The 71,696-nt window shown below is 41.1% G+C and overlaps 3 protein-coding genes across 9 annotated transcripts; 1 reads left to right on the forward strand and 2 right to left on the reverse strand.

Annotated features, from left to right (window-relative positions):
* The first annotated feature begins 6,663 nt into the window (after nucleotides 1–6,663).
* Nucleotides 6,664–12,392, forward strand: Gcnt3 (glucosaminyl (N-acetyl) transferase 3, mucin type). The gene is made up of 2 exons (XM_060384822.1): nucleotides 6,664–6,869; nucleotides 8,190–12,392. Exon 2 carries the CDS (start codon nucleotides 8,244–8,246, stop codon nucleotides 9,537–9,539), a length of 1,296 nt encoding a protein of 431 aa, XP_060240805.1. The 5' UTR covers nucleotides 6,664–6,869; nucleotides 8,190–8,243; the 3' UTR covers nucleotides 9,540–12,392.
* On the reverse strand, nucleotides 11,486–33,369 carry Gtf2a2 (general transcription factor IIA subunit 2). Of its 6 annotated transcripts, none has more exons than XM_021634383.2 (5): nucleotides 33,082–33,369; nucleotides 29,054–29,198; nucleotides 27,960–28,064; nucleotides 23,787–23,913; nucleotides 11,486–12,982 (listed from the first exon to the last, which is right to left on the reverse strand). In XM_021634383.2, exons 2-5 carry the CDS (start codon nucleotides 29,123–29,125, stop codon nucleotides 12,927–12,929), a joined length of 360 nt encoding a protein of 119 aa, XP_021490058.1. In that variant the 5' UTR covers nucleotides 29,126–29,198; nucleotides 33,082–33,369; the 3' UTR covers nucleotides 11,486–12,926. The 6 variants fall into 6 exon arrangements, with proteins under 6 accessions (XP_021490058.1, XP_021490056.1, XP_021490057.1 ...); XM_021634381.2 differs by having other exon boundaries at nucleotides 29,054–29,172; nucleotides 33,082–33,226; XM_021634382.2 differs by lacking the exon at nucleotides 33,082–33,369 and adding an exon at nucleotides 32,722–33,015 and having other exon boundaries at nucleotides 29,054–29,172.
* Nucleotides 33,370–33,854: 485 nt separating this feature from the next.
* Bnip2 (BCL2 interacting protein 2) lies at nucleotides 33,855–55,616 on the reverse strand. 2 transcript variants are annotated; one of them, XM_021634378.2, is made up of 11 exons: nucleotides 55,407–55,616; nucleotides 50,088–50,194; nucleotides 49,463–49,530; nucleotides 48,157–48,333; nucleotides 46,213–46,389; nucleotides 44,535–44,637; nucleotides 43,608–43,739; nucleotides 42,291–42,377; nucleotides 42,076–42,174; nucleotides 41,407–41,442; nucleotides 33,855–38,674 (listed from the first exon to the last, which is right to left on the reverse strand). In XM_021634378.2, exons 2-11 carry the CDS (start codon nucleotides 50,135–50,137, stop codon nucleotides 38,623–38,625), a joined length of 981 nt encoding a protein of 326 aa, XP_021490053.1. In that variant the 5' UTR covers nucleotides 50,138–50,194; nucleotides 55,407–55,616; the 3' UTR covers nucleotides 33,855–38,622. The 2 variants fall into 2 exon arrangements, with proteins under 2 accessions (XP_021490053.1, XP_021490054.1); XM_021634379.2 differs by lacking the exon at nucleotides 41,407–41,442.
* Between the last annotated feature and the right edge of the window lie 16,080 nt (nucleotides 55,617–71,696).

Consider the following 71,696-nt stretch of genomic DNA (forward strand, 5'->3'; position numbering starts at 1 on the left):
CATCTGGCCCAGGTTAACACTGCCACAGCAAAAATAAACATAAAGTGTGATTGCTGATATAGAAATTCAGTGCCAACTAGTTAGATTCTGATGCGTGGGCCCTTCTTTGTTGCTGTTCTGTTGGGTCTGAAGTATCCTCTGAACCTCCACAGAGATCACACTAAACCTCACTGTTTTCCTGGATCCGCCATGATGATCTTAGCTCATTGCCTCCGCTCCTTATAACTGGAAAGAGACTACCACAGAATCACACTGATTTGTAATTCAAAGTCATTTCCCTGACACACAGGCTGAACTTAGGATAGGGAGGTAAGAATTTGAGAGTCTGGCTAAAAAGAGTTTCAAAAACAGCACCGAAATGGTAATCCTTGTGGGAAAACTGACACCGCACTTATACTCAGCTTTCATTTAGGACACTCCAGGGTGGAGAATGCCCTCATGTTTTCAAAGAAGTTTCTAAGTACCACTGTGTCTTCCTGAACCCTGGAAGACCCCCCCCCACCTACTCCCCAGGCTCATTTAGTTCTATTTTCAGTCCACAGAGGGGAGGAGCCTCATTCTGAAGGCTTTGGCCTTGGGATGTGCCGAAGACTGCAGCCCCTGGTCCTTGCCCTTTTCTGCCTATGCCGTATCTTCACTTCAGAGCCAACATGCAATTAAGTTGTGGGCTTCACAGACCATCTTTCCTCATGTCTTTCCAATCCTTGCAGGAGTCCCAGCCCTCATCTTCCTGTGTCCCTTTGCATACATGTTGGTCCCTCTCCTACATCTGCTACAGGCAGTTTCAGCTCATCCCTGATCTCATTCTTTCTGGGGAAGTGACAGTGACAGTTTACACCCTGCTTTCTCTCCAGAGTAGGAGAGGTGAATTCTGGGTCTTTTCCCTCATCGTATCACAGCTATCAATAAATACTATAGCTTGGTCTAGACCAATGGTTCTCAACCTTCCTAATGCTGTGGTTCTTTTTGTTGCTACTTCATGACTGAATTTTGCTACTGTTATGAATTGTGATCTAAATATCTGCTGTGCAAGATCCCTGCTATGTGATGCCTGTGAAAGAGTCCTTCAAACCCCAAAGGGGTCATGACCTACAGGTTGAGAACCAGTGTAGACTCACAAATTCTATTTGTAGCCTTCTTGAGTTATTCCATGAGTAACTTTGGTCTTTGTGGGCTGACACTGAAGCCAATTTAATGATAATCTTCACGGAGGAATTGCAAATAGGCTCTATTTGAGAACTTATTGTTGAAACAGGGGTTGGAGAGATAGCTCGGTGGTTAAGAGTGCGTACTTACCAGCACCAGCATCAGGCATATTAGAACCACCTGTAGCTCCAACTCCAGAGTGTCTAACACCCTCTTCTGGCTTCTAAGGGCATTTGCACTCACATGCACATACCCACACACAGACACACTCTTGCATACTTAATGAGAGAAAAAAATCTTTAGGGGCTGGAGAGCTGGCTCAGCAGTTAAAGGCAGACACTGCAGTGGCAGAGGCCCTGGGTTCACACTCAGCACTCTTTCTGCGAAGCTCACAAGTGCCTGTAACTACAGCTCTAGGGGTGACTCTGACACCCTCTTTTGGCTTCCTTGGGCACTTAGACTCAAGTACACATCGTGTGTGTGTGTGTGTGTGTGTGTGTACATAGTTAAAATTTTAAGAAAAAGAAAATCTTAAAAAAATTAAGTCATTACAAAAAGCCTATGAGATAGGTGTTAGTGTCAGTGCCCATTGCACAGATGCCGCCAAGGCACAGACTACTAGAAGCATTTGCTCTAGGCAGAAACCAGCAGAACCAAGATTCAGACCCAGCCTTCTCAGCCAAGCCCTACACTTACTTTTAACTATGCTGCATGTGATGTCATTAGCATGCAGATTATCTCCACAAAGTATTTTCATAATTGGCTAGCATGATCCTCATATATATATTACCAGTAAGAATAGCTATGTGGGTTATCGTAAGAATAAAACATTCAAACTAAGGAATGACACTAAACCTAAAAAAAAAAAAAAGAATAAAACATTCAAAATCGATTCCCATTATTGACTTCATGATGCAGTTTTATGGGGGAAAAGAAACTGTGAGGGACTGACTAGCAGAGAAAAGCCACCTCAAAGAGAAGGGAGAGGTTTTATAGGCTTGGATATTTTGGAGCCAGGTGTTTATGTTGTAATATTTTTGCCCCAGGGATTTTTACAGGTCAACAATGGAGCGTCATGAAAATAGAGACCCCAGAAGTGGGCAGAAGACAGAACCCTTGGAACCAGGCCAATGATAGAAGGGGCGCTGAGAACCCTAAGTATCACCATTGCTTTTAGTGGGTTTCCATCTCCAGTCAGAAAGTGCAGGGAAGATGAAAAAACAAACAAACAATCAATCAAACAAACAAACAAACAAAAAGAAAGAAACCTGTATTTCTTCACTGAGAATAGTGGAAATGTATATTTACAGTCTTCAGACCAGGACGTTCTCCCCAGACCTTATTTTGTGATGCTGGCAGCAGTACAAAAGTCAGTCTGGTTTGTCAGCAGCGTCCTTTCTAAATTCTGCCAATAGGATGCGCTAGTAAGACCCAGGTAGGCTGGAGGAAAGACTTCCGGCTCTCTTCCTGTTTCCGGTTTCTGTGAGCATTGCCATGTCAACGCCTACTGACCTCTCAGAGATGGTTCATTTTAGTTTTATATCTGCAGTATAACCAGTTTACAGGAACGACTCCTGCTGCCTCTGAGAGGTTTGGATCTCTGCCTGGAGTCGCTGAGTTGAGAGACCTCAGCTCTAATTGAGCAATGCCTTCTTCCTCAGAGGTCTGAGTGTAAGCTTCTAGGGGGCGCTCTATCCAAATCTCAGTTTTGGCTCTTCTCCGTTTCTTGATTTCTCCAGCCAGGGAGTGATAGAGTAATAGCCGCTTCCAATATCTCCTGCCTGAATGTCATCACCATATCAGTTATTACTTTACACGTAGAGAGCTTTGGGGATGCTGGTGATTAAACCCAGAACTTCACACAGGCTACACAAGTACTCTACCGCAGATCTGTTCTTCTAACGTCATAGATGAGTCCCATATTCAATTGTTTTATTCAGATATTTGCCATGGGATGCTGGTCTTCGTTAGGTAGCTGGGGATGAGGCAGACGCCAGCAACTTTGAAGAAGACATCTCCCACACCTCATTGAAAAACCACATCAGAGGTTCTCAGTGAAGCCCAACCTCCCCTCGTGCAACCCATTCTTTAGACTGTCAGCAATTCTCAGCTGTCAGATGCCATAGTGAGAGAGACTCTCTGGACAGCTGAGGCGCTTTTTGTGACCCACAGGTTACCACAGCCACCACAGAAAGACATAAGGGACAAATAAGTTTTTCAGAATAGTGTACACCTGTACAAGGTATTAGGAGTCTCCTTATGAAAGTTCATGTATATGATGTGCTTTGATTATATTCATCTATTACCTGTCTTTTCCCACCATCATCCGGGGTCCCCTCCCCATGCCAGAGTCCACAGGAGAGTAAACATGCTCTCCCTGACTTTATGAGCCTGTTCTTTCCGCTCATCTATTGATGGGCATCTAGGTGGATTCCTTACTCTGGCTGTTGTAAATTGTGCTACAATAACCATGAATCTGCAAGTACATGGCAAGATGACTAGGTACTTTCAGGTATATACTCAGAAATGGCATAGCTGAGTCACATGGTTCCATTTTTAGTTTTTCTTTTGAGGAATCTGCATACTGATTTCCATAGTGGCTGGACCAATTTACATTCCCACTATCAATGTACAAGTGTTTGCCAACCCTACAAACATTGGCTGTTGTTTTTTTTATTATTATAGCTATGCTGACTAAGAAGGAGTAAGATTGAATTTCAATGATTTGCATTTCCCTGATAGCTAAGGAATAGGCACATTTCTCATGCATTTATTGGTTATTTGTGTCTTTTAGTTGGAAAATTGTTAAGTTCTTTGCCCACTTGTTTGAATTTTGAAAGATGTCTTTTTATTATGTGTATGCGTGTGTGCTTGCATGAGTGTTAGCCATGTGAGTGCATGTTACCATGGAGGCCAGAAGAGGGTGCTGGATCCACTGGAGCTGGAGTTACAGGCAGCTGTGTGTGCTGGGAACCAGACCAAAATCTGGTCCTCTTCACGAGTAGCAAGTGCTCTTAACCACTGAGCCATCTTTCCAGCCCCCATACAGAAGCTTTTTGTCAATTCTTGGTCTTACTTCTAAAACTCTGAAGTGTTGTTGTTTTCCTCCAGTAGTTTCATGTTTCAGGTCTGACATGAAGGTTTCTGACCTATTTGGAGTTGGTTTTTGTATGCGGGGTGGGAGATAATGATCTAGCTTTAGTTTCCCAGTTTTTCTATGTGAAAGAGACTGTCTTTTCTTTAGTGTATATTTTTGGCCCCTTTTATCAAGAATCCGATGACAGTTTCAGTATAGATTTTTTTGTTTTGTTTTGTTTTGTTTTGTTTTGTTTTGAGACATGGCCTCTCCATGTAACCCTGGCTGTACTGGAACTTCTTTGTAGACCAAGAGGGCCCACCTGCCTCTGCCACCCATGTGCTGTGATTAAAGGTATGCCAATCACATCCAGCTCAATATAGGTTTATTTTTAAGCCTTCTGTTCCATGTGTCTGCTTTTATGCTAAGGACAGGCTGTTTTTGTTTTTGTTTGTTGCAGTGTTTCTGTAGTGTACTTTGAAGTCAAGTATTCTGATACTTCTGGTATTGCTTTTTATTCCTCACTCTGGGATTCTTTTTTTTTTCTCTTTTTAAAATGTGTATAGGTGTTTACCCACATGTCTGTGTGATTTGGTATGTCTGTGTGCGGGTGCCAGATCCCATAGAACTGGAGTTATAGACAATTGCAAGCCACCATGTCGGTGCTGGAAATCAAACCCTGGTCCTCTGGAAGGACAGCCAGTGTTCTTAACCACTAAGCCGTCTCTCCAGAACCCCAATTTGGGATTCTTTTATCTATTTGGAGCTGTTTGTATTTCCATATAAATTTTAGAGGTCCCCCTTTCTCTTTAGATTTAGATGAAGAAAGATTACAAAGAATTTGTAGATCACTTTTCTAAATGGCTATTTTGTCAATATTCTGCCAAACAAGTGAAATCCTTATTGATCTTCAGGTGTCTTTCTTTCAGACAGTCCATACTTAGATGTCAGGCTGTCCATATATTTAGAAATGAGCTCAGGCTGGAGTACAGAAGAATTTCTGATGGCTAGATAAAAGCCAACATTCCCCAGGAACTTGTGAAGCAGGTTCCAATCTGCCAAAAGGAGTCATTTCCCTTAACCTCAGGCAGAAGGGGCAGAAGGTTCTATTGACATAGATCTGTGGTCACATTTCAAAGCTCTCCAGGCTCTCACAGTCCCTACTCACAGCTACTAGTTACACAATTCAAACTAGCATCCTAGCTCTTCTCACCTCCCCAGGGCTTCCCTCTTCTTTATAATTGATGAGGTTTTTACCTTTGCGCTGCTATTCATCCTTCTCTAGCAGATAGCCCTGGCCATGTCCAATCTGTTACTTTCTCTCTGCTCTGAACTCTTCCAGAACTCTGGATATTCTCTCTCTCTCTCTCTCTCTCTGTCTCTGTCTATCTCTCTATCTCTTCTCTCTCATATGCACAATAAAAACCTTCCCCTTAACCATACCATGGAGCTGTCATGGCAGCAGTTTCTTTACTGTGCCTCTTTGCATACATCTGGTGACAAAACTCTAGCATAGATTTATGCTTCATAATTTATTTTATTTGTTTGTTGTTTGAGACAAGCTATCACTACCTTGGCTCCCTGGAACTCACTATGTAGCCCATGCTGGCCTTGAACTCATAGAGATCCACTAGTCTCTGCCTCCTGAGTGCTGGGATTGAAGGCGTGCATCAGCATGCCCAGCTGATGCATTGTTTTCATTGTCTAGATTTTTAACGTCTTTGGCTAATTAAGCTTTCATCCTAGTTGCACTTGTTTGGTTTTGAGGCTATTATAATTGGTACTGACTTCCTGACATTTTTTCACAGTGAGTTGTTGGCTCATAGAAAAGGCACTGATTTGTTGTTGATTTTAGGTCTTCCTCCTTTGTTTTTGTTTATTATATCTAAGTCCTCTGGTGGAGTTTCAGGTCTTGGATACTTAGGGTCCTATAACTTGAAAACAAGGCAGTTTGCCTCCTCTTTTTTATTTGTATTATTTTACTTCTTCCTCTTGACTCAGCAGTAATTCCTTTCAAGGATAAACTGTTTTTTATACGTGTGTGTGTGTGTGTGTGTGTGTTTAAAATAAGAAAAAAAATTCCTTGAGTATTTATGCTGTCTCTGCCTCCTGAGATGTCCTAAGAGCGCAAGGAGTGACATTTTTACTCTGAAATGAAAAGAGACAGGGTATACCTGTGCATTGGGTGAAAGAGGAATAGACTTGTAAGTTTTTGCATAAGCACTGAGGGTGTCTAGTGACTAGTGTCAGAGCAGGACAGCATGGGTAGAAACCAGGCTTTTCTGGTTCAAACGCTTACATGCGTTCTCAGATGGGGCCAGCATTTTCCCTGCCTCCTTCACCTCCCAGAATGACTCGTGCATAAGAATACAGTCCTGAATGGTTTACCTAAGTTCACTCCCTTTTCGGAGAACAGGAAGTCAAAAGGTGAGTGACAGAGCCACCTGCTGCTCTCTCCTTTGCATAGGTTTAAGCGGAGCCCTGGTTAGCTCCTTGGACTCTTGTGAACATCAGCAAGTATATTCTGGGAGGTAAGAGGCAAGGACTGTCATGCTAATTTTTACCTCCATAGAAGCAAACTAGCCTTCACCTCACAGACTCACAACATTGGAGGAAACTTCCCCAAGCAGCCGGGAAGCTAGCAAAGGTGAGAGCTTCCTTCATTTTCCCTCTTCTTAAATCTTACTCCTCAAGTTATTGCTGAGGAGGATACAATTTTATGTTCACAAGAAAAAAAAAAAAAAAAAAAAAAGGGAAGGACCAGAGGAAAAGAACCTACTGAAAGGATGCGTTGTGTATACTTGTGTGTGTGTGTGTTTGTGTGTGTGTGTGTGTGTGTGTGTGTGTGTGTTTCTTCCTTTGTAAATCTGGTTTTCTTTGGTGGTATTCAGCACCTTGTGTTGTATTTAAAAGATAGGTGTGGTTTGTGGACTGAGCAGCAGGCTAATAGATAAAAAGGCAAATGGAGAGAAATCTCTAGTCTTCCAACGTGTGGTATTTAAGAAGAACTCAGCTTCTGTTTTTCTCTCACAAAAGAGTCTAGTGATGACTAGTTGGTTGTGAGGAGTAAATGGGAGAGCGTAAAGGAATAATCCTAGTTCACAGACGATAGCAATGCCCCACGCACACAATCATGCTCACCGCTGCGCAGAGACAGATTTTAAACTAGATGTAGGATTTGACTGACTGCTGTTAATTTTTGGATAATGTTGAATTGCTTCATCTTTCTTTCTTTTTCTTCTTCCTTTTTTTAATTTTTATTTTTACTTGTTGTTGTTGTTATTTGAGACAGGGTCTCTCTATGTAAACCAGGCTGGACTAAATTCCCTATGTTGATAGGTTGGCCTTAAACTCAGAAGACTGCCTGCCTCTGCCTCTCCTGAGTCCTAAGTAAAGGTGGATGCTAACATGCCCAGCTATTTAATGTCTCTTTAAGGACATTTTAAAATGAAAGGTTAGCCAGATATAAGATCTGAGTTTTGAATGACATTGGTCTTAAGAAGAGTCTTAATACAAAGATTAACAAATAGAAGCAAGAAATCTTGCTTCCTTTTTAAATCTAGAGTCGATGCTGGAGTCAATTTCATGAATTTTGTTTCCAGGCTGAGAAATTCCTAGGCTCCAGATAAAAGTTCTGACCAGGGCAGCAAGGGCCAGGAAGAAGGAAAAGGGATGAAGGGTGGGAACTTCCTCCCGCTAATTGCACCTTTAACTCAGAGAGTCCAGCTCTGGGCTTCCCTCTCTCCTGAAGTAAGGGTGGAACCGCCCGGTGGCAGTCTGGCCAGCAGCTTTATAGGGCAGTTTTAAGTCTCCCTCAGCAAGCCTGGTGGACGGGCTCCTTGCCTGATCTTCACTAAGCTATTTCTCCAGAGAAGAGGTCTCTTCTGCTGTCGGTTTGGAGTAGAACTTGACATTCCTGGGAACATGTTTAGTTAGTTTATAATCAGAGGCTCTTTGTTCTGTTCAGAGAGTCTACCCCGCTTCTCTGCTGGGCGAGGCTGGATGGTCCCCACCCCTGAAGATGATTTCATGGAGGAAGCTCTGTTGGCGTTATCATGTGTGGACCCTGGGATGCTACATGCTGCTGGCCGTCATTGCCCTGAAGCTGTCCCTCAGACTGAGGTGTCTGGACTCTGAGGAATATCAAAGCCAGTACTGCAGGGATTTCCTGTACAAGACCCTGAAGCTGCCAGCAAAGAGGTCCATCAACTGTTCAGGGGTCACTCGAGGGGAGCAGACAGCGGTGATCCAGGCTCTGCTGAATAACCTGGAGATTAAGAGGAAACGGCAGCCCTTCACAGAGGCCGACTACCTTAGCATGACGGCTGACTGTGAGCACTTCAAAATCCAGAGGAAGTTCATACAGTTCCCACTGAGCAAAGAAGAGGCCGACTTCCCCATTGCGTACTCCATGGTGGTTCATGAGAAGATCGAGAACTTTGAAAGGCTGCTGCGAGCTGTGTACACCCCTCAGAACATATACTGTGTTCATGTGGACCAGAAGTCTCCAGAAATCTTCAAGCAGGCAGTCAGGGCCATTGCCTCATGCTTCCCGAATGTCTTCTTAGCTAGTAAGTTGGTATCAGTGGTGTATGCTTCCTGGTCCAGGGTGCAGGCTGACCTGAACTGCATGGAAGACTTGATCCAGAGCCCCGTGCCATGGAAATACCTCCTGAACACCTGCGGGACAGACTTTCCCATCAAGACCAATGCTGAGATGGTCCAGGCCCTCAAGCTATTGAATGGGCAGAACAGTATGGAGTCAGAGGTACCGCCTGCACACAAAACATCCCGCTGGAAATATCACTATGAGGTGAGAGGCGCATTGTACATAACCGGCAAGAGGAAGACCCCTCCCCCAAATAACATGACCATGTTCACTGGGAACGCCTACATGGTGGCCTCTCGGGACTTCATTGAACATGTATTAAGCGACTCCAAAGCCCAACAACTGATCGAATGGGTAAAAGACACCTATAGTCCTGATGAGCACCTTTGGGCCACCCTCCAGCGTGCCTCATGGATGCCTGGATCAGCTCCCTTGCACCCCAAGTTTGACCTCTCAGACATGAGATCTATTGCGAGGCTAACCAAGTGGCAGGACCACGAGGGAGACATCGAGGCCGGGGCGCCTTACGCACCGTGCTCAGGGATGCACCAGCGGGCTATCTGTATTTATGGGTCTGGAGACCTGCACTGGATACTTCAGAACCACCACCTCTTGGCCAACAAGTTTGACCCAAAGGTGGATGATAATGTTCTTCAGTGTCTAGAAGAATATTTACGTTACAAGGCCATCTACGGGACTGAACTGTGAGACACCCTGGAAGACAATTGCTACCTGTGTGGCAGGGAGATGCCAGGACCTACTGGGGCAATGCGGGGTGGGCATCCGGGGATCTGTCTTTTAGGATGCGGGGGCTGCTATTGAAGAGTGGGTGAGTAGATCCCTACCCCTTGTGAGCTGCTGCTGGTGAATGTGGCTAGTCTCTGGTTCTTAACCCAGCAGCCCCTCTTTGGCACCCTCACAGGGTAAGAACAAGAAATACTGTTATTTGGGAGAATAGGGAGGGGACATGTGACTCTAGATTCTGGCTGAAGGCTTCCTGTCAGGTTCTCCCAGAGACTCTGTTTAAATACCCCTGGGACTGGTCACAAGAGGGGAACTTTAGTGGAAAAAGGCCTTCCTTTTTGTATAGTTAATTTAAAATAAATAGCTTCCAAACCAAAGTCCTACCCCTACAGTGTTGTCTATGGGCCCAGAAGTAATCTACACAGATGAACTGTATAAGGTTTGTATGTTGGACAGTTAGTCTCTAGTGCTGGCAAGAAAATCTCCAGGCAAGCTGTGTAGATGGCAAACTGAATTACAGAGCTAATGCTCTCATTACTGAAAGCCTTCCTAGTTTTGTTTACCTTGGTAGATTCTGAGTTTTCCACAAGGGGAAGGGACAGAGTGATTTAACTAGTTTGCTGAGTATGTGCTTAGGAGAAAAGTATGGAAGCTTCCTGGCCAAAGCTTCCGATCCTGTACCAGCAACCGTTTCACTGGACTCATTTTGGTAGGGGTGGAGGCAGCACTGCTAATAATTAGGCTGGGGAGTGAAAGTAAACTCTGTATTGCTAACCCAAGATGCCTGAGACTTCTGTGTTTAAACCTCTTGAATCAAAGCTTCATTTCATTATGTGATATCAGGCTCACTATTTGTGACTCTGTAGATGGTACATTTCCCTGTGGGGACACATTAATGTGTGTAAATGTGTATGTATAAATGCTAAAATATGCAAATTTACAGGCACACATTCCCCATTGAAATTGCTTCCCCTCTGAAGACCCAGAGCTAGTTGTTGGCCAGTATGCATTCTATTCTGTAATGAGCAAGGGGCATAAAAACTATAGGCAGAACCTTTGAATATGGCTCAGCAGACTGTGTAAACCTCCCAGAAGAAGGATTTATGTACAGATTAACTTTGTGTAATTTGAATGAAGCTTCCATCAACATGTTTTAATTTTAACATGTTTCATTTCAAGTCTTGGTCCATTTAAGGCTTTCTCTCTACAGTCAACTTTTACTTTAGCCTATATCCCTTTAACGGTTAGTGTGTGATTGAAATTTCTTTTTTTCCCCTTTGGTTTCAATACAGGGTTTCTCTGTATAGCTCAGCTGTCCTGGAACTCACTCTGTAGACCAGGCTGGCTTCAAACTCACAGAGATCCACCTGCCTCTGCCTCCCCAGTGCTGAAATTAAAGGGGCGCACCACCATGCCCCATGAAATTTCTATTTCAAAGTGAGCAACTTCTTTTCTTCCTCCTCCTCCTCTTCTTCTTCAGATTGGCCTCCCTGAACCTGAATAATGGGCATTATTGTCACCACAAACTTACCCAATGCTGCAATATTTAGCAGCATTAGCTAAATGCTCTTTAGCTCTTGCCCCCAGTCTTACCTCAGAGGTGACTGTGTCATGCCTGTTGCCAACAGCAGTAACTGTTCCTGGCCCTTCCCTGAGGAGGAAGAGGGGCTGCTGCCCCATGGTATGTATGTAGAAACACCTCCACAAGATTCATATTCTGAGAAAAGAAGCTGGGTCCTTGGCTTCATGGTCAAGTTTCCCTAAAAGCTTTCACATGAACTGAGCTTTAGTCTTTCACAGAAATATATTCAAGCTATTAGTCTGTATACCTGTGATTTTTTTTTTTTTTTTTTTTTTGGAAACACATATCTAGAATTTTCCAAACATTACAATTTTCTCTAGAAAACAAGTCAGGTGGATAAAAGTGGTTTATTTGTTTGAATAGCACGAGGCCACCAAATCAGAAGGCTCAAACTTCACCTTGTTTGTTTAGTGTACTTTCAAGGTCACATGGGTAAGCCAGCACATCTGTTGATTTTTCCTTCTTGAGTCTTATCTGTTTCTTTAGCCTTTCTCTGGAAAGAAGAAGCCTCATAAATGAATTCAGCTGTTATGTTTACATCACCTTCCAAGGCTTAAGTTTCCTCCTCATTTTGATGTGTGGCCATCATTGAGTTGTATTGTAATAACTGTGTTTTTGTTGCATGTGCTGTTCATTCTATTTGTTATTGGTTTAGTGAAAGTTTATTAGAGAAGAAAAAGCAGTTGCTAACTTTGGGACATATAATTTAGTTGGAGAAGTTATTTAAGCCGTTTAAAAATGGAGAGACTAATACTTTGCCTGCCTTAAAGTTCCTTCCCTGACCAACCAGAGATCTACCCTCATGTATTCTGCTTGGTCATTATTGCAAAGGTAGACTCAGTTATGAAACTGAAAAGCTTCAGCAAAGGACACTGTTATCAGAACAAAACACAGCCTACAGATGGGGAAAGGATCTTCACCAATATCTGACAGAGGGCTAATATCCAGAATATATAAAGAACTAAAGAAGTAAAAAGGCAACAAATCAATTAATCCAATTCAAAAATGGGGTACAGAGCTTAACAGAGAATTCTCAATAGAGGATTATCAAATGGCAGAGAAACACTTAAAGAAATGCTCAAAGTTCTTAGTAATCAGGGAAACACAAATCAAAACGAACAGGAGCTCCACAAGGAGAGCAACAGAACCAAAACATCTGGGCACATACTCCAAACAAGGACCATTTACAAATCTTGATGTACTGAAAACCAATAAAATAACTCATTCCACACATATGAACTGAGTTCTTGCTGCTTAACACACATTGTTATTGAATATTTTTTATTACACTTATACATTTGTCCATAGAGGGAGGGGTGACAGGGGGCATACATGAAATGGGTTGGGTGTGGTGCAGAGGACTGTTTTCTGTAGTAGGCTGTCTCCTTCTACCATGTGGGTCCCAGGACGGAACTCAGGTTACTTGGCTTTGTGGCAAGACCTGCTTAGCCACCCTGCTGGCCCCGTGCATTGTTATTGACACTGGAAATGTAATAGTCAACAAAATGTGAAAATCCCGACACTCACATTATTCATTATTAAAAGTGCCAAGCACTAGAGAGAAACTGGAGACCTTGGGAAATAGGGTGCAGTGGTGTGAGGATGTTTTACATTTTACAGGATGGTCAAGGAGGCCTTCAGTGAAAACATCGCTTTCTAGTGTCTGAAAGAAGCAAGGGAACAATTCATGGAGATTAATGAAAGAAGAACATTCTAGGCCAAGAGGAGAGACTTGCAAGGTCTTTCAGCAAGAATGCACATGCCAAGTTTCAGAACATCAGGGAAGCTAGTTTGCACGGAATGGAGAGGAAGACCAGTTGGATACCTAATAAAGAAAAGAGATTTATCAGTTTAGCAATTGATCAGCCCCAGCAATTTGGTCTCTGGTGAGTGTCTTCAGGCTGCATCAGATCGTGGTAGATAGTATCATGGTGGGAACACGGAGGGAGAGATCAGATTGGTGAGGTAGGAAGACAGAGCAAGGGGTAGCAGCCATTCTTGGTTTTTTATAACAAGCCTCTTGAAAGGCTTAGCAGTGCTCTCTGTTATAAGATTCTACCTACCACAGCATCTACTACCTGTTACATCACCACACTGGGGACCAACCCTGCAACATGCAAACAAATGAGTGACACACTCAAACCACAGCAAGATGTCAAAGAAGTAAACACAGAACAGACCCCCCCCCCCCATCCCCTGACACATTCTGGCATGCTCAAAAAAACAGGCAAGGAGGATGAGAAAGCTACAGAAGGAAGCAGAAAGACTTTAGCATGTACACTGAAAGGGAAACCAGTAAGGGTGCTGCTATTCTGAGTCCAGAGGGGAAGGTGTTTCTGGAAAGAGGGAGTTGATGACTGCACCCAAACATGCTGAGAATAACAAGGTGACTGTGATGATTAGTTCTATTTGCTGACTTCCTAGAATATCCCAAGAGCATCACTGAGGGACTGTGGATATTGGGTTGGGTTGTGGGTATGTCTGTGGGAGTTAACTCAGTTAAGTGATGTGGGAAGACCCTGTCTAGTGTAGCTGGTACTATTCGCAGAGCAGGAAGCTCTGAGACATGTAAAAGTGCAGAGATTTCTGGACTCCCAAAACTCAGGAGGCAAGGGCAGGGAGATGTCTGTGAGTTTGAGGGTAGCCTGGACTACATAGCAAGTGCCAGGCCAGCTGGGCAACACAGTGGGTTGGGGGTAGCAGGTGAAGAAACTGAGTGCTAAGCAACCAAGCATGTGCACATTCATGCTTTCTGCTTGTTTGTGGATGTGATGTCAGAAGCTGAAGTTCATCCTAGTGATAGACCGTAACCTAGAATTGTAGACCTAATAAGCTTTTTCTCCTTCAAATTGTTCTTTTTTTTGGGGGGGGGGGGTGTCAGGATAATTTTTCACAGCAACAGAAATGAGACTAGGACAGTGTGGATGGATGAAGAAGCAAAATGGATTCCAAGAGTATAGATGAATGACTTGAAGAATTGTGTTTTAAGCCGAGAGAGAGAGGAGGAGGATCCTCCATTCACTGAAGTTGTCTTGACATTTAGAAACGTGTTCATGTGTTTCTGTGTCGATGTGGAAGATCCAATTATAGCAAAAATATGGGAATAGTGGAGAGGCGTGCCAGAGTGACAGGGATGAGGAAGAGAGGGATGGCTAGCCAACAGGATGAAAGCTTTATGGTAACTGGAGGTTTGGGCAGCTGCCTCTGGTAGGACTGAGGGCAAAGTGGAAAGATTCAGCGGTGGGGAGATGGGTGGATGTGGTGGCATTAGTGGACCCCACCTCCTGCCTCTTCGACACTGGCAGCCTCCCTTGGTTACTCCCGACCCCACTTTCTTGAGATGGAGTAATGTGTGTGTTGGAGCTCATACTGAGGTTCTCATGCTTGCCAGGTAGCACTTTACCGGCTTGAGCCCTCTTCCTCGCCCCCTCTCATTAACACACCATCTGAGGCATAATATACCATAGAAAGTACAAAATGCCCATATATATGGCTTCAGAAGAGTTACAGAGCAAACACCCCTGTGTTAAGTAGAGCCCAGATCCTGGAACATTAATGACTAGCATCCCCGGGTACTTCTGTGCCATTTCCGTCATGAAATCACGACACCACTTCACTTTCCTGTCAACAGAGTACATGGGTACTAACTGCTTTACAGTCTCCTCAACACATCCAATATTCTGCCTGCCACAGCCAGAGGAGACCACAAGAGGGTGTCAGATGCCCTGAAGCTGGAGTTAAAGGTGGTTGTGAGCCACCTGATATGGGTGCTGGGAACCAAAATCAACATGCTACAGGCTCCTGTGCCTTTTGTAAAGTAAAAAACACCTTGCCGACCCACATTCCCAGGCATATTCCCTTCACCTGTATACTAAAAAAAAAAAAAAGAATGGATTACCAAAATCATTTTATCCTGGAGTCCCCTAGAATGTAACAGGAGCAGAGAGCAAGCAGGTATGTACAGTAGCCTTATACTTGTGCTATGAATGTAATGCGTTTGGAGAATAAGCAAGCCCTAAGCAGTGTAGGCTAAATGCTGTAGATTGCAGTTGCTGGTGCTTGAAAATCTTTTCCAAAGCTTGGAAACAGAGCTCATTGGGTAGAGCACTCCCTTAGGGTGCATGAAATCCTGGGGTGGATCCCCGGGATCATATGAACCAGGTGTAGTGGTGCACCCTTGCTGCTTGGGAGGTGGAGGCAGAAAGGTCAGTTCAAAGTCATTTTCCACTATGTGTCTGGTTTGAGACTAGCTTAGGTTATATGAGACTGTAAAAAAAAATGTTGAAACAATATAGTTTAATTCCCATTGTGGATTTCATTTTCTTACTACTATTTCAACAACTATCAATTCATGGTCAGTTTTAATATCCACTCCTCACCCTTTTTGCTTTCTGAAATGGTAGACACCAATTAAAAAATTTTTTTCTTTTTAGTAGTAAGATCCTCTGTTAATCCAAGAGGTCTCATTTCATTCATACAGTATGTTCCTTGGTGAGTAGCAGCAGGGATTTAAAGTGCTTCCATAATTAGCAATGCCACACAAAGATAGCTGGGATATTTTCATGCATTCATTTTTAGCTGTTGAGGTTTCATGGTCAGTTTTCTTCCCGACTGAATTTGGGGTTGTAAAAGCAGACTTCTATCAGGGCCTCACTTTTTTCATACACTCGAATGAGGAGTCTGGATCCACCAGCCTTGAACGTTTCTGATCTGTGAACCGCATCTGTGACCAGGACCTGGCATCTTGTCCAGTATGTCCTGATTAAGGGCAGCATGTTAACTAACTGAACTTCAGGCTCTGCTGAGTTTTCATGAAAGATTCCCTTATCTGGGTTCTCTCATTCCTGTAATTATTCTCCTAAATCTAATTTAAGATCTTCTCTGAATACTGCTTTAAAAATAAAAATCCTTTTTGAACATTTTACTTTGTCCTTTGTATTTCTTATCCACAAAGGCAATTAAATGGTTTGAGGATGAGCTGGGTATGCAGGGGCTGGGGAGATGATGGCTCAGAAAGGACCAAATTTTGGATGGAGGCAGATAGATACAGGGAGGCTGGGCAAAATGGAGAGGTTAAGGTTCAGTGAGACTCCGTTTCAAGGGAAGATGGTGGACAGTGCTAGAGTAGGCCATTTGAGCTCCTCCGGCCTCCTCACAAACATGCACTAGAGTACACACACACACACACACACACACATCCAACATACACACATATACATACCTCAACATACACACAAACATATCCACACACCAAATGTATGGTGATGTGCACCTGTAATCCCAGCATCTAGATGGCAGAGGCAAGACACCTGATCTAGACAGCGAGCTTCAGGCCAGCCAGGGATCTACTACCTACACAGGGACATAGATCTTCCCTCAAAGCATAAAGTAAAAAATAATAAAATAAATAAAAATTTTAAAAAGCCAGCCAAGTGACTAAGAATTTCTATGCCCAGATCTCAAGGCCTCCTGTAATCTACACTGATTCTCCTGGGTGTACAAAAATGAAGTGCTTTCAATTTCCCTTTGACATGTATTCTGATCATAACAAATCCACATTTCCTCATTATGCTGCAAATGGTTTCCTTAGTTCTTATATACACATATTTATACAAACATATAAGTATATATATGCCTATGTATATTTAGTTTCTCATATATCTATACATTTATGATTTTCAGAAATTTAGTGTGAATGATAAATTGTGAACACTATGATTAAGGGCTGTTAAGAGAAGAAGTATTTACCATTGTGGTGGTTTGAGTGAAAGTAGCCCCCATAGGTTCATATACTTGAATGCTTAGTTGGTGGAACTGTTTGGGAAGAAACAGGAGGTGTGGCCAGGCCCAGGGTCGCGCCCATCTCTCTGCCTGCTGCCTGAATTAGAACATAAACCTCTCAGGTATTGCTCCAATGTCATACCTATCTGGTCCCTCCCATGGTGGTCCTGGACTCACCCTCTGAAACTGTAAATATGTTCCCAACTACCTGTTTTCTTTATTTCTTTCATTTTTTTAAAGAGTTACCTTGACCGTTGCTCTTTAGAGCAATAGAATAGTAACTAAGACACCACCTCAAACTGACTCAAGGTAGAGGAGACCACAAATACCAACCAATCACTCAGCTGTTATTAAAACCACGGAAAAGTCAATTCTTTGTCTATTGTTTTGGATCTTAAATAACATGCATCTGGATAACTCCCTGATCTCAGAAGGCACAGCTTTCTTTATCTCCTGAAAGTAGATGAGCTAGTTGTTTCCCTCTTGTGTACTGATAGCCTAGAGTCTGCTCTTGAGGTGTAGGCTCTTGTGTGACCCTTTCCTTTAATTCCAGGAGAACCCCTATGAACACTATGGGGAGATTCAATACTCCAAGGCTGGCACTATGACTCTGCAGCTAAAAGCACGTGTTGGCAAGCCTGAGAGCATTGTTTGATCTCTACATTGATACACATTGTGGAAGAAAACAGGCTTCCACAAGTTGTCCTCTGACCTTCACATGTGACTTCATAGGTGACCTCCACACCAAATAATCAGAAATGTAGTAACAAAAGTTACACTACAGAGCAAGTGTTGGTCACATGATGTATAGTCTATGAAAACAGTTATAACTAATGTATATCTGCCAAGGCCACCCAAGAATTCCAACTGGTGAAATGCAGAACTCATGTTGGGCATTCCATTCTGGTTAGCTGCCCATTTAGTGACCTGAAATTATTCTATCAAAGGCCAGTACTCAGCTTCTGTGCAAAACCCTAAGTACAGATGATATCATCTTACACAGTTTTGAAGAGAAATCTGGGTTGAACTACACCATTCACATTTCTAGCCTCTGTGCTGCCTTACAAGAAGCTATGAAACAATTAGTAAAGGCCCAAGAAGACCTCAGTAGGTAAAGTGCTTGTTGCCTAATAAGCACGAGGACCCATTTGATCCCAAAATCCACTTAAAAAGCCAGATGTGGGAAAGTACCCCTGTAATCTCTCAATACTAGATAAGTAGAGACAGGAGGAACCCCAGAACCTGCTGGCCACCCAGTCTGTCCTACATGGTCTCAGGTCCCAGTGAGAGCCTTATTTATTTATTTTCAAATATGGGTGTTGTTCACTCAGGAGCGAAGGCTATTTTTAATATATTTATGAAAAGCTATTTTTGTTGAACACTTCCGCCAATTTAGTATCTCTTGGCAGAGGGAAAATAATGAGCCTTTCGCTATGGAGGGACTTTCTCAGTTCTTCTCAAACAAAAGGATTTTCTTGAGACTTTTCTTCTTCCTCTCTGCATGAAATGTAATGCTGTGTGAGTGTATGTATTAACCAAAGGCCAGAGGCGTCCTCAGTTCATTTTTGAGATACTGCCTTACTGAACACGGAGCTTGCTACTTTGGTGAGACTGGCTGGTCAGCAAGTCCCAGGAATTCTGTCTCTGCCTGCCCAAGAGCTGGGATTGCAGGAGCACACAGAGGGGCTTTAGTATGGGTTCTGAGGGCCCAAACTTTTTTCATTTCCAGCAAAAGCAATTTACTTACTGAGCCATCTCTTCAGAGTTGCACAAGTGCAAGCAGAAGTTTACTTAGTAAAGCAAGCACTCCAAAAATTGGGGTAGGCTGTCCCAAAGGGGAACAGCAGTTTCTGCATTGAGAATTTTCAAGTTGTATGAAACACTTAAGGAGCGCATATTCATGAATATGCACAAATCACAGTGAGTCAGGGTCTACTCTCTCATGATCCCCTAGAAAAGCCCACAAAGGTAATGTGTCAAAACCATGATGTAGGGAGCAGGCAAGATAGATGACTCAGTCACAAAAGCCTAACCACTTATATTCAATTTCTAGACTCCACATAAAGAGAGGAGAACGGACATCCTAAGTTTGTCCTCTGCCCTCCACATGCAGGTATGGCACACATCTGTCCTTGAGTTCCAATTACAAACACAATAATAATAGTCTTTAAAAAAGAAAAAAACTGTAAATTTCAGTAGAGATGAAGTCTTTTTAGGATGTGACTCTTTTGTTTGGTCACATATGCTACTTTAGTTTTGTTAAAGCAGAAATCGCCCACCTGCAGCCTTAAGAATGTTTAACCAAAGATCATGTCAGCAATGTAGCTACCAGAGACACAAGTGCAGCTCTGTTGGCAACCTATCTGCTTTCTGAGACCGTTGAAGGTCCCATCTCTGATCTCTGGACAAAATGGCAGTCTTGGCTATTGTCCCAGTCAAAACAATAGCATTAAAACAAAGCAAAACAAAACAACTCAAAACCAACTCTGATGCCTTATGATGAAAGTCGGGGCCAAGGTTTTACATCAGCTTGTCAGGCTGTACTAACAGGAACAGCCTTGGCTACCTTCTACGTCTCTTTCCCCAGCTCTGCTGATTCTAATTTTCATCCTGATGTGTTAGCTCAAGTGTCAAACTGCAGATGAAATGGGGCTGCCCACAGCATGGAGAGGGCAGATACTCACTTTTACTAAGTGATAAGAAAGGGCTACATGTATACATGAGGTCTATCCCTCAATCACCTGGTGCCTGACTTCTCAACAGTGTCTGAACAGCCATGCTCTTAATTGTGTTTTCCTAGTTTGACATAGGACAGTTTTTCAAGTACACAAAGATGTAGAAACAGATGTCATATATTTGTACTAGGACTTTAGCAAAAGATTTGTATTTTGCCTGCATGTATGTATGTCCACCACATGCACGTGTAGAGTCCTCAGAAGTTGAGGGTGTTACATCCCCTGGAACTGGAGTTACAGGCAGCTGTTAGGTACATGTGGGTGCTGGGAACCAAGCCCAGGTCCTCTGCAAGAACAAGTGCTCTTAACTGTGGAGACATCTCTCCAGCCCGAGGATTTTATATAAAAATCAGAATCCCAGTAATTGGTAAGATGTAGACCATTTAAAAATGTATGAATACTGATAAGGGCACGGTCAAAAATAAGTGACATGTCATTCAGGAATGCTGTTTGGAGCAGGGCCTTGATTCTGCTATACTATCTATCTAAAGTGCACCTCATTCTCAACTCAGGTTGCTCACATTCATAATAGTCTTTGACTTGGTTCTTAGAAAAAAAAGTGTGTGTGTGTGTGAGAGAGAGAGAGAGAGAGAGAGACTTTCTTAGTAAAAGTCCATCCATATTGAGGTCTGCATTGGTATTTTCAACTGATAAAATTACAATTGACAAAGTGAACAAGATTTTATTGAAGGACACATTTCTTAAGTTTATCTCCTCACCAAACAGCTGCATCAATTATTACTCAAAACAAGTTTTAAAACAAGTTTATTGAAGAATATTCTTATGAAGGCAACCACTTTTGATTTGTCATTTCTTTATGCTGTGTACTAAAGGTCATATAAGAGAACAGAGTCACATGCTTCTCTCTGTGGGACCCTTGGCTAGTGAATACAGCACAGTGTTGTCATTTGTGCACCGTGAGAATAAATTAAAAAAAAAAAGTCTCTTCTGTTTCTCTTCAAAAAGCGATGAGAATACCAGAAGGTGGCTAAAAAGCCTCCTTTTTCTACTCATTCCGCAGTATTGGAGCCAGTATCTAGAAACAGGAAAGAGATCAATTCAAGGAGCAAATTCTAAACATCAGTACTTTAGGAACATCTAGGATAAGGACTAGAAGTGCTGTGTGGGAGGAGGAGGAAGAGGAGAGGGGCACTCTGGAAAGGCCCTGTCAAGGTCAAGAGCTTCCTTCCCAAGGCAGAGGTAAGATACAGCCTAAACCTCTAGGTGTCTGCTGTGGGCTAACATAAACAGCTTTTCTGGGCCACATCCTGCTGGGAAATACAGAAACTTCTGGCTCTGGCTATTGCCCTTTCCTCTGCTACTCTATTGGGAACACAGACTAATTTTTGGATGCTAGTTTTTAGAACTAGCATTATTTTATATTAACAACTGATTTATTCAAAATCACCAAAGAATGGAATTTCTTTATTAACAGAACCTAATTTTTAAAGGCCAAACTGTGTTTTATCCATGTCTATGATTTCATTTTTCCTGTAGATACAGAAAAGATGGAACTCACCACAACCATTTCTTAAGCATTCAAATCTCTGTTAAGAATCACTTACTATGGTTTCCTTCAAATGAGGGCAGCTCTCCAGGGACCACTTAACTGAAGTAGACAGGTAATTTGCTACTTCTTACTATCTGAGGTTGGAAAACAGTCTTGTGACTTTAAAGAAGGACAGCACCAAGGACTACCAGGCAGAAGCTCCTGTTAATAACACACTTAGCCACAACACAGGGGTCTCTCTGCTATTAAGGTTGCTCAGAGGTTTTTGCTTTTTTGGTTCAAATGACTGAATCTGACCCTCTACTAGTCACATCTATTCTGCTCAACTACAGTAGCCACTGGTTAACCATGCAGCTGCTTACGATTTATCTAGTTCAACTAGCTAATGACATGTAATAAGATGAAAGTTTTTAGCTGCCCTACTCACATTTTAAGTGCTCAAGGGCCATGCTTGACTACTAAGGACTTCAGACACAAAACATTTTCATCATTACACAAATTCTCAACAGTACTGGTGCTCATCACTGGCTCTTTCCCCCAGAGCTAGGGATTGAACCTAAGGCCTCATACATGCTTAGCCCTCTATCAATGTGCTATCTCCAGCTCTCTTTTTACTCTTTTAGACAGGATTTCTTTAAGTTGCTCAGGCTGGCCTTGAGCTCACTCTATAACCTAGGCAAGCCTTAAAGTTATCTCTGTTTCAGCTTCCCAAATAATGTAGATTACAGTTCTGTGGCACCTGGCCCATTTATAGCAATTCATTAAAAAATATCTAGGAACTATAAATTAATGCACATATTCTATGGTCTAGTAAACACTTAGAAGCTCAGAGTCGTCTGGCATGTTGGCACACGCCTTTAATCCCAGCACTTGGGAGGCAGAGGCAATTGGATTTCTGTGAGTTCAAAGTCAGCCTGGTCTACAAAGCCAGTCTAGGACAGCCAGGACTCTGTTACATAGCATAAATCCTGTCTCAAAAAACCAAAACCAAAACAACAATAATAATAATAATAATAATAAACAAAAAGAAGAAAAAAGAAAAAAGCCCAAGTTATAAGAACTTCATTTCAAAATGTTATCTTGTAGTACAAGAAACAGTACCTTTATAGAAATGGAAAACAAAAGGTGACCCAAATGTACTTTATCCCTAGCAAAAACAAAAGCTCCTAAGTATCTGCTGGTCACACTAAGAAGTCTCTAGGACTATGGCTGTGGACTTCTAGTTAGCTTTCTGATGAGTAGTCAGCGTAATGGTACTAATTTCTTAAGACTTTTTGACATCTGGAAGACTTTTAAAACACAGGCCTGAATGAGTGTGGTGGCACACGTTTTTAATCTCAGCACTCAGGAGGCAGAGACATGCAGATCTGTGAGTCTGAGGCCAACCTGGTCTACATGGTGAGTTCCAGGACAGACAAGGTTACACAGAAAAACCCTGTCTTGAAATATAAAAATCAGTCAATAAAGGGCTGAAAATTTATGTAGCCATCAGAAATCAGAATAAAAATAATAATCTATGTGGAAAATGATGTATGTCTAAACATGCCTCTATGCACAGATGTGTTACTATAAAAATACATCCCTAAGACTTGAAAGGCTTTACTTTTGAAGGTGAACAGTTATCTGTAGAGGTGGATTATACACGGAGCTTTTCTGTATTCTCTACATTTCTTCAAATTATTTCTTTGAAAATCCAGGAAGCAGAGGCAGGTGAATCTCTGAGTCTGAGGACAGCCTCGTTTATATAGTGAGTTCTAGGCTAGTCAGGCCTCAGAGATCCTGTCTCAAAAAAACAAAAACAAAACAAACAAAATCCACAAGAAAAGGGGGTATTAATGTCTATACTTCTCTTTCCCTTGCTTCACAGAACTCCCCTTCCTGGAATGTGGCAGTCTTTTACACTTCAGAGACTAGTACTTTAAACACAAACTGTTCAGACTATAAATTAAAGTAAATACACAATAAAACACAGTGCTGGGACAAGACAGTATTTGAGTGCAAATATAGTAAGTACAAGGCCTTAGGTTCTACTCAGAATAAACAAAAGGATCTAACTAGTCACGAGCACAGGGTAGAGATGCGCCACTGTAAAAATGTCTAAGGACCTGAAGAAACTTCTAGGTCTGCTGTGGAAAACTCTCTTGCATAAATGGAACAAGTCAGAGTAATGGGTATCTCTCATTATAACTGCAAGGTTCATGAGTAGTTTAAACCAGCTTTAAAATAATTAGCTTGTGTAGGGTACCCAGCAACAAGGAAATCTTGAGATAAATTGTCAATGTTACATTGCTTTTTTAGAAAGGTGGCAGGGAGAAGCCTAATGACTACTTCAAATAAGTGACTTAACAAAAGGAAATTTAGTAATTAGGTTATTTTCTTTGCACATGAATCTAATCTGTGTTAAGGATCTAGGAGTCACCTGAGCATACAGATATAAAGGTCAGTAAGAGTATAGATGTAGAATCTAGAAGCTAGGTTTTTATCTGAGGGTTGATCACCTAACCACTTTCCCCTGAAGCTTTCAGACAGACCAATATAATTAAAGAGTAGGAAAAAAAAATTTCAACAAGTTTTGCTTTCACAGTAATTAGGTAAGCACTTACTTTTACCATCACAGGCTACAATTTTCACTTTATCCACTTTAATAAGTTCTGTCACCTCTCTGAATTCAACATCATTCAATACAAAAGTCCAAACATTATCGCAGAATCTGTATGTATTTAGAGAGCCCTTTAAAACAAAACATTAAGAAATGCCATGAGAAGCCATTGTTTCCCCCTCATGCTTTATTTCAAAGTAAATCCAAAGAACTTTGCTACGAAGTATATAGCTGCTAAAACAATATGCTTAATACTTAGCTTAATTTATTTAATTGATTTATTAATTCTATCTACTTAAAACAGCAAGAGAAAACCTGGATAAGTTAGCTCAGGGAAGACTTTAGCCAACTATTTTTAGCACTCTTAAAACCTGCAAATTACTTACCTGAAATGAAAAGCTCTATGAAAGCTTTAATTTGTATGTCTACTGCCCTCTCATGGATAAATTATGAAAGTGCATTAGCTGTCTCTTGAGAAATGGTCTGTACACAGAGCCCTGGCTATCCTGGAACTCGCTATTGTAGACCAAGAAGTTCTGGAACTGTCTACTTCTTCCTCCTGACTGCTGGGATTAAAGATGTGCATCTCTGCACTCTTCTGAATTGATTAAAAAAAGATTTATTTTTACATATGCATGCATGCATGTATTTGGTGCATGCATGCATATGTAAAATGTTTATGTTTAATACATTTGTGCAGATGCCTGTGATGGCTGGTGAGGCAGTCTGACCTGGACCTGGAGTCAGAGGTAGTTGTGTGCCATCTGATATGGGTGCTGCGAACCAAACCCACAATTTCTGCAAGAGCAATAAGTTTCCTTAGCTACTAAACTCTCTCCACCCTTCACATTTGACTTTTGTCTTTTGAGACAGGATTTTACTATGTAGTCTTGATTGTCCTGGAACTCAATATGTAGACCAGACTGTCCTCCAATTCAAGAGATCTGCCTCCTGAGTGCTGGAGTTAAACACATGCACCCAGCTCCATTTGAACTTTTTACAAATATTTAAAGCTCCCTATTTCACTGTGTGTTCATTCTCTAAACATGTACAAAAGCAGAGATCCCTTATATTTATCCAATCCTGTGACTGGCTCGGAAGCATCACTGTTAGTTATTAAGAATACTTTTAAATCAGCTTTTTCTGAAACTCTTCTGTCACTCAAACCCAAAAAATTCAAAATTACCATTTTTCTCTCTCCATTCCACCATATTCATAGCCATTAAGTCCTGTCAGATGTACCTTTTAAAGTCTTCCCATTTCTAGCCATCCCTTGTTAGAACTACAGTAAAGCTACTCTGACCATTCTGATTCATCTGTCTAGGAGGCATGATCTTTTGCTTCTGGTCTCATGTCCCTGTAACCCATCCTTCATGTCAACACAAAAGGGCAAATGGAACTGAGTGGGTCCCGAGATTAACAGCCCTTCATTGACCTCCTAATAACATTAGCATGAGGTGTGAACTTGCTGGGGTCCTATGGTTTCTCTGAGGTCTCCTTCATGTTAGCATCTCCTAAAGCACTGTTTTCTGGAACTTCCTAGCCTATTCCAAGTATCATCTTCCTTTCCACAGTACCACCACTCCTTTAGCTGACTGAATCATCCTTCAGGACTCAAGCCTTACCTTGTGAGCGCAACCTTTTGTCCTCCATACCTGCTCTATTTCCACTGACCCAAGCAACATTCTCCCAACACTGTTAACATATATTTTTTTAAAGGTCTGCTTGCTAAACTATGCCGGTAGCAGAGAATTTGCTTTCTGCTGTAGTCTGAGTCCTACAGAATCTAGCACACAGTAATTATTTGTCTACTAAGTTCATGAACTACAATTCATTTATAGTTATCAGCTTTTTAAATCATCCTTATATTTAGATTCAATCAGTTTTCACCAATATGGATACTATAGGAATAATTTTAAGATTTTTTTTTCGGTTTAAATATTTTGTGCTGAATTTCACATTTGAATGTATGCATGCATGCATGCATGCATAATATATATTAGGTTTTGATTCTATTTTGCTGGTGTTTAACCTAGTACTTTTTCATACTTAAAATACTTCCTTTTATGTCCAGTGATATGTTTCTGCTTCTAGAGAAAAATCTAAACCAAAAAGGATTTTTTTTTTAATTCAAAGAGTCAGTTGCATAGGACAGTGAACCTTTACATATATATAATTTTTGCACATATATAATTTTTACTTAATTCTTGTATTTCATTTCAGTATCTAGTACCTTAAAATCCACTTTAAGTTATTTGCCACTTATTTTTTACCATTTACTAATATTTAAACAACTCAAGCTTTAGGCCTTATACTCAGGGACTGTTTCTTGTAATCTCCCACTGAATAGTATCACTTACACAGAATTCACATAAGGATATGAAACCAAAAGTTAGCTTATAAGTTATGTAAGATCACTCTATTCCTTAAATGGTGGACCTATCTTACTGGTAGCAAAAATCACTATATATAAAAATACCTATTAATATGCTATCAAGCAATGTGACTTGAAAGTTAAGTAGTGGAGTATATCATCTCTCTGCTATATGGTACACCAAGCTAAACAGAATGTTTTTTGCACATATAGTTTGCTGTAATCCAAGGGCAAGGAATGAAAGCCCAGGCTGTAGCAGTAGCAACAGGAAAAGAAAAAGTAAACTGGAAAATTAAGACCTGAACAGGGCCAAGTCATTACAATCACAACTCTTGGAAAATTGACAGACTCACTATGCATGAGAAACACAAGCATCCAGTTAACTTCTGCCAAAGAGACCCACACTAGACATTTCTAACAGCAATTAGCAGACTATCAGGTCTAGTGAGCCTTACTGCCTCTGATACGCAGCCCACCTAATCTTCTAAATGGCCAACACTTATGCAGTTTAACACAGATCAATTTAAAATAAAGTTGAAATTTCAAACTGGGCAGATTCCTTCTGACAAAGAAGGACTCTGTCAGAACCACTACTGTTAAAAATCCAAGAATCCACTTGCATAGGACAGTGTACTTTTTTTGTACTCTTAGAGATGTAACACCCTTTTCTTTTTTTTCCTTCTTCTTTGACTCAGTTTCTCTGTGTGGCCCTGGCTGTCCAGGAACTGGTCTGTAGGCCAGGGTGGACTTCAGAGGCACAGACAGAGATCTGCTAGCGTTTGCCTCCTCAGTGCTAGGATTAAAGTGTGTGCCATCACGCCTGGCTGGTATCTTTGACTATTTGCACCTGTTATTTTTAAGCATGTAAACTGATAGACATTAAAATATAAGTCAAAGGGGGACCTCAGTGATCTTTGCATTTCCAGTACCTAGAACGTCTATTACCTAACAGGCACTTAAATGCTTAAAAAAAACAAAAACAAAAACAAAAACATTCTTTTGTATTTTGTCAACAAAACATTCACCTTGCCTCAACACTGAGGTTTTCTTAAATGTTAAGTAACTCACAGATTCTTTTCCTGTATTGATCTTTATATGTTTAAATTTACTTAAATAATTTTAATTTACTTTAATTTAAATATAAATAAATCTTTATATATTTAAATTTATTTCTATAGCATGGTTGTATCTTGCAATATAACATAAGATATCAGAGAAATATAACAAGGTAACAGCAAATATAATTATCCACAATGTATTTCTACCAGCATGACATGATAAACTATTTTGCCACATCTTACAATGAGTTCTGAACCTCAAATCACCACAACATTGTGGTATTTGTGGTATTTTTTCAAAGCAGAGATGACTTAAAAGACGCACAGTTCCCAAAGCAGACTTTTTAAGTCAAGCTATCTAAGGGTAGATGGGAGGCAACATAAAGATTCTACAAATAGCCGACCTTTCCTGCAAGGATAGTTTGAAAAATATAACTGAACATAAGAATTACTCTGCCACTTACCTTCCATCTTGCAGCTAATGCTTTAAGACCTTTAAAACTTCAGTAATTCTCCAGGGAGGAAAAAGTGAAACATACACAGGAAGATTTGTGAAACAATGAAACTAAAAGCAATTCTGTATCACATGGAGTGGATGAACTTAGCACAACTGCGTATCATTCAATTATTATACAACAAATTCTGAAACCAGACTAGCCAACTCTTTCTGCTATGATGAGTTAGGCCCAGGTAGGCTCTCAGAGTTAACTGATGTGGACTGCCAGACACAGGAAAATATCCTTACCCTGAAATTGACTCTGTTCCTGACTCTCTGAGCCAGTGCTGAATTTATAGCTTTATCAAACTGCAGTAGAACTTGAAGGGCAAGCTGGGGGGTGATCTGTTGAGACTGAGAAAAAAATGAAGATCATAAATTTGCTAATGGAAGAACATGAAAAACAAAATAAATAAAGTACACTAATTATAATCTAAAAGTTAATGTAAGTTACCCAGAACTTCTGAAGTAGAAGTCCTTACTCTCCTGTGTTCTACTTGAAGATGAAGCAAAACCTGAAAATAACTACAGTATCTTGACAAGAAAAAGAAATCTTCGGTGAGTCAGCAAAGGCAGCAAAAACTCTTGCTATTCCTTTAGTGGCCGGACAAAGTATTCAAGAAATGGAAATGGAAACCAAGTTTTCTTTCTTTTTTTTCAAGACAGGGTTTCTCTGTGTAGCCCTGGCTGTCCTGGAACTCAATTTGTAGACCAGGCTGGCCTCAAACTCACAGAGATTTACCTGCTCTGCCTCCCGAGTGCTGGCTAAGTTTTTTTTCTTAATAAAAGAAATGAGACCTATGTATAAAGAAAACAAAAACAAAAACAAAACAAAAAAAAACCCAACCAAACAAACAAAGCAAATCTTACCGGTCTGCCAAAACAGACAGAGCCAAGCAATCCCAGAAGGTGGGGATAAGGACAGGAAGACCAGGCGCTCTAGGTCATTTTTTAACTACAGAGCATTCAATGACAGCCTGGACCCTGTCTCAAAAAACTAAAGCAGCCCCACTCCTATAATTCTCTCCAGATGCCAAGAGAACATGAACAGAAGTATTTAATATTTTCTTAGTTGTGTGATTTAAGTAAGATTAATTCTTCTAAAACTAAAATAGAAATTCAATTTCTGACTCGAATCTCAAAAGGCTTTATTATATTGGACAGAATTATTTTTAAAGTGATAGAATATGCCTTTCTTCTAAATTTGAGATGAGAAGACTACTTTCCAGAATAATTTCTATAGTTTATCAATAAACATCAGAAGGAAAACCCATTTATTTTTAAAAATTTTAATAAAAAAATTTGAAGACTTATATAGATGACGTTTAATGTTTGGTCCCCACCTGTATGAGCTCATCAAGGCTCTCTTGAAGACTGTTCCCCAAAGTCGTATTTCTGTATAACTGATATGCCATGGCTTAAAAGGAAGCAATTAATTTTTCTTCAGGCTTGCATTGATGTCCTACAAATTTAATATAAAAGACCAACCTGTAACAATATAAGTTATACATAATAGTGTACTTCATGCATTCTAAATGGAACTATTAGAACTCAATTAAAAATTACTCTATTATTTTATAATTTCAAAAAATTGTTCAAAGCTGACTTTTCTTATTTTAGTACTAGTATTTATCTTCTTAATTCAGTATGCTGACATATTCATTAAAATGTGCATCTTTATTTTTTCCACAGGTTACCCTTAGTTTAGAATTTTCCACATAGCACACACTCTACCTGCTGTCACTTAGGGCCGTGACATCTACATTTGGGCCCTTTATCTTTCTGTTTTCTTAAAATTCCAATAGAGTTCCCACTAAAAGGCTGGCACTGTGATAGGAAACAGAGACAATAAGATGGATACAGATGAACTCCTGGTCCTAAAACCTCCATCTACAATGGGTAATGGACATATAAAAAGGTTCAATTTGGTGTAAAAAGAAATAACACATTGTATCATTTAGGTAGCTTGTGGACTAGGTTGGCTTAGAAAAGCTTCCCACTCTTTAAAGGAGGAAAGCCATTCTAGGATGGCAGAGGAGGGTAAGAAAAGCCACAGAAGTATGAAAGTGTAAGGTCTGTGGAAATCTGTGAGTAGAGAGTAGCAGCAGGTGAGGCTGAGCGGAGGACAGGATGGGTTTGCTCCACAAGATTAACTACAGGCAACAAAAAGCCCTTGATACAACACTTCAGGTAAGAAAGGCAGAAAATCCTGCTCATGGGACCTGAAAAGGGACACAGGAACAGAGACTTAACAATGCTTATTGACTTCATAGTACTTAATAGTCCAGAGATGGACAGGAGGAGACATATTCAAACAATCACTATTAGATAAGACTTGGCGAGGTTGGAGAGATGGCTCAGCAGTTAAGAGCACTGGTTGCTCTTCCAGAGGGCCCAGGTTCAAATCTAAGCCAACCACAGGGCAGCTCACAATTGTTCGTAATTCCAGTTCCAGGGGATCCAACACCGTCAACAGAGAAATACATGCAAGGCAGGCAAAACAGCAATGCACATAAAATAAAAGTCTTAAAAACAAAGAACTTTCTGAATCCTTAAAAAGCTCCCCTCTAGGGAGGAGAGGTACAGATGAAACTTGGCAAAAATAGTGACCAGCCATCTTCATATTACACTTGGTCAGCAATTGACCCAATAGATCATTCTGTGATCTTGAGACATTCCTTTAGCTTTTGGGGTGACACTCTCAGTTCTTTCCTTCCAGCTCATGGAATTACTGTATTTCCTATTTTCTTTGACAATTCTTCCTCAGCTCCCTGACTCCCACCTCCTGAATTACTGGCTTTCCCCCTTAGTTATTCCATCTATGTGTTAATGACTATGAAACTTGAATCTCATGCCCTCAAACCTATCTCTGCACTTATATGTAAAATGGTCTATTCTACACTGAAAAAAATTATCAAAGAGCTGAGACATCTCTCCCCCAGTGAAAAGTGACCTCTTGCAGAGGACCCAGGTTGAGTTCTGAGGTACCCATATCAGTCAGATCACAATTGGCTGTAACTCTAGCTCCAGGGAATCCCATGTTCTCTGCTGGCCTCCATCAACACCCACATACATTTGCACGCGCTCTCTCTCTCACACACACACATACAAACACAGACAAAGTTTCAGTCCTATCAATAACTAAGGTTGACACATATATGGTACTGTGTCTTCATCTACCAGACTAGATGCTACATGAAGACAAGGGAAATCTAGTTCAGCTATGTATGTGCTATTCAGAATGTAGTATGTAGTACGGATTCAAAAAAGTATTTATTAGCCAGGCATGGTGGCACATACCTTTAATCCCAACACTTGGAGGGCAGAGGCAGGTGGAGCTTTCTAAGTGTGAGGCCAGCCTGGTCTATAAAGCAAGTCCAGGACAGCCAGTGTATTTACACAGAGAAACTCTGTCTTGAAAACCCAAATTAAATATATATTCAATCAATCTATATCTCTATATATTGAAAAAACATGGTGGCATGCCAAAGCACTAATATAAAACATTAGACATATATTTATGTAGGGGTACATTTTCACTTTACTGATGAAATTAAAGTAATGAAAACTAGAATCTCACAAGCACAGCCACCTATTTACCTTATCTACCTTCTATCAGGCCCTTTTCCCTAGTATACTTAAAAATACTGTCTAACAATTCAGTTCCTTCTTCCTTCATCATCAAAATTTCACTTTCTTCTATCATTTCTATCAGCAAACAAACCTGTAGCTCCTTCTCCCACTGTGGGTAGAAAAACACCAATCACCTCTCAAATCCATTTGCCCTGCCAACTACAGTCTATTTTGTTTGGTAAGTTACTTGGATTCACTGTTCCCACTCTTCGTCTACCCCCCACAAACTCACACCAAGCTTTGGGCTGTCATGAAACAGATGCTGAGGCGGCTCTTCACTGGACTGGAGCATCTGACACAACTGACTTCTTACGTTACAAGATCTGTTCGGTAATTCACTGTTGCGGTCGTCTTCTTAGAGTCACTGGCTCATCCTGCTGATTAACCCCCTTCTCTGCGTAGCCCTGGTTTGTCTGAAACTCAGAGATCTGTTTACCTCTGCCTCATGGGTCCTGGGATTAAGGGTGTGTGCCACAACGTCTGGCCCTCCCTACTCTTTACAATCACTAGACAGTCTTTGACTGTCTACTATTTTCTTTCTACGTACATTTATGAAGTGTAAGCATTCATTCATATGGCTTTAAACGTTAGCTGGTGATTCCTAAATTCATGTCCTCCTAAATATTCTCAGTTCTGGAACCAAGCTATTCAAAGTCTCTAGTTGTCCTTTGTATCTCAGTTGAAGCAACACTATACTTCTATGGGCTTTAGGCAAGGCCTTTGAAACTACTTTCAAAGTCATGTAAACCACAAAGGCTCACGTAAACCAACCTCAAAATGGATCCAAAATCCAATCATTTCTCAAAATCATTATTTCCTGTGCTAAGCCACTATTACAAGTCATTTGGATCATCGAAAGGTGTCCCGATTTCCTTTATTCTACATTTGGGTTAGAACAAGCCTTTTTCTTTCACAGCTTTCATCAGTCTTAACAATCTGGCCACCCTTTATGTCTGGTCTTAATCCCTTTCACTCCCAATTTCCCTGAGTATGACAAGCATGTTTCTTCTGCCTTTGTGATGGCAGTGATTTCTGCCTAAAATGTTCTTGCTCAAATCATTAACTTAAAACTCATCTTCGCTCAGACAGCTCCCATGCAATTACGCCTAAACTGACCACCACCCTAAGAGCTCCCACATCCACTATGGAACTTCTCTAAATCCTGTAGCCGGCTCCAATTTTTTGATGGCACCATCTGCCAACACATTACATAACACTTATATTTATTTTCTGCATAAAATGTAAGGTTCACGAGGGCATGGATCTTTATGTTTTGTTCACTGACCTAACCTGCGGGGCAAGAACAGTATCTGACCCTCGACTGGAGGCAAACACGCATGTGTGGAGAAGGGGCAAAAAAGGTCAGGGAGATACAAACTTTAAAACGGGCCAGGAGGGAGCTATGTCACGCTCCATCTGACATCTAAGCATTATTTGGAAAACAGCTAGGAGCGACTTCAACGCCTGCGGAAACTAGTCGCCTCGGCCATCTCCAATCTTTTAAGGTGGCGGCAGATGCAGGACTGCGGAGTCCCCTCCTCACTGTGGAGCTGAAGCGGAAGCGCTGAAAGTAGGTGTCCGGTCTCTGACGCGGGTTCCCCAGGCGCGGCCTGGGGAGAGCGGGAAGGCGCTGCTCCTGAGCGGCCGCGGCTGCCTGGGGACGGCTTCCGGCGGGCACAGTGCTTGGTACTGCCCGCCCCGCCCCGGCCTCCCCGCTCCCGGCCCCGCCGCCGCCTACCTGAGGGAGGGCGCTTCCGCCGCGGCGGTAGCAGAGCCGGGTAGGGAGCCCGCCGCGACCAGCTCCTCAGCCGCGGAAACCACAGCGCTGAGCCAGTGACCCGGAAGTGCTCGCGCGACCCGGAGGTGACGCCACGAGAGATACCAGCGGCCCCTACCGCTGTTTCCGAGAAAGGGCGTGGCCTCCTCCCCGCTCGGGCGGAAGAAGCCGCTGAGCAGCAGTCCTGCCAGCCAGTTTGTGGGACTGCAGTTTAGCACAGCGAGCCGTTGGTGGTTCATAATCCTTTTCATTTGGAAGATCTGCTGCATAAACTCCGTACCTAATACAGAAGCAAACACGTGGATATTCTGAATTCCAGACTCTCAGATTCCTTTTGGTATCAGCTCGGTGCTTGGTTTTCAGTTTTCAGAACTGCGGTTATGTGCACAACAAATGGCCAATGAGTACCTGAATTTTGACTATGGAGTTAATGCCAAAACCTGAGCTCTGGGAACGAAACAGGTTCTCTTTCGTGCCATGCTGTAGGTTCTCCTTTGTAGCCTTTTAAAATCATATCCTTGCATCCCAGGCTAGTTAAACTAATTTTATGCTATGAAATACAAGTCTGATTAAAGTTGAAAAAACGTTAATTTTCAAACAAGTTGAACTCATTATCAGTCAAAAGAACTGGAAGACTACACTGCAGGGTTGTAAAGGTCTGATATTTGAAAGGCTTACCAGATAGTTCAGTATAAAAAGTTAACATAACTAAAGATGAAAACAAGGCGCAAATGTATATTCCAACTATTTTATTAAAATGCATTAATGTTGCAGTAATATGTGCATCAAATCAGGACTCATCACTGTGTTCATAACAAGTCAAAGGAAGAGGAAACAGAACATTTTGCAGGCCAGGGCTTCTCATTAACCAGAACCATGCCTGGATCCTACAGACAGATTATCAGACTGCATTCTCACTGAACTGGCAGTACCAGTCAATACATCTACAATCAGCAAAAAGGTCACAGTAAGTTAATTTTGTCTGTCAGCATGTGAGCTCATAATGAAAATACTTTTGAAGTATGAGTCAAAGTGCAACAGTGTCTGATGAACTCTGAATTGTGTTCTATGTGAACAGCACCACAGAGGCTGTGCAAGCCGGCAGTCCTGAACATCAGTATTTCCTAGCTAGGCTTCTGTAAGTAAACAATGAAACAGCTGTTAGGACATCAGCCTTGGGAAGTCTATACTCAAAGGTGCAGTGCAATAGCACAGAGTTTCTGAGTTCTCTTGTAAAACTGGATATACAAATACACAAATGCTTCAAATTCCAATGCTTTAAACTATTGTAGGAACTCTTAGGCAGCTATCTGAAATAGCTGAGTATCATTTTTAAACTAATCTGAATGCCCTGTGTTGCTCCACCACCATTCCTAAATCCAGGGCAGCAATCTGGGTTGTCCTGGAATCTCCTAAGTAATCTAGACTGGATCCAAACTCCCAATCCTCCTGCCTTAGCCTTCAGGGTTGGAATCAAGGGCACATGCCACCATGCTTGGCTCAAAAACTATTGGTTTTTATCTGATGCTTGATTTCAAGTGTTGTATGTGAATCTCTCATTGCATTTTAAATGTGGTACCACAAGCATTACATATTATATATAATAGCAACAAACTGTCCTATTCAAACTATAGTTACCTTACTGTTCCACATATTAATTTGTTTCAGTTACCATTTAGAATTTTAAAGCTTCACTAATTGCCTTCTGCTGATCTGATTCTGAATTCATTCACTTTCAGAAGGGGAGCTGAAGGTGAAGAGCTCCTTCAACAGATCATTTTGTACTAGCTTAGAAGACTGGGCACACAGTGCCCTGGCGCTCTACGAGTTCTTGATGGTCTTAGCAATGCTCACTACACAATTGCCATTCCCTAGTATAGGATAAATTCTCACTAGCACAAGTGTTGTTACCCTGTTAAATACATGGATTTTTCTTATGCCAGCTCTCTGAAATTTGATCCATTTCTGAAATATCTAAGGAAAACAGGGAGATGGGGAGTGGGGGAGACACACAATAAAACCAGAGCAGAATGGAGTGGCCACCTCTGTAGTCAACCATCTCTGTGTATGTGATCTAACAGTGTTAACAATTTTCCACCCTCCCCCACCTTTGGTTTTTTAAGACAGGTTTCTCTATGTAGCCGTGGCTGTCCCACTCTATATAGACCAGGCTGTTCTCAAACTCACGAGATCTGCTGGCCTCTGCCTCTTAAGGGTTGGGATCAAAGGTGTGTACCACCACCAAACAATTTTCTATTTATAACACAGGACAAAGAATGCCAAAGCTACTGTGACCTTTCATATAGATCTACCAATTCTATCAAGAAACTGGCCTGCTCTACATGTATCCTAGAGCTAATTCCCAACACTTCTACATGAGATTGTTTCTTCAAATTCCCTGAGCACTCACATAAATGGCTGCAGTGACATGACCCAAGTCCTCTGGAAGAATACTGTCAAGGAGCTGGTGAGGTTAAATCATGACTCTTGACACAGAAGCCAACATTAACGTTCACCAATTGTGAAGGGTGGTATTGGCTTTCAACTTGGACACTGTAGCTGCTAAGCCACTGTTCAGACCTGTTTCTGTCTGAAGAAGCAAAGGACAGGAGAACAAGATTATCATCACAAGGGCCATCAGCAGCTTCCTTTTCAACCCTCACCTTTTATGATCTGTTCTCTGTAGCTATAGGAAGTGAAACCACCCACTGCTGTACAGAGTACTTTCCTTAGGAGGGACACTTCTGGTGGTATGTGGTTGACAGTTGAGTCTATCTGTAATGGCCCCTTTTCTTATTTATCTCTGCTTGGCACCACACTTGCTGGCACCTCTTCCCTCCTGGAGTTAAAGGCTTCCATGTGGGGCAGACTTCCTGGCTTCCTTTGGTGCTTTTTCAGGAACACAATCAAGCAGAACACAAAACCACATTATTTTCTAAAAAAACTTGACACAAAGGGGGCAACTGGAGCCAAAGTGTAACAGAGACACTGACATAAGTTAAGCCTGTCAAGTTTATCCATGACTTCATCAAAATCAATGAACTATTTTGACTTTTCACTTTAATTAGTAATAAAACATAAAATATGATTCAGGAAGATGCTATATTGTTACCAATTAAAAAAATCAATATGGCTTCTTCTCTAGCCTACTATTTTTCAATCCAGTCTTACATGTATGTTTACATTTACTGAGGGCACATCTCTATACCACATTGTACTCAAGTGCAGGTTAAAGCAGTTTTTCTCATAATTCAAGCGTTAGCACTGTTTCCCTTTTCTTCTTCAGTCAAGAGTTTGCTACGTAGCCCAGATGAGTCTCAAACTTAGAATTCTCCTGTCTCAGACTCCCTAGTGCTTGGCATATGCCATAATACTTGGCTGTCCCTTCTGAATTTTATTCTTTTTTAAGATTTAGTTTGTGTGTGTGAGCGAGAAGTGGGTGCACCTGCAGGTGCCCAGAGGCCAGAGAGTGCATCAAATCCCGGCACCATGATTACAGGCAGGCATGGGAACTAAACTTGGAAGCGCTCTACCAACCAGAGCCAGTCCCTCTTCAACTTTAATGTTCTAACTGAATATAGGCTATATCTATTTTTAAAAAATTTACAAATATAAATACAACTACTTCTGCAAAAAGTAAACACAAGAAAAAGCTGCATATATTGTCTGTATTTTGAAATTGAAGATCAAAGTACTTAATGTGGAAGAAAGCCAACAACAAAGCTGAGCCCATTCTGAGTCAGAGATAGGTGAGGCTTAAGACATTCTACAAGCTACTCATGATTCTTGGGTAAGTTAAGAAGGATGTCTATGGAGCTATGTAGCCCAGGGTGACCTTAAACTTCCAGAGCTCTGTCAACCCCTGTCTCCTAAGTTTTGGGATTAAAGACACAAGTCACCATGGCTGGCTCTATACAGTTATTCTCAAGATTTCCTTCACCAACACAGTCAAATGGTTCTGGCTCAATGTACTGCAATGACACTAGTGCAAGATCTGCCTTGAGTGTTAGATCCAGGCTGAGAGGTCGTGGAGGAATGTTTTACCCAGAGTCCTCAGGCTTGACTGTAACTAGTTTAACTTAGCAGGTCAAATTTATGCCTGAGAAGGACAAAAGCATAAATAAAAATTCCCTTTTGCAATAGAAGTTTATGTCAAACTGACAATGGTGAAGGACATGTGTTCAGCTTGGGATGGCATAACCCAAGCTTACTTCACATCTGCTTCAATTCTGTTCTGATAGGTCACTCTTGTTAACTGCTTACAGAAAGGACTAGGTGGTGTGAAGCTGACACAGGGACTGATACACACAAGCTGATAGGCCGGGCAAGTTCAGTTTAGAATGATTTTGTAGGAAATTAAACCCTGCTTGGAGGCACAAATAATATTTATTTCAATGTTCAGTCAAGGTCCTTAACCACATGAAATAAAGGCTTCCATACAGCAAATGTCATCCTGAGCACACACCACCAGTGCTTCGATACTCACAGAATCGACCCACGTACAGCACTGTCACACCATCCAACAGCATGTGAACACCTATCTGCTTAGGTCAAATACCACTGCGGTCAAATAACTGACGAGGGAGTACTCTGGTCAAGTGCCCCAGCATGAGAGCACTTCAAAAGCAGCCCGTCTGCTCTACAGACGAAGCTGACCATCAACTCTCATCATGGCCTCTGCAACACCTCACAGCTTCACACACATGAATGCAACTCACTTCACACTAGTTTGCACATCCTGAGAGTTTCCTTTCTATCTTTCTTTTCCTCTTTTTTAAAACAGTTCTGACTTTGGGTAAAATAAAATGTCCCTTATATACATATATACAAAACTAACTACTAGCTTCTTGACATCTCTGGTTCTGGTTCTAACACATCTTTAGAGAGGCAAGTTGACCTGCCTGCACTTCAGCCACATTAAGAAGCAATGTGCTTTGAGGTGAGGAGAGGCGTGGGCCACCACTCCTGATCAGATCACATGCACGACCTTAGGTACCTCTTAGTGCCAGTTTCCACGTCCCTGCCCCAGCCTAAGTCACCCAGAAAACTATCCAACCATTTACAAAAAACAAAGTCTTACATGGACTTTACATTTAAAATTGTGATCTTATTTATCTGTATATTCTTCCAAGAGATAAGGTACACACTAAAAAATATTGCCCCGACATAAAAATATATATATTATTTCTTTCCTTTGTCATTTATGTATATAAATACTTTACTGAAGATGCATCATTCAAATAAACAAATGCAAAATTGCTTTATATAAAGTGTAGTTCTCTGCTATTTAGCAATATAAAATGATTACAATATAATTAGTCATTAAAGAGCTAAATTCAACAATTGCAAACCATGACAATGGCAAACATTCCCTTGTTACAAGAGTCCATTTGGAAAGAAGTCAAGTAAATGTAACCGACTGCATAAAAACGCGAGCCATGAGTGCACCGCGACGCACTACAGCCCCGCTTGCCCGGCGCTCTGTCTTGTCTGGGCAGTAACTTACTGCTCACTTTTTGGTGGTTCTTGTTTTCCGTTAAGCTCTTGATCAACTCTGTTCAATGAAAAACACAGCTAATTAAAAATAATCATGACACTGGCAACTGGATGACTTCTTCCTGCAAATGACTACTTTTAGCACAGATTATTCTGTTAAAAAAAAAACAAAAAACAAAAACCAAAGCATTGCAAACAAAGCAAATACAGTAGAAAGAAAATCAAACAAACAATTCCCAAAAGAAACAGAATTTTTCGAAGCAACAGGACATTGACAAAGATACAAACACTGTCACTATTTCTTTAAAGACTACAGGATACTTTATGTTCATAGCCATAAACATCCTGAGAGCTCATGACTTATATTTCCACTACAGCAAGAAGTTCAGTGGGTAAGACTGTGGAGAGAAAATGAACTCTCAAAAATGATTGTTAATGGAAATGTAAATGTGTCACTCAGGTTACCAACTGAGTAACAGTTAACTCAGTTTATTCAGTTTACCAACTGAGTAAAATGTTAATTTAAAATTAACATTTTAAATCCAGAACCAACCTGTGTATTACAGAATGGCAACTATTTTCTGGAATTCACTGAATTTATTTTGAAAGCAAGCCATATGGACTCAACATTCAGAAATACCTCTGTGAGTTAAAAAAACAAACAAACAAACAAACAAACAAAAAAACCAAAAAAACCTCACTGGATAAGTGGTGGGTTGGCCAGAGGTCCTAGCAACATTTAGTCATGTGGGGATGAAAAGATAATGTGACCCCAGCACTGACTCTTCACAGTAGTTTCAACAGCTGCTGTGGGATATATAAGTCACACTGGTGCAGAGCAGGAAGGTACTTTCCATACCTGTTTCCATTCCTGTGATCACCTGAATATTTGTCAATTAAAGTAGAAAGCCCTGGTCTGTTGTAAAAACGTATATTATGTGGGTATCAAAGATTAGATACAACCCCGTTACGGCCTATAATATATAGCCAATCTTTCAAAATATGAACTATTACTAAGAAGTTATTGTAGGCACTGCTGGAACCTGCCTGTCCACATGATACCATGTTGCAGAAAGAAAACAGGTAAAACATTTAGAAGGACTATACTTCAATCCTTAGTTCCTACCAAACACTGGGAACACCGCCATCTCGGGTTCCACCTAACACACCGATGCCACATCTACCACCCCCCAAGTTTTGTTTTAAACATATTTCTGTATTTAGAGCTAACTGGAAAAACAAAACCAAAACCCAATCTCAAACCAACTTTTCAATACTAAAGAAAATTTTGTAAGAATTAAATGCCGAATGCTGTGTAATGACTTTACTGAGGACTGAACACAAGCCAAAGGGGGAAAAAACCCAAGAAAAATTAGTGAACATATATTAAGGAAAGGTGAGAAAGCAAAAGGATTATAGGGAGGAACACCCAAGATGAAATAATGTGACAGGTTTCAAACAATGAAAATAAAACATCAGTTTCACTTTCTTTGTAATGCCTAAATTATTTCTAACAGTTCATTAAATACTAAAACCTTTTAAAAGGATATTACCAGCACAGTTCCTCGACAGAAGCAACTTCTGTTTGTTTCTATTGTTTTTGACAAACTTGTTTGTTTTCTGTCTCTGGCCCCACCCACTTCCCGAAATTTTCTATGTAAACCAGGTTGGCCTCTGCCTCTCATGGGCTGGGATTAAAGAAGTTTGCCAGCCCGACACCTGGAAAGTCATTTTGAAGTCTAGGAGTTAGGTGGCTTCAAATTACTGGACACTTATTGATGATATTTTGAGTTTCATCTACTTGTCAGGCATAGACACAGAACTACCAAGAGAGGAGGGCAGAGCCCATTACCTAAGGCACTGCTTACATCACACAGTGAATATTGGTTAAACTCCAGAGTGCCACACACAAATAACTCTTATGTGGCTACCTGAATTCTTACCAAAAGAATCAAAGTGTTCAAAATGTTCTAACTGGTCCCACAGATGGTTAAGTAACACGTTTAAAACAAAATCTACTAACAGATGGGTAGAGAGCCACAACCTCACATTTGGACACTGAGGCAGAAGACAGAGAGAGAAGTCAGCCTAGGCTACGGAGGAAGCCCATCTCTAAAACAAAACCAAAACCGCAAAACTAAACCATGAATAAATTAGGCCCAAGGCCTATACTTTTCTAATATATAACAGTAAACTATTTTATACTCTGCCTTTCATCTTTATACTAAGACATTAACAAATGAAAGGTTGTTACACTCAAAGCAAAAGTGTTCAATATTAAATTCACGTGGAAAGCAGAGTGTATAACTGTTAAATGGTACACTGGATTTTAGGTATTGTATCACATGTAGAGTTTGACTGGTTAGCAGGCTATTTAATTTAAGCATATAAAGAAAATCAATGTTGGTTAGCCAAAGAACATATGCACTGTAAATATAACTGTCGACCTGGAGGGAGTAAGCTATTGCTGGAAAATGTCTGTAGACCTATTTCAAATGCGGAATGGTCTTCAAAGGCCAGGGATTTTAAGCAGTGCTCCAGTCATTTCCCTGGGTGCTGCTTCAGTATTGAGACCAGTACACAGACAGGAGGGGCTCTGAAGCCTAATGGGCATTAAGACGCTCACACTGAGCAGAAGGAAGTTGTAGTTTTCCCTGTACTGGGGGCTCTGGGTGACATTTATATTTACAAATGCTGTTCTGTTTGCAAGCTAACCAACCAGCAGCAGGGTTAGTCTGTGCGATGCGAATCGACTAGTCTAGATGCAACCCAGTCAAGGTGTGCATGTACCTTTTTTGTCTCTTTTTAAACTTTTCTTCTTCATACCTTGGTAGGGAAGAGTTATTTCAGTAAATGCACATTATGAGATTAAAATAAAAAAGATTGAAAGTGTAACTGTGCAGGCACATGTATGACACACTAACATTTAACATGATGTAGAGAATAAAAACTGACTTAGTCAACTTTGGATACAGTGAAGCCTAAACGCTGAGAACAACAGAAAGAGAAACACCCTCCTGCGCTACAACACTGCGATGCCAAGTGTTTGCATCCACCGCCTCACCAAGTCCTTAGAAGGCAGGTGGACCTGAACTGTGAAACAGAAGTCTAGTCTTTGGAAAATTCAGCAATTCATTTCTTTAGCAATGTGAGTTCTTTCAGTAACATGATAAACTCATTCCATCTGGGAGAGTGATACGTCAAGAAGAGAAGTTACTCGCAGGCCTGGTCCTTCAGGAAGTCATCTGTCAGACTGTAAACAGCACTTAACATATAGGAAGACTCATGTCCAGCAATCCCCTCTAGTAATGTAAAAATGGTACTGAATGCAGAAGGTGTGGAAGACAGTTTCTTCTTCCACTTCTTAGTTACAAACCCCTATATTCTAGAATATAGTACCAAGCCAAAGCACCCCTCTTGCAGAAACAGGAACACAATGAAAGCAGGGTAGAAACGTACTGTTTGATGCATTCTGGTATGCCAACATACTCCATGGGAACAAGCTCTGCCAGTTCTGCCAAATTAAAGACGTATCTAATTTTCTGACTGAATTTTGAACTAGGGAAGAAAACACAAACAATTATCTGAGTACTTTTGACACATTAAACTGACATTTCAATTCAAGGAACTCTTTTTTTTTTTTTTTTTTTCTTTAAAGGCGTCCAGAAAATTACCTGATAAATGGTCTTGTAACAGCCAGAAGTGTTCGGATAAACCAAGAGGGGTGGACAATGATTAGAGATTTTAGGTTTTTCCTTAGTCTGCAGATAAAAAGAAAAAAATATTATAGAAATTCCTACAAATTGTAGCACAAAAAGTTAAACATCAACAAGTACATGCAAGTTTGTACAAAATCAATGAAAAAGCAGTCATCATAAACTTTTATGTAGGTGTAACACCTCTAAATACAAGAAAATACATTCTTTAGCTCTAAATATCTCTTCTATGTTGTGAAATTAACATCATTTATTTGGTCAAATTCATGTCTTAGTTGGCCTGTTTTCAAATGTCCCCTAGCATATATACTGATCCAGCAGGAAAAGAACTGACACTGAACATAAAAGTAAACCATTCTTTCTGTTCTAGGGAGGAACTGGCATTTGTTTCTAATACCATGAAAAGCACTGACTTGTAAGGACGGGGCAGACAGAACCAAAGGAGTGAGCATAGGAGTCAGAAACAACCATGCTCTTGAGACCTAAAGATCTTCACTAAAACGTAAAAGCCTCTTTTTACGTGTTTGTGTGTGTGTGTATGTGTGTGTATCACAAAGGACAGCTAACATACTTGCATTTAAAGGAAACTTATTATCAGGTCTGAGTAAGCCACTTGAATCAGCTAAGGCAAATGACTCTCAAGAGAATGCACTTCTAATGTTTGCTCTGAAAAACTCTAGCTGGGCTAGTGTCTTTAAGAAACCAGAGAGTTGGGGAGATAGCTGGTACATTAAGTGCCTATGTGTATGCATGGGACTTGGGTCCATTCCCCAGAACTCACATAAAAAAAGAACTCTTTTGTGTTCCAAAAGAGAACTCTCTAGACACTGGCTTATTAGCTTAGTCAGTAGGTCCAAGTCTTACTCAGCACTTGTCTCAAAAAACAAAGTGGACAGACAGCACCCGAGTAAGAAGCTTAGGCTGAACCTTGGCTTCCACACAGAACTTGTGCACCTGTACCGACCCACAATACAGTAAGCAGCACAAGGACATTCTCCACCCTTTTTCAAGATGACTATTAAGGAGCGTGCTTCACATGGCCTAACAAAGAATGGGGAGCAATCTTGTGCGTCTTGAATAATTAAAGTCAGTCTCACTAAAGCAGACGGACTCAAGTTATTCTCCATGACAGTGTACAATGCCATCTTTAGAAAATAAAAACATCTAGCAAGTGATAAGCACAACTGACGAAACTGGTATCTTTAAATGGCAGCAGAAAGTATGTATTAATCTAACAGAACTACTGTAAAAATCAGTCAGCCAAGTCTACATCACCGTCTATCAATTTGCTGGTAGCATCTCCTGAGCCATCCCAGACTGGGCATCTTCCTTCGAGTTGTCGCACCATTTAAGTAAATGATCATGTAGTTCTCTGCTACCAAAAGCTCTAAAGTGCCAATAACATATCTATAAAAACAAATTAAGTACATGTCTTAAACATCACCATTCAGAACTGACCTAGGCTCCCAAATTAACACAGTTCCTGTCCTTCTTCCACAATGAGAGCAAACAGCCATGATGTGACCGTTTCAAAGTCATACCAAATCTATACAGACCAAATGACACTGAGTGTGGTAAGACAAAGGTGGGACAGGGGCATGGCACAGACTGCTTGAGAGCTTCACAGTAAACAGTGAAAAACTGCACCAAGCTGACAAAGGGAGTGACTATGGAGACGAAAGAAAACCTTGTCAGCTCACTACCTGGAGCCCCCAGGGACATATGTAATTTTGAGATGGTCAGTTACCTTTTTAAACAATGTGTTCCCAAATAATAAAGCTGGAACACGTAATCTATACAAATTTTAAAATGCAATTTTTTTCTAGTGAGCTCTAAAATAGTTTCATAATACAAAAGGGTAAGGACCTGGGGCCTCCGAAACAGGGTGACTTGTCTATTTTGTTACTGCTGTAGCCTGACCGGTGTCTGCACATGCCAGGCTGGTGCAGTCACTGAGCTGAACCCCCAGTTTATTTTGAGGCAAGGTCTCACTAAGTTGCCCAGGTTGATTCTAACCTTGATCTGTATGTAGTCTGGACGGGCTGTCAACTTGTGATCCATCTTCCCCCAACTGTCCAAGTAGCTGAGATTATTGTCCTGTACCATCAAGGCAGATTCTTTCTAGTTTTTACAAGACTTGCATAGACTATGAGTCTAACTAGCTCCGAATTCTGTTCAAACATCTTGTTAAGACATACTTACTTAAAGAGATTGTCCATCAGGTATCTATAGTTAGGCTGACCACTTTCAGGCATAAAACAGACAGCAAATACAACAATGGCATTTAAACCATCCCCATAATAGCCTGAAAAGAAAAAAGAGGGGGAAAATCTTTTACTTTTTACTCTGAAGGATTATAATTTTTAATTGTGTGTTTGTATAATGAGTGCAGAGCTCCCAGATTAATAAATACTGTAGGGATGACCAAGAGCTGCATCTCACAAAACAAATTAAGTGGGAACAGTTTCATGAGAAAGAAAAGCCCATATGGTCAGTGTGAGGACTTAAAACTATATGGCGTTTTATGCAGCGTGAACTGACTACGAAGATGATGACACTATTTGCACAGCACTCAGGAGATGTCCCATATGGTACAGTCAGATCAGCAGAGTCACAGCTTGCAGTTTCGTAGCTTCCAAGCCTGCTAAGGGAATGAACTATTTCCATGTATCCCATAAATAACATGATCAGTGCGCCACTGAGCTGGGTGAGTTGTGCATGAAGGTAAGTGAAAAGCGGCAGTCAAGTCTAAGCCCCACAAAGCCCAAGGAGGCTCGTGGCAACACTGCAGCACCCCTGGTCACATATCAAACCGCAAACAACGCACACCCAGCATTGCAGTGAATGCACAGATGCAGTTTACTTGGGCAACACACTGTTTAGTGATAGAGAATAAACTAGAGACACAACTTCGATGAAGCTCAGAAGTAGGCTGAATGACAAGTCGTGCACAGAAGTGTGCCCTGTGAGACTAGTCACATGGAATTTCTGAACAGGCTGACTATGTGGCCGCTCTGTTAGGAGTAGTGGCTATTAGAGGGTGAACTCACTAGAAAGGTACAGCGTTTCCTGGAGAAAGTGAAATGTTTGATATGAGCATGGATATGTGTAATATACACGTGATGTTTATACATAACGAGACACACAAGCTTTTGATAAAACTCACCTAAGTGTAACTGCTTGCAAACGATTCATGAAACTAAGTCCCTTTGAGCAGTGAACACACAGGCTGAAACTATTATACTTCTTAAACTTACAGTAAACATATAAAAATAAATTTTAAAAATTATTTGTATGGCGCCCACCCAGGCCATAAGAAAGCATTAGATTCCATGGGACTTTGGACAGTTTCCATGGAAACTGTCTGATTCCATACAGACAGTTGTGAGCTATCATGTGGGCACTGGGGACTGAACCTGGGTTCACTGAGGAATAGCCAGTGCTCTTACTGTTGACCCATCTCTCCAGCTCCTACATAATAATTCTTAGTTGTCCTTTTATCATTTTACTTCAAACCTTTTATAATCCTAGGACTGGAGAGACAGCTCAGCAGTTAAGAACACTGGCTGCTCTTCTAGAGGACTCAGGTCTGAGTCCCAGCAGTCACATGGTCCCTCACATCCATTTCTAACCCCAGTTACAGGAAATCTGATGCCGTCTTCTGGCCTCCATGGAGACATGAGACACACAAGTGGTGGTGTCCAGACATACATATAGGGAAAACACATGCACATAAAAAGTTAAAACAAAATCTTTTATATAAAGATTTTAGAAACTTTTATTTTTCAAAATAAGCTACCATCTCTAAAGGCATTCTCTGACAGCATTTAGATTTTGGCCATTGTATGTAAAGATCCACAGGCTCCTCCCTAGCCCTTACCTCCATGGCTAATAACTTTTTTGTAGGGTTCGATTGCCTTCATGTCCACTCTATGGTCCTGCTCTCCAATCCTGAACATGCGCCAGCGGCGCCCATCGTCTTTCTCTTCTGTGGCTGTGTATTCAGTAACTGAGCCTTTCCTAATGACTTCAGTAGTCTTGGGTTTGGGAAGGTCATCTGTTAAAATAAAAGGCTTTTGAATCACAAATTTATTTACACAATAAAAAATCAAAATTGTATGTTAACCACTTTACTATCTGGATTATTCCAAGTCCTTCTGTATTCTTATTGGTGTCTTGCTGTGCTCCCCAGGTTAGCCTCACACTCATGGGCTCAGGTGATCCTGCCTCAGTCTCCCAGTATCTGGGAGTAGAAGCGCACACCATCATATCCAACTGTTTCCAAAAAATTTTCAGTGTACCAGCTGAAATGATCACCTTTATAACAAAAGGCTTGTTCTTACTTACGGCCAATTTATGTCTTTAAAATAAGTTTACTAAAACTTTCTACTGCCCAATTCAACAAAGCACCAAGTTACAGTGCATCATTTACATCGTGCTTAGGAAAGATAGTCATCAATATCTTACTACAGTAGCCTCGCATGCCTTTCCAGATCTCACTGAGGACAACAGTGTCCGTTAGTGTTACTAACACAGCATACTTGAAGTAACTATCCAAGAGCCAATTGTTTTTTGGTACATACATTAATTATAAAACACTGTAATACAAGATAGAAAGTGGTTAACTACTCAGTGATCATTTTCCACTTGATCAGTTTTATAAAGCAGACACGAACTTCTGAAGAACACATGCAAAAATTTACGTAAATTAACACTAGCCAAAGCACCAATGATTACGTATAATTTATGTTTGCAGATTGCAGTTTAGTTGATTTAAAATGAAGTAATGATTTTCAAAACTTTAGTATGACAGTCCTTACCAAAAGATGGGGGGAGGGGAAACCTACTGCATGTTAGTTGTTTCCAAGACAAAGTTGTTAACGGAAAATATCCTTCCAGGAAATGACTACAGCAGCATTAAGGAGAGAAGAGACAAAACACACAGGCAGAAAACTATTTCAGTGTCTGTATAACATTGCTTCTTACTGGGCTGCTTAATGAACCAGTAAAACAGGGAAGAAAAGATCAAAAGCTACAGAGTGTCACTCTTTATTACCTACTGCTTTTAAGTACACTTTTGTTGCAAAATTCACTTTAAAGATGAAACAAAAAGATTATGAACATCTAAATATTACAATCAACTACTGCCTAATTCTAGAAAGCACACAAAGCAAAACATACACCAATGCCTCCAAACACCAAATAATTAGAATGGCAATGTCGGATGGGAGGCTAACACTCACTACTTCAAGGAGGCAGCGCTACAAGCACAGCCGTTCGATATCTGTTGCTGTTATTTGAGACAGGATCTATGCAGTCCTGGCTATGCAGACTAGACTATCCTAGAACTCAGAGATCTTCCTGCTTTTGCCTCTGGAGTGCTTGGATTAAAGAGATGTGAGGCTGTAGCCCCTTAGGTGTTTTTCAGTATATTCCTTGTATGTCTTAGAGGATCTTTTACCTTGTTGGACTGGCTGACATGAATATACTAGACTATTAGGCAATGCTTCTGAAGCAACTATGAAAAACCAGAACTTCATAATGTTGGGCAAGTAAGGAAAAACAAAACAAAAAAAAATTAAAAGAAAGTTACCCGTATAATCTAGAGTCTTGAAAACTTCAAGTATTTTCAGAATCTTCTATTTTAGTAACAAACTTAGAAACTGCAGAAACAATAATATATTTCAAACAAAATCCTTCAATGGATTTTAGCAGGTTACTGTCTAAAATCTGGCCATTTCCTGCTTTTTCTAAAGAAGAGCACGGTAAAAACTATGTAATATAAACATCCACGGACAAAGCTCATACAAGAACACCAAGTTACCTTCCCACTCAAACTCATCGCTGTTCTCTGATGGGGTGTCTAAGCCTTCCAGGTCAACCTCCCCGCCTTCGTCCACATCATCCGACCACATGGAGCCTTCACTAGGATCCAAAGTCAGGCTGATGTCTGGAGCCATTAGTTTCTTACGGACTTTGTTTCCATTAACTTCTAATGAGCCTGAAATTGAAATCAAAGAACACTGGACTACTCGGATGTTCTAGTTGAAAGAGAAACATTTTAGTCACTTTACTTTTGAGAAAAATATTAAAAGAAAATTCCAAAGCATTAATTCATAAAACTTAGTAGTGATCACTACTGCCATTAAAAAAAAAAAAATGTATCTTTTCATTCTATTTATTTTCATGTGTATGGACGTCTTGCCTGCAGGTATGTCACGTGTATGCAGTGTCTGAGAAGGCCAGAAGAGTTCATCAGATCCCCTGAAACCGGGGTTATAGATTATAAATGGCTGTGAGCTGCAGTGTGGATGCTGAGGATTGAAGCTGGGTTCTCTGCAGGGGCAGCAAGTGTTCTTAACTGCTAGGGCATCTCTCCAGACCTATTTTACTTTTGTTTTTATTGTTTGTGTTTTGAGACAGGATTTCTCTGTGTAACAGCCCTGGCTGTCCTAGAACTTACTTTGAAGATCAGGCTGGCCTCAAGCTCAAGAGATCTACCAGCCTCTGCTTCCCGGGATTCTTCTGCTTGCGTATGTGTGTCTGTAAGTAGGTATATGCACCTGACGACAGTGCCCACGGAGTCCAGATGACACTGGACCCAGGGAATTCTAAATACTGTGAAACATTTGAGGTGGACTTTGAGAATAGCACTGCCTCTTCTTGAAATAATTATTTACAGCTGTATGCAGCGGTGCACCTCCATAATCCCAGCACTCAGGGAGGAGAGGTAGGCAGATCTCTGTGAGTTCAAGGACAGCCTAGTCTACAAAGCAAGTTCAAGACAGCAAAGGCTACACAGAGAAACCCTGTCTTGAACCACCACCCTGGCACTCGACCAAAAAATAAAAATAAAAAATAAAAAATTTACTGTTTCTTTGTCAAAAGATCAAGAATATCCTTTAAACAATAGAAGCAGACTGTATAGTCATTTATTGTTAAATATAGTCTCTTTTGCTCCTTGTAAAAATTTCCAAAATCAAAAGCATATTTTTTTACAAAGTTATATTTCTCAAAGATTCCAAAAATTTGCCCTTTGGCCCCCTCTATCAGAATAAAAGCTCAGACTATTTTGTTTTTCTCTCTCTACAAAGAAATATGCTCAAAAGTAACACAAATTAAGTTCTTACCAGGCTGGCTATCCGGACCAGTTACATCTAGTATATCTGCTTCAATGCTGTCGTCTTCTGGCAAAGGTCTAGAAGACAGACACGCTTTTTAACGCAGAAATTAAAAACAATTCTTGTGAAGTTCAAAGATCCATTAAAAACATCGCTCCCAGTTATTTCTTAAGCTCTACAAATCAGAGTGTGTGTGTACACTGAGGTGGTCAGAAGGTGATCTCAGATGTTCCTTAGTGGCTGCGCTCCATTTGAGACAGCATCTCTCATTGGCCTGGGACTGACCAAACAGCCCAGGCTAGCTGGCCACTGAGCCCAGGGATCAGGTCTCCGTCTTCCCAGTGCTCCCCACCATGCTCGGCATGCTGATCACTGTTGCAGACAGCTGATATCCCATTCCTCCAAAAACCTAAGACCTTAGCTTAAAGCACAGCTTCCTAAAACACTGAAGCTGAAATGATTAAAACAAGTATGAAAGATAAGCAGCCGCATACTCAGTGGAAACTAACTCCATCTTCTAGCATCCAGTGATGACTTGTAACCTTCTTTTTAAAGAAACACTCATGAGCTGACATCTCAATAAAGAAATTCTGATGTTTTGTTCCAAATCTGTTTAATAAAAAGTACTGCTCACATTGGAAAATCTTCATCTTGCCATTCTTCTTTCAGCTCCACACCTTCCATTCTCAGCCTGGATTCAATGTCAACTTCCAGCTCCTGGCAATCCAGGCAGCCGAGGTCCTGGGGGAGAAAGATGGAGAGTAGCTTGATTTCCACTTTGCTCTGCTATAAAGGTGCAGCAACCTCCCCTCAAACTGTTCAGTGGTCTGTTTATGAAATCTATTTACCAGGTTGAAACTTGACCCTATCTGTCACAGAATAATAAATAAGCCTTCTGTCCTCTGGACAGGGTGGATTCTAGGAACTACACTAGTAAGCTTCATGTACATGCATCCTCACCAGAGCCCAGTGCTATGCAGTGTTTACTGCTCCTCCTCACCATTCCAAAGTCACTTAGAGTCCACCCAGGAGCTTGTTCCAGTAAATGAATTGTACTAACTTCTGATGTGCTTCCTATTTATACCATGCCTCTTGAGCTCAGTGCTCAAGTTAGCAATGCTTTTATATATGCAACTCTATTTTAACTTAAGCCCCAAAGTTTAATTTTAGTTTTTTCACAGCAACTCACCTTCTGTCTGACAAAATGAAACATTTAAGGTTCAGTATTAAGTCATGAACTGGGGCTCAGTGGTCAGTTCCCAACATCCACACGATGGCTCACAACCACCTGAGACTCCCACTTCAGGGGGACTACACATCCTCTTTTGACCTTCAAGAGCATGGCATACAATTGGCACACAGACACGTTAACAAAACACTCACACATAAAAGATGAACGTTTAAAAAGTCAGCATGATCAATCTGTAAAAAGTATAACAAACAGCTGACAAATTACTGAAGCAAGAGGTACACTGTGATATAAATGAGATTCAACTCATTTACACTAGAGCAAGTTACGGCACTAATGCACATTTCTCCCTGTATCTCTGCAACATGCTCTTGCCCTGTAGTCTTGGCTGTCTTCAAACTTGTGACCTTTGGTCCCAACCTCCCGAGTTCTGGGACTACAGGCATGGGCTGGGGTTCTTAGCTTCATAAGAGCCACAGAGCATAACTGAAACTACAAAAATAAACAAAATAAAACAAAGTGGTAGCAGTGGTAGTTCCATGTGGTTGGCAGAGGAGAGAGGGTAGCATGCCCACCGTTCACGCACTCTTCTGCACTGTTTGATTTTTTTTTTTAAATCTATGTACATATCACTTTCAAAACCAAAAACTTTCTAAGTAAACAGGAACCATTCACATTTATTTCAAATGATATTCTAAAAACAACCTCAAAGGAAATGAAATCCTTGAAGTGTTAAGACATTTTCTTCCTCTGACGACTAGAGGTCTCTACCTTCCAGGTTGAGTACTTACACTTGGGGAGGTCTCAAAGGGCTTACATTTTTTGTCAATCTGTTTATTAGTACAGAAGAAAGGTAAGCGGCCAACTTTCTGTCGCTGAACTACTTTCTGAGTAAACAGCCAGGACAGTCCCTGCGGTCTCGCCCACCTCTCTGTTGGGGGGGGGGCGAGGACAATATTCTGAGTGTCTGTTTTAAATAACCAGGAAAAAACAATTTTCAGAAATAACAGCAGAGACTGATAGTCGCAATCCATATATTAATCTCAGCACAATGCTCGGCACATTACAGGCTTCACCACCGAAGACACACACCGTTTGGCAAACATATGCTCAACCCCGAAGCTTATTTTGCTTTCCGAACTATATAAACAGGATTTCTGTTATGAGCTTCCCCTAAAAAATGTTACGAAAATACTTTGTGAGAACATAAATACACAATATAAATTACTGTTGATAAAATTATTCTTTGATAAAAGAAATATTTCTCTTGTGAAATACCTCTTAATTGCTTTATTGCTTGAAAAATAACTCCTTCAAAATTTTGGGATGGAAGCTCAGGTTTGCAATCCCAGTGCTCTGAGGCCTACGCAAGAGGTTTACTATGGGTTCCAGACTGGCCTGGGCAACATAGCAGTCTTAAAAAAATTAAAACGAAACAAAAAAGAGCTATTTAAACACAGGCTTGTGATCCCAGCTGAATGTTCAAGGCCAGCCTGAGCCTCTGAGAAAGACCCTGTCTTAGAATAAAGCAGGAAAGTGGGGCTAGGGCGGGGGCTGGAACTGGGAGCCTGCCCTAGGTTCAATTCTCAGCATTACTAGCAAACATAGAAAGCCCAAGTCCTTGAGCCCTTGGAGCCAACTTCCTCAACTGAACTCGAAGAGTTCTCAGTCATGTGATGTTCACACATCTCCACACACTGCCACGGATTTTTAGTTATGGGAACAATTATCTAGGCTGGTTAAACAAAGGGACAGGCAGAAACAGAGACTAACTTCACCATTTCACCAAGAACTTTGGGGGCAGCAGACTAGGTAGATAAAAGCAAACTCAACAATTGAGTTCTGTTCTTGGAAGCACTTTATCAACCAGGCAGCTGTAGGAACAGGAAACTACAAGAAAGGAGCTGAAATAAGTATAACCGCTCTAGAGGGAATCCGGATGCCTGACTCACAAGGCTGCTGATTTTCCAGTTTTGCTTCTGGAACTTTAAAATGTTAGAATAGGGAAATAGAACTTTGATACACTACTTGTCAAAATAATGAACTTTCACAGAAATAATCTGACATTTCGATAGCTTGGTAGCACATCTTCATGTCTGTGGCAGTCATAATGAAACCAACAGCTTTGACCCTAGTCAGGTTAAAAATCAAAGATGATGAGTTCCTCCTTACACAACTTCAGAGGGAAGGTGTAAACCCAACCAAGCGGGAGAGGGGAAAAGCCACAAGCAGTTTAGGAAGATGAGCAAAATTAAGAATTAGGATCCTGTTCTGACCTACATCGGCTGTGACTGACAGCTCTCCACACTAACTTCACTATCACAGCATGTAAATACTGCTGCTGGAATAGGTACACATAACCGCTGTGCTCGCTGAAGCCAAAACAAGGGGCAGGCCAGTACTCACATAAAAGGTTCTGCTCCACTTATTTTCATTTATTATCGACAGCCTATATGCCATGAAGATCAACAACAAAATGCCCAGGAAAATCCTTTACACTTGCTTCTCACTGTTCCCAAAGGTTCGATCATATCCTCTTAAAGTCATCTTCTCAACACACACTGGAGCACACAAGCAGTGGGTGGGTTAGAGAGTTGTGCTTTGGTAGGAGAGTGGAGGTTGGAGAACAATTTGCAGGCATGGTTCTCTGTCCACTTTAATTTGAGACAGGGTCTCTCTTCTACTTTTTCTGCTACCAGGTAGCTGTCCATAAACTTCAAGAAGATTCTCTTGTTCCTCCTCCCATCTTGCCATAGCACTGCTGGGATTACAGGTTGCTTTTAATGTAGGTTCTGGGGGTCAAACTCAGGGGTTTAGGCTTTCTAGGCAAGTGCCTTTACTGGATGAGATAACTTCCCTATGCTATCATGTAGGTTTTTCAAGAATAAAATGAAAGGCTTCTACAAAAATATTCACCCACTCACACACACAATTAACAAACGAGAATGGTGCTAACTTTTCTCAAAATTGTGAAAACATAGCATAGGATAAATACACATCTACAAGAAAACATTTATTAAATTATCAGTATGCAGAAGGTATTGGAGATGTGTTGACACCTTTAAATAGATTAAACCCTAACACCTGATCTCTACCAGTCTGATATAAGCTGGTTGTAATATGAAGTTAGCACTATCTATACTATTACTGTCTTGCTTCATAGGATGTAAGCTTAACAATAGACCTGACTACTGTCAGCCAAAGCCACTCTTGGGTCCAGAGAGACATAGTTGTTTGTTCTCAGATGCCCTCTTAGAACAAACAGAACCACTGTCCCAAAGCTAACCATTTTTATACTCATTAATAACTAATGATTAGTTACTGCTTCAGCTGACCAACAAATGTGTGAGAAAAGAATGTGATGTTATTAGCTCTTTATCTTAGACAAGAGGCAAAAGACAGACATGCATCTTGATTCCCAGATCTACAGCAAATCTGTCTCCGCAAACACTTAGGTCTGTAAAACCAGATTTGGTTATACTTAGTATCAAAGGTACTGTAATGCTTGAAGATATATAACTATGTTGGTTTATGGTAACTTAGTTCCTACTCCTTGCGCGCGCCGCACGCGCACACACACACACACACACACACACACGTGTCCCACTTCCTAGTTCAACATCAAGCTACAACTAGAAAAGACCTGAATACTAAGAACGGCATTTAGGGGGGAAACCCCAAAAGGGTAAGAACCAAGCAAAAAATGTGAAAGGTAATGAAACATTGGTAACTTCACTAGATAACTTCAATTCTAACTTTGAAGAAACATCCATTCATGAATTTCCGAGTTTCTACAAGTGAGGGCTAGAGGGATGGCTCAGTGGTTAAGCAGGCTTGCTGCTCTTCAGTGGACCCTATTTCAGTTCCCACTGTCCATACCTGCTGGTTCACAACAGCCTAAAACGCCAGCTCGGATATCGACGGCAGTCGCCTATACCGAGTGACATAAACACATTAAAACAAACAAACAAAACCCTCCTTTTTTGAGGAAAAAAATTCTACAATTACAGAAGGACTCTAATAAATCTTAAGAAAAAGTTCGTTTCATTCAAGGTGGGAATTCAAGTATTAGGAAAAAAGATCCTAATTAAAATAAAAGTGAGGCTGAAGAAAGCAATACTAAGATGCAATCGCAGATGAAAGCACCAGAAGTACCTTGATAAACACTGCAAAAGCTGAGTCCTCAAAGAGTTCCCAGGACAAAGCAAGTTTCAAAGCAACGTAACACAGATCCAAGTTAAGTTTCTGTTTGAACGTGAACTGACCTAGAGAATTCTTCAGTGGCATCTGGTGCACATAGCAATCCAAAGCATCTCGGACGGTATTTAAATGAAGAGGTTAAGTGTCTGAAAACAAGCAGGCACCGGGCGCGCCCTACCATGGGATGGCACTCAGGAAGGTGCAAGACAGCCCTGATGACTATATGATGCTGTTTGTGTGCATCCATCCCTCAAGGCTATGGGGTGCACTACACGCCCAAGTTTCTTTGTTCTGCTCCCAACTGACGCCGGATAGGAACACGGAACAAACGTGGCTAGGGGAAGCCAGGAACCGGGAGGTTCCGCCCCAGGCACTCAGCCACAGACGAAAAAGGAAGGGGGCGCGAGAATGGCACCAGCGTCCCAGGCGGGGCGGGGCCCGGCAGCGCTCGGACCCGGAACGCGAAAGCGCTATCCACGGCCGTCGCCCCCGCCTGGCCTCGCGGGTCCTCCCGCAGCCCTCCGGCTGCGTTCTAGCCCGGCCCGCTATCCCGGCCGCGCTCACCCCGGAGGAAGCCGCGGCCCCCTCGTCTTCTTTGCCCCTCCAGGCCGGCGACGTGGGGCTGACGGCCAGGTCGCAGAAAGAGGCGCCGGGCAGAGCCCGCTGCCCTTGGTCGGCGGTAGAGACGGGGCCCAGCGCTCCCCGGCCGTTCGCAGCTGCAGTCCCGAGGCAGCAGCTGACCCGGATTCGATGCGCACGCCCCGGCGGAAGTGACCACCTCCGGACCGGCGCCGGGCGCGGCCGAGGGAGGAAGCGGGGGCGGGGCTTCAGGGGCGGCTCTCCTCTCTGCGCACGCGCCGCCGTGCGAGTTTGCTGTCTAGCAGGCTGAAGCCCTGGGTTGTTGCTTGTGGGGCGAGAGGGTGTCAAGCTCTGTCACTTTCTGTAGGGACGTCACCTTGCAGTCTGAAGGGGCCAGTAGTTTCTTTCTGTTTGCCCTTACGTAACTTTACGTTGACTATAATACAAAGTGAACGAAAAGGGGGTGAAAAATATCAGGTGTTTTATGTGGTAGCCAGGTCCTAGAGGAGGCTACTTTGATGGAATTTTCCTATGTGAATCGCCTTACTTTACCGTAGGTGCTTCTGGGAGTAATTAGTCTTCCCTCTTCCTCCCCAGGCTGTCTTGTGGTCGGGGTTGGCCTTGAACTCCTCCTCTGTGTACCTGAAATAACCTTGAACTGATCCTCCTTCCCCAGCCTCCGGAGTGCTGGGATTACCAACATGATTGCTACCACACTGTTTAACGGTGGCAGAGACAGCCTAGGGCTTCCTGCCTGCTAAGTAAGCAAGCCATTCCCTCACCCTTTTGAAACAGCGGTTCTCAACCCCTTTTGCGGAGCAGAGGTCAAATGACCCTTTCGCAGGGGTCGCCTAAGACCATCGGAAATATCAGATATTTGCACCACGATTCATAACAGTAGCAAAATTACAGTTACGAAGTAGCAATGAAATAATTTTATGGTTGGGGGTCACCACAACATAAGGAACCTGTATTAAAGGTGGCAGCGTTAGGAAGGTTTAGAACCACTGCTTTAATACATGCTTTTCCCAATTACTTGTGGGTACTATCTTGACACACACACAAAAAAGTCAATAAATGTAAAATATTCCAAGAGCGGTAGCGCACACCTGTAATCCCAGCCCTTGGGAAGGCAGAAGCAGGCAGATATATGTGAGTCGAGGCCAGCCTGGTCTACAGAGCGAGTCCAGGACAGCCAAGGCTACACAGAGAAACCCTGTCTTGAAAAAACAACCAATCCACAAAATAAGCGTAAAATATTGTATTATCACAGCCAACAGCCCTAAAAATGACTTGTAAAAATGCCTCGAAAGATCTCAATTTTCGTACTTTTTCATGTGGACCATTGAATATTTTTTGAAAGGCTCTAGTATATGGGCCTTAGTTTTAAGAGGCTTCAAGGGACATAGCCATCCCGCTTAGAAGCTGCACCTGCTGACTCTGTACATAGGTCTAGCAGGTAACTGTTTGGGCAATTCTAATAGTCCTGAAGGGAATGATAAAGTAAAAACAGACCCCCCCCAAAAAAAAAAACCCCACCAAAACCAAACCAAAACAAAAACTTTAAATTGATCCCAAACACAGCATTTTGGAGCTACTGTCCAGATTCATTTTCTGTTCACAGAGAGATAAGCACTCTGTGACTTACCTGTAAAATAGGAGAAAAAAATTAATGCCTGCCTCACAGGGCTTTTGGGACAAAAGAGTACATTTATGAGATGGGTGCTTGGAATATTGTTGCCATGTGTTAGGCATTAGTACTCACCCCTAGCAGTTTTCTTCATTGCTGGAGGGAAACCATGACAAACTGATCAACAAAGTAAATTTTAGTTAAGCTGCTTGGGCCGTGTGAAGCATTTCCTCTTCAGTCACAGGGTTATCGTAGTTCCCATTTTTATTTCAATTCTGCAGTGTGCCGAGTTCCCCACAGGGTGGCAGGAAATCGTTTGCAATCTTGCAGAGGGGTGCGGTGTCTGTGGTATTTAGTGTCTGCCTTTTAGTAACTTTATCATGAAATGAACTTGATCCATGTTTGGTTCTGTGTAAGCTGCTCTGCTTCATTTTCCTCTTATCCACATCTCATGAACTATTTATACTTATTGTTGGAACATTAAAAGGTAATCATTATGAATACAGTTACATTTATATAACTTTCAGATTTGAATATACATATTAATTGCATGTCTTTCTTAAAGTCAGATAATTTAGTTAAGTTTATAATTTACTTTGTTTAAATTTTTTAAAATTTATTTTTAGTTTTATTATATTTTTTATTGTAAGGCTAACCTTTAATAACTACAGTCTCATCCCTCCTTTCCCTTTTGTTTTGGAAATATATCAGGAATTCTTTTTCATATTTACAAATAAATTTCATCACATTTATTCATTCATTCACTTATTTCACAGTTTTAAAAGACAAGGTCTCATGTATCCAAAGTTAGCCTCAAACTTACTATGAAGCTAAGCCTGGCTTTGAGCTCCTGATCTTCATGCCTTTATTTCCCAAGTATAGGCTTTGTACCCTGTTCTTAATTTTCATCCTTTATTCAGCATTTAAGTAGCTCCATTTTTCATAGTTAAAAACACTTCAAAAAGGTTTAAAAAAAATCAGAAACACAGGACTGCTAACTTATTTTCAAATAATACATTGGCTGTATTTTCAGACAATACATTCAATATATTTTTCTTTAACTTACATATAATATCTTTAAACTAATGTGTCAAAATGCTAACCTAAAGCAGTGTTAAATACTATGTCAATCCCGTTATTACAAATTTTGGAGGCAATTTTTCATGCATTCTTTTAAAAAATTGTTTCATGTGCATGAGTGTTTGCCTGCATGCGTGTTTGTGCATTGTGTATGTGCCTGGTTCTTGCAGAGGCCAGAAGAGGGTATCAGATACCCGGGAGCGGGAATTATAGATGGTTATGAGCTGCCATGTGGGTGTGAGGCACTGAATCCAGGTCTTCTTCAAGAGCAGCACATTCTCTTAACTGCTGAGCCGTCTCTCTAGCCCCACGATCTTGGCATAGACTCGTTCTGTCTGTTTCCCCTCTGCGCGCGGCTTCTCTTTCAGGGCAGCCTGAGTGGGAGGTACTACCCGCTCTGCAGCGCTCACCTTTTCGCATTGTTCTGTCCTGCTTTGTGCTTTTCTGTCCCCACCATTGCTCTTTCTCCCCCTGGGACTGTACTCCTTTCAGTTGCTTTTGTGAGTGGTGCAAAGGGCTGGAAAGATGGTTCAGTGGAGAAGCACTCATACTCTGCTGCTGTTCCCAGCACTCCAGTCAAGGCGCACAGCTACCTATACCTCCCGCTCCAGGGCACACAGCACCCTCTTGTGGCCTCCATGGGTACATGCATTCAAAGGCACATCCCCACCCCACTCCCCAACTAAAAGGAAGTGGTCTTCCCACACTGCCATCTTGGTGTGCCTGAGAATCCTGACTGATAACTCTCAAGCATCAACAATGCTGCAGAGAGAGGCAAACACCAGGCCCTCCCCAGGCCATTCTCCAAAGTCATTGTCTGGTCCCTGACTTCAGTAACAAAGCATGATTACATTGGCAAAGTTGAGGTCATCACTGTGAACCTCACAAGCAGGTTAAACAAATGTAGAGGAATCAGGCTTAGATTTGATGTGCGGCTTGAAGACCTAGGAAAATGGCAGAATGATCTGGTCCCATCCCATAGGTTTGGCTTTATTGTCCAGACAGCCTCAGCTGGCATCACGGGCCATGAGGAAGCAAAATGAAAACACACAGGAGGGAAAATCCTGAGGCTCATTTTCTAAGGTTCTAAAGTCTACATAAAGTGCAGCTAGAGAATAAATCTTAAAAAAAAAAAAAAAAACAAAAAACATAGTTACACAGCTTTCCCTGATCTCCCTGTACATCCTGCCTTGTGTGTGGCAAAGTCAGGGTTATCCAATAGAGTAAGAAAGTTTCTAACAGACACTATTATCTACAGAGTAGCCCTGGAAAGTCTTTCTGTTTACTTAGGTGAAGTTCCTTGGACCAAGGGTGATGAGGATCACACAGATGTGTGTGTCTGTGAGTGAGTTTTCTCTGTGTGTGCATGTGTGCAAATGTGTGTATGTGTCTTTGTATGTATGTATATATGAGAATGTGTGTGTCTGAATGTGTCTGTGTGCGTATGTGCATGTGTGAGAATATGTGTGTTGGTGGTCTGTCTGAGATTTTTTTTTCTAGATTTATTTTGTGTATGGGTATTTTGCCTGCATATATGTCTGTGTACCATGTGTGTGCTTTAGAGGTCAGGAGAGAGTTTTGGATCCCCTGGAACTAAAGTTAAAGGTGACTGTGAGACACCCCGGGCTTCTGCATGAGCAGCAAGCACTCTTAACCATGGAGCCATCACTTCAACACCAATTAGCAATTTCTGAGACGAGGCCTCTCACTGGGACCTTATAAATTTAGCTAGCCTGGTTGTCCAGTGGAATCCAAGGATCCTCTCACCTCTGCTTCCCCAGTGCTGGGATATAAGTGTGTGCCAGCTGGGTGCGGTGGTAAACTCCTGTAATCCCAGCTCTCTGGGAGGCAGAGGCAGGTGAATCTTTGTGAGTTTGAGGTCAGCCTGGTCTACAAAGTGAGTCCAGGATAGGCAAGGCTACACAGTGAAACCCTGTCTCAAAAAAAGGTGTCTACCACCACACCGAGCTGTTTACCTTGGTGCTAGGAATCAAACTCAGGTCCACGTAGGTGGCACAGCAGGCATTTTACCAATAGAGCTATCATCTCTCAGAAGTGAATACTGTCTATTTGTGTTTCTGTTTCTCACACAGGCAATTTTTTTTTTCGAATTTTCAGAAGCCTTTCTTTTCTCCTGGGCAGACAGAGCCTTGCTCCAGAGCTCGCAGCCGGGCACATGGAGTGCTGCTTTTCTAAGTGCGGGATGTTGGACACAGCCTGTTCACCTGTAGAGACTGGCACTCATGCCCCACCAAGATCTTAGATGTGATTGCAATCCCTGTGTTTCTAATGTAAGGAACACCTTATTTTAACAACAAAGCGCCTCCAGAGGACAGGCTCCGACATGCAAACAGTATCCAGGTGCATTCATAGATGCGATTCAGTGTCACTCCGAGATCTGCTCTTCAAACCTGGGACCAGAAAAGGTAAGACATGATAAGGAATAAGATATTTGAAATATCTTATTTAGATGTTAGAAATTTCATGTATAAGCCCCATTTCATGAAGCCTAAGATGTATTAAATAAAAGAAGCATAAAAATTTGTAGACACTAGCAGCTCTCTCACAATCTTTGAAAAACCCCACAAAATGCCATTTTGCTGGTTAAGTTGAACATAAAAGTAGATAGAGTTATAAATTCATTTAATTATTCGTAACATCAGCCTGAAATGCATGTGTTATGTATCTATCTAACTATCTATCTATCCATCTATCTATCTATCTATTTATTCACTTTATAAAATCCAAAACTAACCCCAGAAGCAGTTTTACTTGGGCATGGTGAATGTTTCCATTATGCTATGAACTCATCAAAGAAATCATTCCGGAGAGAATTTGTGCACTCCTGTTTCAGAAAGTCAAATTGGACTATACATAGTACCTTGTGTGCCATTTCTTTATCCCAGAGAGTACTGGAGGGAACCAGTAACACACATTTTAAAGAGACACATAGAGCTGGACTGTAGCTGTTCCAAGGGAGAACTAGGCTTGTTTGCTCGAGTATTTTAGTGTGCTGGGTGCTCAGGATTTGACTCACTTGAGAATAGCTAGGTTGCAGTTTGAGGTTATACGAGTGTGAGAGTCCAGATCTGAACATGGCTGTGTTTTTTGGGGGATGGAAGAGGTGGTCCTCACATCGTTCACTGAGGAAAGGTTAACATTAGGTTAAATTACCTATCACGGCCAATAACAGGGCTAATGAGAGTCTATATTCATGTTTTTTTGGTGAGAAGTTTTTCTGTGAGTCTAAGACAATGGGGCTAGGAGGATGGTACAGTGGGTAAAGTGCTTGCTGTGCAAATGTGGAGACCCGAGTTTGGATCACCAGCTCCTAAGTAAAAATGCCAGGTGTGGCAGAGGACAGACACTTGCAGATCCTGGGGGCTTGCTGACCCCTCAAGTGGTAAGCTTCAGGCTCAATGAGAGACCGTGTCTCAAAAAATAGAGTGGAGAGCAATTCCAGCATCTCCTCTGAGCTCTGTGTGAGCACACATGGGTGAGTGCATGGAGGTTGGCGCACATGCTTGTACACACACGCACACACACACACACACACACACACACATGCACACACGGGGGAGAGAAATAAAATGAAGAAATGAGAGATGAAAGTTTTAAACTGTCTTTATTTTTTTAATGTAAAATCCTAGGACAGACATGGTGGTGCAGGACTTCAGTCCCAGCATTCAGGAAGCAGAAACAGGCAGACCACTATGAGCTTGAGGTCAGCCTGACCTATAGAGCAAGTTCCAGGGCAGCCAGGGCTACACAGAGAGACCCTGCTTCAAAACAAAGAAACCAACAAGGAAATCCCAAGGTCTGCTAAAATACAGCATCCTGTCATCATCTCGGCTGTGGGGGCAGAGATCTATTTAATCGGAATTGTTTACACTGACCCTTCAAAAAGAACCCAAGACCTCCTGTCCTGAGCAGGAAAAAGAATCACCACATCTAATAAGTAACGCTCTTGCAAAGGTGTGAGGACACGGTGTCACCGTGATCAGCTCATGATTCAAATGAGGATCAGCCTGAAGAGGGGGTAGATCTCACTCTTCTTAAAGGTATGCAGTGTTGGTAGCACCACAGCCATTCAAGACAAGCAAGTCAATTAAAACAAAACGAACGAGAAAGGATGTGGCATTTGCCTGGTGCTGGGACAGTGATGATTTTAGCTGAGGTAGAGCTTTCTCAACTCTGGGTCTAGCAAGCATGAGAACTGACTAACTGAAGTTGACCGTTTAGGGATTGCTTATGGAAGCCTCACCCAGAAGAACATAACCCTGCAATACTGTCATTCACCAGAAGGTTAGTCGGTTGTTTAGCTTCTTCAGAGTGTGGTCTACCACTGTCTTGAAAAAACAAGATACACAGCAACTGCTGCATTTATTGGCGATGTTATTATAGTTAGCCAAATAAAGCATTAACGTTAATGCGTTGGAGGGTGGGCATCGGCTAATTCATTGCTGCAGTGGGTAAATGGACTCTAAATGGATCCAAAAGATACTTTATGTCCTGTATTGGTTACTTTTCATTGCTTTGATAAAACACCATGACCAAAGGGACTGAAGGAAGAGAGAGTTTATTCTGGCTTATGGTTCCAGAGGGAGAGTCTGGAATGTTGGTAGAGGTATGGCACCAGGCAGCCAGGTAGATCGGAAAGCCGAGAGTGCTAAGTGGAATTGGGGCGTGGCTGTAAACCCTCAAGGCCTGCCACCAGTGAGGCTGCACCTCATGAAGGTTCTATAACCTCTACAAACAGCACCACTAACCAGGGACCAAAATGCTCAAATATGGGAGCACGCTCTTCTCCACACCACTACACATCCCGAGAGTAGTTCAGTCAACCGAGAGAATCTAAGGGATTATTTATGTTGCAAAGCACGAGAGCCAGGCATGATGGCGCAAGCCTATAACCTCAGTGCTCTGGAAACCTGTGGCAGGAGGACTGCCAAAGTAAAGTAAATAGTGAGTTCCAGGCCAGCCGGTTCCGGAGTGTGAGACTCTCAAGGAAAAAGAAAAGAATACAAAACAGACAAGAGACAAGAAAATGGGATCTTACTAACAGTTCTCTGTGTGTGCCTGTGTGTGTTCATGCACGTGGAGGGCAGAGGACAGCCTTGGGCGTCATTCTTTAGGAGATGGGCACACCACGGTTGTTACTGTTGTCATCCTTGCCATCGTAATTTTGAGACAAGCAGGTTGGGATGAATGGCCAACAAGCCCTAGGGAGATTCTAGTACAATTTCTAAAGCACGCCTGTTTGGAAAAGACTTTTTATTTCAGACAGACACACGGACAGGAACGCATGCACAAGGTACACATATGCACACGAAATGGGAAGGGATGAAGTGACAAGTTTCATACGAATGTTTAAAGCAGCCTTGATTTCTAAAGTCCTACACTCTTCCTGGAGTCCTGGCCCTTTTGGAGGACACTCACTCACACACAGCACTGCACATATGCTTTGTGTTTGTAGGCAGCCTGTGTTTCGTTGGGGTAGGAGAGAGTGTGGAGGGGAGGGTTAAACCAGTAAGATGACTAATGTCTGAAATGACTTTGTTAGTCTTTCCTTAATTAGCGTATGACACTGATCCGTGTTAAAGTGCATTCTGTTTTATAGAAGGGCTTTTGTGCCTAAGCTTATGCTGAAGTGGAAGGCAATGGGGAGAGAGGCGATATTTTAGACCTTATTTTGCTGTCCCGTTGTGGCCCTGGGCAAGTTATGTAGTTCCCATTGACCTCTCATTTCTCTGTAATTATGATGTCTTAAGGATTTGTGCTTCATCTACTTTGGCATTTTGTTGAAGGTATGATATAATATCTTACTAGTTTTTAGGAATTCATAAAATCCTAGATAGTTGTTCAGGTACAAACATCTGAAAAAAAAATCATGTCTTGTATGTCTATTTTTCCATCTTTAAAAACCATGGAATAAGCAACCAAACGATACAAATTAATACACAGCCCTATGTCCCATAAAAAGAAAAGTGCCTTTATCTGACTATTTATATCATATTTGAGGGGTCTCAGCTTTGTGCAATGTACTTGACAGAGCCATAGACATGGAGTCAGCAAACATCCTTTAGGCTTCCAATCTGATCATGGAAGTTGTAGGTTTTTCCCTGTACCTTTCCCTAGAGCCATCTCCATACACCAGAGAGCAGGCAGCCAGTGGAGAGCCGGATAGCTTTCTCAGGGAGTCTCGAGGAGTCTTACTCACTGAACTAGTCATTTACCCTTAAGAACCAATCGGAAAACGGGGGGTCCCTTCAAAGTTTGCTTTACAAGACCATTTTTTATGGTTTTTACCTCAGTGTGGAAACTACTTGAAGTACACTTTTTTTCACTTTAATAGTTTTTATTAGTTTGATTATTAAAACCATCCTGTAGTAAATGAACTTCTATGAGCCCTGCTGTGTATTTTTAAAGTATTAATTAAGATACATTTTTTTTACGTCCTTTTACTAAGTTATATTTCCAAAGGTGCCCCAGGCTCTCCCAAATAAGGGCTATTTTGGTTAAATTAATAAATCAATCTAAAATTATACTTATTTCAATTTATTTTAGAAAACAAAACAGCACAGACTATTTTGCCCAGCTCCTCCCACACACTCATAAATTGGTTTGGTGTTTAATTTTTGAGCTAGGAAAGAATAATTCATTTTTATCTTCATTTAATTTTAATAGTCAAGGAGTAGCCTATAGAGATGGAATAAATTTAATCCTTCTGCAATTAGTGTCAAATTAATTCACTCTGGACTCGAATAACTGAAGACATACAGACCCTCCCACAGGCTGACAGACACCTTTATCAGGTTTAATGTTTTATGTAAATGATCCCACTTGAAAAGCTTGTCCTGTTTCTTCCCTCCTCCTTTTCAGTCCCTGTTAATCGTTTTTATATAAATTTTCAGTATTCTCTCAGGACTGTCCTGTGCAGTGGATCTGCTGTGGGATCCCGCAGACAGAAAGCCTTCTGCTGTTGGCTTGGCTTCTTTGGGTTGAGAAATCCAATTTCCTTGTTCTAATAAAAGTTCCCAACCACATAACTTCAGTGGGATGCTCCAGTGAAGATGATGTGGTCAGACCTCAGGAGGATTGAAACGGTCGGGCTGTGCCTTGTGTGCAGTGGGCAGATCGGATTATTTTAAGTAGCCATTTATCTCACACAACACAGTCCATCTGGATCACCCCTGATTCATTACCCGGAGATGACTTTTCTGCACAGGAATATTTTTCCCTCCTAGGAAGAGGCCACAGTACAAAAGACTACCAAGAAGGCCAGCATCCAAGATGTTTCAAATACCCTTCTTCCTCCCCTCTAAAACCAACAATGGAGGTCATGTGGCTAAATCTGTGTTTGTTTTTATAATTAACCAACTTGATACATGAAGAATGTAAGTTAACGATAGCTCCCTTAATTTCCATCCGCTGTATGTAAATGCATGCTGGTGATCACTAAAAATGACTTGAGATTTTTAAAAAAAGATAACTTAGTTATCTCTTGTCAGGTCACTATTTAATGTTGCTTTCTATATTTGCTGTGATAAGCATTAAAATCTGTATATTGGTTGATAAATCATTGTTTAGGAGTGCCTAAAGGGTTCAGTAAATGGTATGAAATTGCCACAGTGTAATAAATGGTTATTTGATAATGAATGAAATTGTTTGAAAAAACTGTTAAAATGTCAAGTTTAAACATATATATCATTACTCAAAAGGAAGGCAAACATGGAAACCACAGTGACATCATAAATATACTGCAATAAATGCATTTATTTATACCAGGCCAGTTATAGGTACTTTGTATAAATGTGTACAAATTGATATATGAAGTTAATTTCAATCTGTAAAAGTAATTGCATTGGTTTAACTTATTTAACTCTCCTTACAATAATATTTATTGCAGCAAAAGAGGTAAAGAAATAAATGATGATAAATAGATAAAATACATAGGCAATGGGAATTGTTTTACAATTTAATTATACTGTCACATAAAATTATCACACAAATACACTAACCCGACAGCAAAGATACATTAAAACTCTATTATCTAATGCACTAAACAGTTTTTGTTGGTGGTGGTCTTCATTTCATTTGCACATTTTAATTTATTTTATTTTATTTCTTCTACAAGCCTAAATTGTCTAAACCATGTCAAAAAAAATGAAAGAGTAAATCAGGAAGAAAAACTGGTTTATAAAATAAAAAACAGTCATCAGAGCAATGTTCTGAAGATGGATATTAAGTCTAAGAAATGGTCAAAAGCTCACATTTCTCCCATAGATGAAACACTTGGATGGAGGTAAACTCAGAAATGCACAGGAGAAAAGTTATTTGAGTTGTTATATTTGGGCAGTGCTTATAAAAATACACAAATTAGCTCTCCTCTTCCGCTCTCTGACTCTTCCTTTCTCTCTCCCTCTCTCTATAAACCCCTTCCCCTAATAAACCTCCCACGTGGAACCTCTCTGACTCTTCCTTTCTTTCTCCCTCTCTCTATAAACCCCTTCCCCTAATAAACCTCCCACGTGGAACCGAAAAAAAAATACACAAATTAGCAGCTGTCTATCTTAAATGATAGAATGTTCCATTTGGGGATAAATAGATGTAATTGCAAAGATCCATGGGTGTTACAAAATCAACTCGAATGTTTCTTTCCTAACATGTGACCCCTGATGAGGTGCTGTCAATGCTACTCTGGACTCTCTCCTCAGCTGCTGATCTTCTAACAGGGTAGATGAGATGGTCCATAAGAGATAAGGCCTTTGTGTCCTGCTTGGTTACCTTGTTGTCATTGTAAATCAGCATACTAGGTTACTTTGTTCTGAGTTTCTGTTAGATAGCACCTGATGTCTCCATATCTGGTAAACAATTGGAAACCTGAAATCAGTGTCTGTAACTGGTATCTGCTTGTTTTTTAAAATGTTGTAACACATTTAATAGTATCTATAGTAGATATTTTGGATTATCAAAACAAGGTAATTTTATTCCTTTTATATTAGGCATGGTGGCACATGCCTGTAATTCTGGTGTTTGGGAATTGGAGGTAGGAAGATCAGAAGTCAGAAATGCAAGGTCATCTTCAACTATGTAGAGAGCTTGAAGCCAGCTTGGGATACAGGAGACCCTGTCTCAAAAATATGTTATTTATTCTATAGTAGAAAATATTGTTTATATTTGGAAGAGTGGGCAGGAAAATTAAACTGGTAGAAGAAAAAAATCCTTGAAGGAATATATGAGAACTGAAAATAGTAAGGATGTTATTGGAAATTTGAATGTCTAACACAATTGATAGCATAACACGATTCGGTAATATATACGATTTCTTCATGTGAGTCAAACATTTAACCATGGACAATAAGCTAACATATTAGATGATTTTCAGTGTTAATAAAACAAAGCAGTGTTTGTTCCTAATTTTTCTCAGCCATTCAAACGGAAGGCAAAACTGTAGACGTTTACTGTGTAGGGTTAACTCAGATGTCCATATGGTGGTTGCATCCTTACAAACTGGATTATGCTTCATCGTTGTTATAAAATGTCTACTGGGGAAACCTGGGCAATGCATGAAAGGTTGGAATAATGATTCCATGATTGTGATTGACCAGATTATGTGAATGAAATGAATTATGTGTTCCTGTATACCAGTGGCGCTCAAACCTCCCTAAGGTTTACAGTTCCTCATGTTGTGGTGACCCCAACCATAAAATTGTTTTGTTGCTATTTCATAACTGTTTCTTTTGTTTGTTTGTGTTTTTTTTTTTTTTGTTTGTTTGGTTGGTTTTTGAGACAGGGTGTCTCTTTGTAGCCCTGACTATTCAGGAACTCACTCTGTAGACCAGGCTGGCCTCAAACTCACAGAGATCCACCTGCCTCAGCCTCCCAATTGCTGGGATTAAAGGCGTGTGCCACCACCACCACCTGGTAGCTACTTTCATAACTGCAATTTTGCTACTGTTATGAATCATGATGTAAATATCTGATATGCTACTCCCAGGAGGGTTGTGACCTACAGATCGGTAGTCACTACTCTGTGCTAATCTCTGGCAACCCTCTGATCTCTGCTGCCTGAAGCATCTTTACTCACAGGTTTTCATGAGCTGTTCAGGGCAGTCTCTGATGTTTATATGTATTTTTATGTTTGCATATACATTCTTAGATATTTATATACAGGTTTTATTTATATACAGGTTTAGATCTCTCACTGGGCTTTTTTTCTGAAGTGAAACAAGAAGTGGGGCAAGCATTTATGACGACATTTATTAATGAAGAATTTGAAACTTGAAAAAACAATAACATCATAGTCCATTTAAGTTTTAGTTTGCACTTCTATTTTTGTTCCTGTTAAAAGGTCATTTTCGTAAGTCTGATTTAATGATGAGATAAATGCAAACATAATTCTTATCTGAGAGAGCCACATCCAATTTTCTAGTAGGATAGATGACAAGTTAAAGTGTGTTTTAAATCTGACGGGTCTCTAGGCTCATTTTGACTTTCACTGAGTGGATTCATTTTCAGGAGGAAAGAAGCAGACATTGAAATAGGTAAAATACAATAATAGAGGTAATTCAGACATGACAATGAAAAAGAGAGATGCTCAAAGAGAAATTTAGAGTATCAGATATTGATGAGTGTAGCGGAATCATAAAATGTTATTCTTAGAGTGGCTTTCGCATTCCTATAAATTAAAGAAATAGACTGCACATTAGGGTCTTCAGGATGATATGTATATGTTAAAAATATGATCATTTTATTGGCAATTGCTACAGAAAGGGTCGTAAGTAATGTCAGCCATCCTTAGAACTTAGAATCCATCATTTATTATGCTCCAAAATGGCCTATTGTATATAATCATTATTTAAGAAAATATTGAACATGGGGAGGTAGCTATTGAAAATACTGCTCAGTTGAAGTTCAGATTCCTCTATTCTCAAAGGGAGTGGCATTTAATCATGGACAGACATAGTGTACCTCCAGCTTGACCAGAAAAGGAAAACAAGTAACCAGGACAGGTCACTGGAGATGCTTGCATCTTCCAGAACCTGAGAGCTGTCATCATGCCGAAATGGAATTCTTTTAGTTTTCATTTCTAATATCTGGTGTTAATGCACCGACCAGCTCCCTCCACTTTAATGCGCCTCCCGCTCCACCCTGACATCAGCCTTTCACTTTGTTCAGCTGTGTCCTAAATCCCGAGGAAGTTCTGTGTGCCTGTGTACTGAATCCAAGAAAGACGTGGAGAACTTCTCTTCCCTGAGATTAGAGACAGTCGTACAATCATCTGCCTCCTCTGATTCTACAGAAATTTCATTCAGATCAGGCCAAACCTAAATAGGAAATAGCCAGCTATCCCTGCATTCCCTGAGGAAATGCAGGGACAAACCTGAGGATGCTCCCACAGTACCCATGTGGGTCTGTTCAGGGTGTGTAATACAGGAGTAAAAAGGCCTGAAGCCCTGTGTTCGAGTGGTCTCACACTTTTTCATAATTTTAGTGTGGGGGATTGAGAGGTGGCTTAGTGGTTAACAGTACTTGCTAGTTATTTCACAAGATCCAGGCTCAGTTCTTTACACTCACATGGTGTCTGATAACCATCTCTAACTCCAGTTCCAAGGGCTTTAACATTTTCTCTGGGCTCTGAGGGTACCAATCATATACACGGTACACACACATACATGCTGGCAAAACACTCATAACACATTAAAAAACATACATGCAGGCAAAACGCTCATGTACAAAAAGACCCATAAAAATTTAAATGTGAAGGACCAAAGGAGACCAAAAAGTGTGTGTGTGTGTGTGTGTGTGTGTGTGTGTATGGAGGGGGGATGATGCACACATGTGGAGCCCTAAGATTGATGTTTGGACTCAACTTTGCTCTCTCTTTTACCTTATTCACAGTGCTGGGCTCTCTTAGGTAAACCAGAGATTGCAAATATGGCTAGGCTTGCTAGCCAGCTTGCTTTGGGAACCCCCTGTCTCTGCTTCCTGCAGGTGGTTGCCATGCCCACCAAACACTTCCAGTGGGTAGTCTACTGTAACTAAGATCTCTATTTCTCTGTGCTCAGTGTCTCCTGCTTGTCTGAACCAGTCTGTGCCCACTCATACTGGGATGGGGCTATCTCCCTCCTGTGTGACACCTCTGTTACCTTCCCATTTAGCCTTGGCATCCCGCTTTGGCATCCCTATGTCCATGAGAAAAGCAAGAATAATTCAGATTTATAACCAAAGTGACATTTAGGACATATATCCAAGTAAAAAGTAAAATCAAATATTGAGGCAGTTATGATAATTATCTAAGCCAAGATATTTCTTTCTGCCTTATATGGATATCTTATGAAAGATTTGGAGGGGGCTTGTCATTAACCAGCTCATTACTTTAATTAACCACTTCATTATGTTAGTGTAGTCACAGCTTTAAAATTATTTATACTGTTTCTTTCTGTGTGTAAATGCAAAGTAAAAATACTAATTTATGAATGTGATCATGTAGGTGATCACTCTGCATTAACTCAGAACCAGCAATTAGTGCATGCAAATCAGCTAAGACAAAGTCGCTGCGATCCTCTTCAGAATACAGGGGGAGTTCATTTGCAACAAATGCTCAGTCCCGGCCCATGTAACTCTCAAAAGTCACATAGTCTCTGATGGAAGTCAGAGACCCATCCTGTTTGTTGGGAGCCTTCCAATCACACTCTGAATGCCCTGCAAACACAGGAAATAAGATTCTATCGAACCATCATCCAGGGCCTAATTATATTTATCTAGAGAGATACAGTTAGGGTATGTGTGGGGGAGAGTGGGTTCTAGGTTTTTTGTTTATTTTGTTTTTTAGGGTTTCCCCTCCTTTGACAAACAATGATGACATCTATAGCTTAATTAACCCTCACAGTGGCATTGAAGGCCTTTTCTAAACATCATACCTGGATCCTGTGTTTTGTTTTTGTTTTTTTTTTTTTTTTTTTTTTCCTAAGAGGTGTATATATATGGGTTGATTCCTAGTTAAATTAGCACCCCTCCACAGGCGGTAGTACCAGTGGGATTTCAATGTTTTTCTACTATTATGTATTGTAGAAAGGACGGGGAGATAATGAACCTGGAAGAAATTGCAATATAGATGGATTTCTGATATAGAGTGTTCCTCCAGTACCCTGAATGTCAATAAATAGCCAGGATGCAACCACTTTGAGCTGTGGAAGCAACTAAAACTGTTGATGTTCAGTAAAACTTGTGCTGGGAATGAACTAGAGCAACTGAGTTGTCCCGCTCACCTGACAATACTGGGACATTTATTCACAAACCATTTTCTTTCTTTGTTCAATTAATTTTTAGTAAAATTGTTTTCCTATAATTTGATCATGTTTCTCCATCCCCGACACCTCCCAGATCATCTCTCTACCCACTCAACTCCATGTTCTCTTTTTCTCTTCAAAAACCAAACCAAAACAACAATAAAACAAAAATAAAAACAAACAAGAAACTAATCAGACCAAAAAAAAAATCCTTCCACCCAAAATATACATGGAATTTGTTTTGTGTTGTCTAACTACACCTGGGCATGG

This window comes from Meriones unguiculatus, chromosome 6 (assembly GCF_030254825.1).
Source record: "Meriones unguiculatus strain TT.TT164.6M chromosome 6, Bangor_MerUng_6.1, whole genome shotgun sequence".
Taxonomy (NCBI): domain Eukaryota; kingdom Metazoa; phylum Chordata; class Mammalia; order Rodentia; family Muridae; genus Meriones; species Meriones unguiculatus.

Bases quoted from the DNA above. Each gene is read 5' to 3' on its own strand.
- Gcnt3 (XM_060384822.1), top strand. From the start codon at position 8,244: ATGATTTCATGGAGGAAGCTCTGTTGGCGTTATCATGTGTGGACCCTG.
- Gtf2a2 (XM_021634383.2), bottom strand. From the start codon at position 29,125: ATGGCATATCAGTTATACAGAAATACGACTTTGGGGAACAGTCTTCAA. The intron at 28,065-29,053 runs GTGGGGACCAAA...TTTTTTTCTCAG, and splicing joins GCCTTGATGAGCTCATACAG to TCTCAACAGATCACCCCCCA. The intron at 12,983-23,786 runs GTAAGTGCTTAC...TTTCTTTATTAG, and splicing joins TGTAGCCTGTGATGGTAAAA to GTATCCAACTGGTCTTCCTC.
- Bnip2 (XM_021634378.2), bottom strand. From the start codon at position 50,137: ATGGAAGGTGTGGAGCTGAAAGAAGAATGGCAAGATGAAGATTTTCCA. The intron at 49,531-50,087 runs GTGAGCAGTACT...TCTGTCTTCTAG, and splicing joins CAAGATGAAGATTTTCCAAT to ACCTTTGCCAGAAGACGACA. The intron at 42,378-43,607 runs GTGATGTAGACT...TTTTATCTGCAG, and splicing joins TACCAGCAAATTGATAGACG to ACTAAGGAAAAACCTAAAAT.